Here is a 70,716-nt window from a genome sequence, read left to right on the forward strand (position 1 = left end):
TACATATACATTGTGAAATAAACACCATAATTAAGCTAATTAACATATCTGTCACCTCAGATAGTTTGCTTCCTTCTTCCTTCCTTCCTTCCTTCCATCACTTAAGATCAACCCACTTAGCAAATTTCATATATACAACTAGAGGCCCAAGGCACGAAGATTTGTGCAAGAATGGGCCTTACTTCCCCTGGCTGCCGGCATTGCCTTCACTCTGGCCGGAGCCGCCTTTCCGCTCTGGCCCGGAGCTACCTTTCCACCTTCCCACGCTGCCCAGAGGCCCGGAGTGGCTGAGGTGGTGCGGAACACCTGCGTCGTCACCATGGTGCCTGCGTATGCAAATTAACCCTCCATCTTTGTTGGGTTAATTTGCATACTCACTCCTGATTGGCTGGTGGGCATTGCGAAGGTACAGTCAATTAGCATGTTACTCTTTTATTAGGTAGATACTGTTGACTAAAGTCACACTATTATACATTAGATCTCCAGAACTTATTCATGTTGCTTATGTGCAACTTTGTACCCGCTGGCCAACATCTCCCATAGTCCCCTCCCACACCCCCTGGTAAGCACTGTTCTACTCTCTGCTCCTGTGAGTGCCGATATTTAGATTCCACATGGAAGGGAGAGAGTGCGGTACTTATCTTTCTGCATCTGGCTTACTTCACTTAGCGTGATATCCTCAAGGTTCATCCATGTTGTCACAAATTGCAGGATTTCCTTCTATTTTAATATCCAATATACTTCCATGTCTTTATCCATTCATCCTTCAATGGGCATTTGGTTGTTTCCACACTGTGAATAATGCCCAAATGGACACGGGAGTACAGCTGGTTCTTTGAAATCCTGATTTTATTTCCATTAGATACATACCCAGAAGTGGGATTGTTTGATCATGAAGTAGTTCTATTTTTAATTTTTTGAGAAACCTCCAGAAGTGGGATTGTTTGATCATGAAGTAGTTCTATTTTTAATTTTTTGAGAGACCTCCATGGCGTTTTCCATATGGCCCTAACAATTTCCACTCCCATCCACAGTGGGAGGGTTCTCTTTTCTTCGCCTCACCAACACTGTTGTCTTTCTGCTCATAGCCATTCTAACGAGTGTGGGGTGGTCTCTCAAGGTGGTTTCAGTTCGCATTTTCCTGGCCATCAGTGAAATGGAGCATCCTTCCATATACCTGTTGGCCATTTGTATGTCTTCTTTAGAGAAGTATTTATTCAGGTCCTTTGAAAACCGGGTTATTTATTTACCTACTTTTCGTTGTTTAGGTGTATGAGTTGCTTAAATACATGGGATAGTCACCCTTTACTAGACACATGGTTTGCAGCTATTTCTCCCGTTCCTTGGGGTGCGCACCTGGGGACACCGTACCGGGGCCGGAGGCAGGGGAGCGTGCAGAGCAGCTGCGCCCAGGGGCCCAGGTGTGCACAGTGGTGAGGAGGGCGGTGGCTGCAGCCAGGCGGTGGTGAGGTGCCGAGGCCGTGCTTTGTCGGGAATGATGCGGCAGCCGCTCATTCTCTCTGGGTGGCGGGAGGTTGCAGCAGCACAGACTTCAGGCAGCTCTGTCAGCTGGGGTCAGCACTGGTGAAGGCCCTGGGGTCCTTAGTCATGAAAACTGTGGGTGTCCGTGGCGATGATGAGGGCTTCCAGGGTCTCCTCCTCTTCTCCTTTTTTTAAAAATGTATTTTTATTGATTTCAGAGAGGAGAGAAGAGGGAGAGAGAGATGGATCTGCCGCTTCCTACACATCCCACACTGGGAATTGAGCCCACAACCCAGACATGTGCCCTGACTGGGAATTGAACTGTGACCTCCTTGTTCATAAGTCAAAGCTCAACCACTGAGCCACACTGGCCGGGCCTCTCCTACTCTTCTTTTCCCTCAGGGGGAAATCATGCCAAGGAGGTCCCTCTTGGTGCTGATGTTTGCCAGACTGGGGGACCGGGTGGAAGTAAAAGGCGTTTCATGCTTTTCTATGCACCATCCTTGGTTTCTGTGCTGACCTGGGTTTCGCAGCTTCTGTATCGTACCCTGGAGCTCTCCCAGAGTTATTCTCTTCGCTCCGTAGTTGTTTACGTATTGTTTTTGTTGGGTTTGGGGGGGGGGGGGCAGGGTAAACATTGGGACCTCCTTGTCTGCCATCTTGCTGACGTCACCTCACTGATTTCTTTTTAAGTGGGTTATTTTTTTAATTAGTAAGTCATCTGGGTGTGTGTGTGTGTGTGTTTAATTAATAGTGACTATTTAGTGTTGCAACTCATTTACTTGGAGGACAGACTCCAATTTGTGTGAAGAAGCCCGGTGCCTGTTACTTTATTATTTGGTGCAGGAAAGACATGTGCAGCTGATAAAACTGCTAGAGAATGAATTTGAGTATTCTAAATTTTCTCTACTTGTTCTCTGTTGGAAGTGCAGAGTCTAAGAGTTTGCTAAGAGATCGTTTTCTTAGAGACCAGTGTTGTTGAGCTACAGCCAGGTTTCCAGACTCTAATGCAGTTGGTAAATTTCTAGAAGAAACACCACCCCAAGCTGGCCCTTTGGAGTGTGTGCCTGGGACTCGGGAAGGTCAATGCAGGACGCTGGGCTTCTGGCACCCAGTCAGCTGCAGGAGCCGCCGTCCCCAGTGCAAGAGGCCGTGCGAGCAAGTGTCCTAAAGGACCTAGAGGAAGGGTCTTGCCAACTTGCTGCGCTGGCCACGCGGGCAGCGGGCACTGAGCGGATGGGCAGGCCTCTGAGTGGAGAACTAGCAGGTCAGGACCACAGAGAGAGGTCCCTGGAGGGCGTCATGCCTGCCCTCAACAAGGCTCCACCAAAGGTTTTAACAAAGCGGCGTCAAAACCGGATTCCTGCAGATCATCCACTGTCAAGATAAAATAAATAAAATGAAATGAAATCAAAAATATAAAATGTCCTATTTCTTTAAGGCGCAGTGGTCAATCTTTGGTCGTGAACCTCACCCTGGAGCCCATGGCGGCCAGTCCTTCATCTCTTCTGGTGCCCACATCTGCTCAGCCCCAGAGCTCCGTCCTCCCCGCAGGCCATCTGCAGCTGACGACGGATGGCCGGGGCAGACCAGCTTCCCGGCTGCTGCATGGCCTGTGCCTGTGGGGCTAGGACAATGGTGCTTCCTTCACGCTGCACCGAGGGGCTCCCACAGACTCCTCGGCTGGCCGGGGGTGGGGTGGCATAAACACAAAGGAGTAGCCCCATCACCCGCATTCCTCGCTGCCAGCGTGTGGCTTTGAAGTGGGTCCCAGCAGTGGGCTCTGCAGGGCAGCCCAGCCGGCCTGTCATTAGGCACATCCGATCCCCGCAGCACCTACTCATTACGGCCAAATGAGCAGGCACCCTCGCCAGCCCCCAGACAGCCTCCCTCACCCTCACCCCGAGGAGAGACGGGGCCATGAGCCCTGACGCTTGGGAGGCATGGGCCCAGGTCCTCTGGGTCACAGGGTCTGCTGTGGCCACGAGCTGTCTAGACACCCGTGTCTCCTGGGTCCGTGGGCGCTCCCAGGGGCTGCCTGCCACCATTGCCGGCCTCAAGCGCCAGGGTCTCTTTTAAAGCCATTTTACTCAGATTTCACCCTTCGAACAAGCAGCCCATTTTTATGTATGTTGTGTGCAGTGGCATACACTCTGAATTCCAAAGCACAGCAGGATACAAATTCTCCCCAAGAGCATGGCTGTGGGGGTGAATCTTATTACACACAGGCTCACATAGGATGTTTATGCTGAAACCAGAAAAGTCCCGGGCAAACCAGGGCACAGGTCCCCCAAGCCGGGAGTGGAACTCTGGGGAAGTCACGGGAGGTGGCTATTCTGTGGGGCATTCAGAGGCAGGAGCTTGGACGCTGAGGTCTCGGTGACCGTAGGAGAGCCACCGGATGTGGGCCTCTGGCTGCGGCATGTGAAGAGGAGCGATGGTGTGGCAGCTGTGCCACGTGGAGCCTGGGGACTTGCCCTCCCAGCCTTGGTTCCCCCCAGGGTCCTTTATTCGGAGCCGGTGGCATGCCACGTGCTCTCCCACACTTGGTGGCGGTATCCCGGGTCAGAGCTCCTTCACCACAGTGGTCCCTGACCATCGTGGCCATTTAGGTTGCATCCAGGGGTCGGCCTCATGTCACTGCAGGTGTGGCACGTGGCCCTGCAGGATGGAGGCCCACAGCGGCGATGCGGGCGCACTGGGCTTGCTCTGTATTTGCAGGAGGAAGAGGTGAGGAGCACACGGGTGTGGCTGCATGGACACGGCTCTGCCCCCCTGGTCTGGGCGCTCCCTCACGCAGTGGCTTGTGGCTGCACTAGGGCAGTACACTCAGCAGGGTCCCGTCAGGAAAAGCCCGGCCAGGTGTTCCGACAGTGGGACTTTAACAGCAGGAACCAGCTCCCTGGGTGCTGGGAGGGAGAGGGAAGCCGCTGGGCCTTGCAGGAGGGAAAGGCAGGAGGCTCCCGGGGCCAAGGGCTGCTCTCAGCCCCGAGCCTGTGCTGATGGCTGTTGGAGCTGAGCGGCCATTGATTCTGGGTGTGCTGACAAGGACCACCTTGAGCGGTGCAGGGACAAGATCCCAGGGCCGCCTGATGCCAACTCGAAGCAGGGAAAGGTGACCCTTCCACCACATCCTTGCTGGCCCTTCCATGGCAGGCGGACTGAGCAGCCACGGGCACCAGCACCTGGGAAGTGGTTTGCAGGCCCCTGGGCTCCAGGAAACAGTGCCCAGACCAGCAGGAGTGAGGTGGAGAGCAGAGGTGGCGGTGGCCTGCTGCACGTGGGGTGGGAGCGCATCTGGCTTGTTACAGTGTCGACCTTGGCATGCGTGTGGGCGGTCCTACTGGCTCTGTTAGAGGTCCTGTGGCCGCCTGAGTCTTCACCAGCCCGAACACCCTGCACCCTCATGCTGCCCATCTCTGTGCCCACACCATCCTCATTACACGTCCACTGTGCTGGGCTGACCGCTGTGTCCTGGGGCCCTTATTCAACATCCAGGGGATTTGGCCAACCTGGGCTCTTATCCAAGGTTCCTTTTTGAGAATGGCGGGGCCATCACATGCTGTAGCCAGAGGCCCACATCCGGTGGCTCTCCTACGGTCACCGAGACCTCAGCGTCCAAGCTCCTGCCTCAGAATGCCCCACAGAATAGCCACCTCCCGTGACTTTCCCAGAGTTCCACTCCCGGCTTGGGGGACCTGTGCCCTGGTTTGCCTGGGACTTTCCTGGTTTCAGCATAAAAAGTCCTGTGTCCCTTCCATCCAGGACGAACAGGAATGGCTGGTCATCTACTTCCAATGACCCAGTTCTCCCTGCAGGGCCCTGAGCCGCCGAGGCCTCCCACATCTCCATGCCCCGCCTCTGAGCCTGGCCTGAGTGTGTCCATCCCAGAGGCCTGGAGGTCTCGGACAGTCCTGGTGCAATGGGGGCCGTGGCCTGCCGCCTCTGGGGGGACACGGATGCTGGGGGGATGTCAGAGGCTTTACATGACCACCTGCAATGGGAGTGGTGGCAAGGAGGACCTGTCACCGTCGGCTCTGAGAATGAATATGTGAGTGTGTGTGTGTGTGTGTGTGTGTGCGTGTGTGTGTGTGTGTGTGTGTGTGTGAGAGAGAGAGAGAGAGAGAGAGCAGGAGAGACAGATAGTGAGAGAAAGAAAGAGAGGAAAGGGAAGGGCAGGGAGGGGGAGAGGGAGAGGGGAGGAGATGTGAGGAGGAGGGGCAAAGGGGAAGGAAGAGGAGCGATGGTGTGGCAGCTGTGCCACGTGGAGCTGGGGACTTGCCCTCCCAGCCTCGGTTTCCCCCAGGGTCAGGGAGGTGGCTCTCTCACCCTCCTGCATCTGCACATCACATCTGCCCTCACCACGGCCCCCAGGTCCCGTCAACATGACACCAGCCTCTGTGCCCCGTCAGTGGACCTAAGACGAGACTGCAGCACCCAGACCTTGTGTGCTGACCTTCCTTGCTCTCAAGGTGCCTGGCGGCTTCCCCCTCAGGCCTTTGCCTCTGATTCTCTTTAGGGACCAAAAAACAAAAACAAAAACAAAAAAAAGCTCCACCTTTGACAAGGGACGCTTTAACCTAAAAAAAAAGTAAAAAGAAAAAAAATCAATTTTTATTCATGTCTCTGCCAGCTCCACTCTTGCCAAAATATGTTTCAGACCCTTGTCTGATCAATTGGTGGCTCCCAGCAGGTTGTGGCTGTGAGCGACCAGGTTTGAAGTCGCCGTCAGCAAGGGAAACGCTCAGGGTTAAACCGGTTTCCTGCCCTGGAACATTCGGGGATTTTAGCACACGTCACCGTCTCTGCCGGCCTCCTGGACCTTTGGAATATTCCGGCCTGCTGCCAGCTCCTCAGCTCACGGTGGTGCAGGAGAGGCGGCGAGCTTGCCCTCGGCACCCTCAGGAGGGGTCGTGGCCAGATCAGGGCCGTGAATCACAGCTGCGCCGCCGCCGAGATGAGGGCTGCGGGCTGAGCGGAAAGGCGTCTGTGGGGCCCTGACCTCATGCGGGTGGCCAGGCCATCCAAGGACTGGCATGTGTCCCAAGGTCGATGGGGAAGCTCTAAGGAGGGGCCCCCAAGCTGGGCTGGGTTTCCCGGTGTAGCCCCCGTGGGTCATCTGCTCTTCCAGGTATGCCAGGCACGTCTGTGGAGCCACAGGGCAGGTCTGCGTTTGCTCATGTTCCTCCGTGTAACCCGGATCCCTGACCCCACCGGGCAGTGCTGACACCATGAGCTCCCAGGAGCTACTCTACAATGAGCTCTCTGGGCCCCGAAGCCTCCGTATGGCTCTCCTTCAGGGAGTGCAGGGGGAGCCCAAGATACAGAACTTCAGCATCTGGGGTGTTGCCAAAAACAAAACTCCAACTCAAATAACTTAAACAAAAAGGGGGTTGATTCAAAGTCCTGGCAGGTAGCTTTCCACCTCTTGCTCTCTCCCACACTTTCCACTTCTCTCTCCTCCTAGAGATGGGACTCCTTTAGGGGTCCTGGCCATAGCACCCCAAGGCCTGCGTAGTGATTTAGGGGAAGGAGAGACCTTCCCACATCCAGGGAGGCCCTGGCTTTGCTCCTGGGCACCCACTCCTGGGCCAGTCGCGTTAGCCAGGGTGCAGGTGTATACAAGAAATCCCTGAAGACTGGGTTCTGAGATTGGCAGTTTCCACAGCCACTCAGAGTCCGGCTATGCCTGTACCTCAAAGGGATAGGCTGCTGCTGAGGTCGAGGGGGTGTGACACAGGGCTGAGAGGGACCCGCCCCAGTCTAGACTCTGCTACCACGTGCTGCGTGCACTTAGGCAAGTCCCTTCCCGCCTCTGGGTCTGTCCCCTTGTCTCTAAAATGGGAGCATTGGACAAGATCAGAGTCACCAAGGGCCTAAATCCAGCCTGTTTGTGCCCAACCAACTGGCTAAGAATGATTTTAAAATTTTTAAATGGCTGTAAGGAGAAAGGGGAGGAGAAGGAGGAGGCGGAGGAGGAGGAGGAGGAGGAGAAGGAGGAGGAGGAGGAAGTTATGACACACGGAAATTATACAAAATTCAAATTCCAGGGTCCATAAGTAAAGTTTTATTGGCACACTACCATGAACACGCATTTGTGTGTCATCTACAGTGGATTTTGAGACACAACAGCAGAGCGAGTGTTTGGGACCTAAAATACTGACCCGCTGGCCCCTTGCAGAAAAACTGTGTGGACCCTGGGCTAGATCAGAGCTTCCCTCACTGCTGTCTTCACGGACCACAGCAGGGTTTAACCAGGTCCGGGACGCGCTCAGTGGCTTGCGTTCCATCAGTGGAGACTGCCATCACTGAGTCCGTCTTGGCCATCATGGTTTCGATGCTCTGTATTTTTTCTAAAGTGCAAGAAAATGGATGTATGACTTTTTAAAAAGGAAACCGGTTTGGCTCAGTGGATAGAGCGTCGGCCTGTGGACTGAAGGGTCCCGGGTTCGATTCCGGTCAAGGGCATTTACCTTGGTTGTGGGCACATCCCCAGTGCGAGGTGTGCAGGAGGCAGCTGATCTATGTTTCTCTCTCATCGATGTTTCTAACTCTCTATCCCTCTCCCTACCTTTCTGTAAAAAATTAATAAAATATATTAAAAAAAAAAAAGTAGAACCTACATCCTGCCCGCTTGTCCCCAACAAAGGATCTGGTGGCACTGCTCAGCTTGAGGCTCTTCTCGCCGAACCTGGGCTTCTGGCCCTGATAGCCCCTCCCTCTCTGTGGCACGTCGACCACCAGCCTGGGTCAGGGCAGGGGCTGGCGCCTGAGGACAGGGTCAGCATCTCCTGATCCTGTGTGTGTTCTGTCACTATCTTCCCTAAGTCAGCCCCAAACAGTGACTCCACCAAGTTCTCTAGAGCAGTGGTCTGCAAACTGCGGCTCACAAGCCACATGCGGCTCTTTGGCCCCTTGAGTGTGGCTCTTCCACAAAACACCACGTGCGGGCGCGCACGTACCGTGCGATTGAAACTTCGTGGCCCATGCACAGAAGTCGGTTTTCGGCTCTCAAAAGAAATTTCAATCGTTGTACTGTTGATATCTGGCTCTGTTGACTAATGAGTTTGCCAACGACTGCTCTAGAAGAAAGGAGTGCAGTCAGGTAAACTCTCCTGCATTCCTCACGGGGCGGGGCGGGGGGGGCGGGGAGAGAGAGAGAGAGAGAGAGCGAGCACGCGCAGGACCTCAGGCCTCTTCTCCAAGAGTTCTGGCTGATGGCAGTGTGAGCTTAAGGGTGGGGACAGGAAGTCTGCTTCCCTGATGAGTCACTTGTGTGTTGGGGACACTGAGAGAAGTCTAGGGTATCTGGAGTCAGGTGTGTTGTTGGTGTGGGGCCGGCCCTACCTTCCCAGTTGGGTCCTGGAGAGGTGGGTAGGCCTGTGGTCCCAGACATAAAGCATGGGCTGGGGGTGCTGCCCACGGGTTCTTTGGTGGAGATGGCTGGGGTGGGGGTTGGGGTACCCGAGCTTGGCCTCCTGTGCCCACGGGAATGTCCAGGCTGCTGCTGCTTGTCTGTTGTAAGGTCTCAGAGAGTCATGTGGAGGCCACTTTCCACCAAATCAGAGGGGATGAAGCTGCTGCCACTCCCTGAGGAGTAGGGCGACGGAGAGAGGGGACAGTTTTCCAACACGCTCGATGTGGTCCGGGAGCCACTGGACCGTGGGAGGAGGAGATCCCCTCTCAGGAATGTCCACTCAGGTTCTGTCTTGGCCCAGACTGCAGAGTCCAGACGTCAAAGCATCAAAGACGAAGCCAAGTGTCACCATTGTTCCTGGCAGAGGGACCCCACCCATCGCAGGCCAGGAAGCAACTGCTAACAGAAGGCTCTGTGTGAGAGGCCCCCTCCTGAGCTGTCCACCTCGGGAGTTTGGACAAACAGCCTCCCAAGGGCCCCCAGAGCAATGGCTGCTCAACCCCTGCCCCTCTCGGGCCCACCTAGAACGTTCTCTGGGCTTCCCACTCCACCATCTCCTACTCCCACTCAGGTCCAAGGCTGGGATGGGTGACTGCCCATCAGAGAAGTGAGGGGGACTATCTTCTCCCACCTCATGTTTCCTGCAGGTGCCCTGGCTTCCAGAACATTCGGACAGGGGTAGAGGGGGTTTTGCTCACAGGAGCCATCTAGCCCTGCTTTCTCCTTCCTCCCTTTAGAAAGAGCAGCATTTGCTTTTGAAGTGCAGTGTGTACACTCCACTTAAAGGATAACTTCTGATTATTTTCTTAATGGAAGAGCAAATATTTATGTCTTATAAACTAAAGGGCAGGTTGGAACGTGTGGGAATAGTGACTTTGGGGCACTGCCACCGAGGCTTGCCAGGGAGTGGGCAGGAAAACAGAAACTGTTGGCTGAGTTAGGCCTTGCTCAGCTAGAAGAGACACCCCCCTCTGTCAGGCTCAGGATGGGCGGCCAGGTCTCTGTGTGCCGGTAGGGGGCCGGGGGTGGATTGTTTAATGCCTCCTGACTCCTTTTCCTTTCTGGAAAGCTAGACATGGGGTGCAGAGGGAGGGGGTCCTTCCACCTCGGGGGCAACTTGCAAGCCTCCTCCCCCCACCCAGCCCTGTCCCCACGCGCACATGGCAGCCACCAGCCCGGCCACGAGGAGAGCGTGACCACTGGCCGCCTGCCCACAGGCCATGCAGCCTGTGCCAATTGTTTAGGTTATTAAAACAAAACGAAACAAAAGCCAAATTCAGCCCGGAGAGCAGAGAGAGGGAAGCGGGAGGGGGAGGGAGAGGACGCGGTGCCCGCAAAGAGCAGCTCCCCTCCGAGGATCCCAGGTACCCACCGCCCCGGTGGCCTGCTGTGCGGCCAGGCCAGGCAGGCCCCGCCCGGGGGCTCTGCCCTGGTGGCCCGAAGACATGGGGCTGCCCGGGAAGTGTGTAGACCCACCACTCAGAGCAAGAGTTCCAGTTTAGGGGCTTCAACACACAGCCTGAGAAATGCCTGCCAGAATGGGGTCTCCTGAGAGCCCCAAACTGAGCCCTGTCTGTCTGTCCAAACGTTCTCCCTCCTAACCCCCACTGCCATCCTGCTGCATGTTCTGGATGTTTCCAGCAGCACTCCTCGTCAGTTCTGGGCCCTCACCTCGACTATGCACACGGAAAATGCCCCGGAGCTGCCCGGGCATCAGCGTCCTCAGCTTCTGTCTTGTCCTGCCGCCAGGACCTGCCACTGACCCTGAGCAGCTGCCTCCCTGTCACCCTCCCAGGTGGCCTTTCTCAGACCCTGGACACCCTGTTCTTCTTCATCCAGAGAGCCCTGGGCAGGGTCATGGTTTTGACTGTACAGTGTGTGCGGGGAGGCCGTCAGAAAAAGGAGGGGAGGGTCCTTGTGCTTTGCAGGAAGTGGTCAAGTCCTGAAAAGTGCCCTGCGGATTCCAGCTCGTGCTGATCTGGAAACAGAGAGCCTCTGAACCCACCATGTGCACATGCACCTGTGAGTTTGCACACGATGCATTTGTGTGTATGTGAGCTATGTGTGCGTTGCACATGTGTATATATGTGTATACTTGTATGCATGCAAGCTGTGTGTGAGTGCACACACATGCATATGTATATGTGTGTACACTCGTGCTTGCCCTCATATTTATGTGCACATGTGTGTGCACACATGCATGGACATATGGGAATGTGGGCGTGTATGTTTAAGGAAGAACAGAATCACTGGCAGGCTGGCAGAGTGAGCCTGTGGGGCCAGGGGTGGCCTTTCCCAAGTTCCCCTGATGGCTCTCATAGAGGTGTCTGGAAGGGCGCTCTCGATCCTCATGATCACCATGCCCAGCCCCCCACATTTCTCCAAGGAGCACCCAGTGTGTCACATGTCTGAGCTTCTCCAGATCTGTGAGAATCTGCTGAAAGATGAGACTCCTCAGCCCCTCAGAGGCCAAGCGGTAGCTGCTCTGGACGGCTGCTGTTTAAGCCCAGGGTGTACGGAGACCCAGAGGAAACAGGACCCGACCCGACCCTGCTGGACGCCACACGGAGGCTGTCCTGTCCCCCACCCCTTCCTCTCGCGGGTGGGTCCTCCGGCCTGACTTCCTCCCATGCTGCTAGTGCCACTCTGGCAAGGACCCCAGGCACCCGCTGGATGGAGAGACGGGGCCAGCCCTGGCCTGGCAGACAGAACCTGAGCACCATGGGGTGGCTGACTTTGCCAGGAGCTGCAAAAGCGACTGGCTCTCCTTGACCTCCAGGGAGCCCCACACGCCACGCTGGCCGCCCTTTAAAGAACAGCTGATTATCTTAAATGCCAGGCCCCACGCTGGAGCCACCGCCACTGCCCTCCCTGCTGTGGCTCGCAGGGCTGCCGGCTGCGCGGGTGGCAGCTGCTCAGAGAGCTGGAAGCCTTTGATTTGCGTCAGTGCCCAGCTGGCCGGGAGGGGCTTCTCACCAACCGCCTGGCAGCCGCAGGGAGCATCGATGACATCACAGCTCCGGGCACCAGCCCTGCCGGCCCAGGGGGTCCTCGGGGAGAGGCTGGCTGCGTTCTCTAAGTGCTGCCTGCTGATCCCCAGGCTGTCTCCCTGGGAGCTGGGCGGCTCAGGCAATGGGTTTCTGGAAACAGTTTCCATGATGCAAGCATCCAAGGTCAGGCAGGAGGAGGAGCGGAAGTCAGTCCTCTCCCCCAGGGACTCAGGGTACTCCCGGGGCAGCGGCTTGCAGCCTGCAGCTAATGGAGGGACTTGGTGGGCCCCGGCTACTACAGCAAACCTGCAATTCACTGAGATGAAAGGACTCTCAGGGGACCCCAATGAAACCCCCGGCTGCGAGGCGTGCATGCAAACACTCGCTCCTGGGTGCCTTTTCCTTGGTGTCCCCAGAGGCCCAGCAGGGGACTGAGCAGTTTCCTGGGTGGAGAGAGCCAGGTTTGAGGGCACTTGTGTGACCTGCTGCCTTTGTACCTCCCACTGTGACTCCCAGACCTCTCCTCACTGACCCCGCCCACTCTGGCCAGAACGATTGTGGGTCACCTCAACGAATGGACACTAGACCCTTCTGAGAAGGCATCTCCCCAACTCCCCTCAACCCTCTCTGAGCTGAAGTGAGCCGGGGTGTCCTCCTGTCACCCAGCCCAACCATACACCAGGACGCCCCCTGAGAACCAGATACACCAATTCTGCCTGGCAAGGACCAACCTCAACAGCCTGAACCCACCTCCATCTGCTCTTGTCTGCATGTACCCTCTGCTCCTCGACCAGACACCCTGAGTGCCAGCGGTGCCTCAGTTTGCCTACTCAGAGCACTTCTTCCTCCAAGCAGCAGGCCCGCATGGCCTAGCTGCCACCACTTGCTCCTTGGCACACGTTGCCCTGTGCCCTCAGTCCTCGAGGTGGGCAGACGTGTCCCAGACTGGGTTTGAGTGGGGACGAGCTCTGGTTTCAGGATGATGGGCCAAGCTCTGTTGCCTCCCCACTATGCGCTGTGCAGGCTGAGGGTCTGAAGGCCTTCCCTCTCCAGCCCCTGCAACCCAACCCCAATTCTGCCACTTGCTGACGGGGCTCTGAGTGGAACCACCAGTGTGTCCCTAACTCTGAGCATTCTGGGTGTAGCATTTCCTGGGCGGTCACGTTTTCTGGGGTCATACAAATCACCACAAACTGGGTGGGTGGAACCACAGAAATTCATCCTCTCAGTTCTGGAGGACGGAAGTCCAAAGCAAGGCGTCTGCAGGGCTGGTTCCTTTCGAGGCTCCAGGGGAGGGTGTGCCCAGGCCTCTGCTAGATTCTGGTGGAGGCCGCAGCCAGGCTTGTAGAAGAACCATCCAGTCTCTGCTGCAGCCTCACATGGCCTTCTCCTGTGTGTCTGGCTTCCCTTTTCAGTCAGTGGCTCTGGGGCCCCCCTGATCCCGGATGATCTCACCTCTATCCTGACCTTGATCACATTTGCATCGGCCCTTGTTTCACATAAGGTCACATTCACAGGTCTGGGTTGACATCTCTTTCAGGGGCCGCCATTCAGTCAACCACACCAGTTAGCAGAAAGGACTGTCTCCCGTCTTCAATACAAGTTCATCTAATTGGCCCAACCGGGCATCTCGGGGATCAGGTCAGAAAATAGGCCAGAGGATGAGGGACTGCATAGGCCAAGTTCGGCTCTGGCAGGGCTGCTCCCTCACACCCCCAAGTGCTCGTGTGTGACTTCAGGAGGCTCTTTGCTCCCTGATGTCCCCCACCCCAGAGCCCTGCTGCCCATCACTTGCCCTGGGATCTTAGGACGGTCTGGCCAGCAGCTGTTCTGGCTCCTCCTGGCCAGCAAGAAAGACGTGGGGCTGGAACATGATCTCTGAACCACATAGGTCAGAGCCGCACATCAGACGACAGGGACACCTCGCCAGGTGCTGCACCATCTATTGGACTCTGGGACGCTTTGCTGGGTAGTCTGTCCAGCTTTTGCCCATGCACAGCCCGGGGCCACATGGGATCAAGGTCTCCATTCACCTGTAACCCATTTGGACTGCAAGAGTGGGACGCCTTGGTCTGAGCCCTAAGTCCACACCTTTGGTCATCATGGGAGGGGCACTGCTCCCTTCTCCCAGCTCCCTAGCCTATCACCTCCTCCTGTCCCCAGGCAAGCAGCCCTACCTGTCATTGATCCCCCAACAGGCCTCTCCTCTCCCTCTTGCTCCAGCAACAAGTGCTAATCCACATGAGAGGACGAACCCGTGCCCTGGGCATACCCCCTGGGGAGGATGCTACCTTATTGTGCATAGTAGCTATGCTGAAGGCCTTATGTGTGTTGTTTTGCTGAATTGTCTCAGCCCTTCATGGGGGGTATTGTTGTCCTTGAGATTCAGGTGGGGAGTCCTAGGCTCAGCCAGGTTGTAATTGCCTCCTGGTCACACACCATGGGGGGAAGAATTAAGACTCTGAGGTGGCTCCTAGCTCAGTGAGGAAGTTCCTGGGGCTGCTGTAACAAGTGACCACAATGTCAGTGGCTTCTAACACACAGATTTATTCTTTTGCAGCCTCTGGGGTCAGAGGTCCTACAAAGGCCTCATTGGGCTACAGTCAAGGTGTAGGCAGGCTGGTTCCTTCTGGAGGCTCCAGGGCAGCATCTGTTCGCTTTTCCAGCTTCTAGAGTCACCCGCACTCCTTGGCTCATGGCCCCTTCCTCCATTCAAAGCAGCAATGGGCGGTCATGTTTTTCTTGTGTTGCTTCTGACATTGACACTTCCCCAGTTAAGGGGCCCCTGAGCCCCTTGGTCCCCACCAGAGAAGCTAGGAATTCTTCCCATTTTAGGAGCAGGGGTTTGGCAACCTGAATTCCCCTTTTGCCAGGAAGGTAACATTCACAGTTTCCCGGATTAGGATGTGGGCAGCTTTGGGGCCACTATTCTGCCCATCACACTCGGTTGCTCTGTCCCTCTGCCCATGCCATCTTGGCTCACCACTAGGGATCATGAACGTGTGTCTGGCCTTGCCAAGGACACAGGTTCCTCACTGCGCCTTCTCCCCTCCACTTACCTTGTCCACGGCGCCAGGCCCAGGGCAGCCCTGGGAGGATCAGATGGCCAGGCACAGGCTGCCCATTGTGAGTCCATGGGTGGATGCCACGGGGCCTGGCAGGCCTGCTGCTCAGCAACTCCTGCCCTGTAAACAGGCCTTTGTTTAGGCGGCTGAGCCCCCGCCCTGCCCTACGTGGGCCGAGACCGGGCTCTGGGTCTGGTTCCCCTGCCTGTTGGCAGTGTGAGTGCACCGTCATCCAGTCACCCTGACGCTCTGTGCCCTGAGCCATCACCGGCATCAGATAGCAGGATGCTTGGATCCGAAGGCTCTGGGAGGTGTGAGCAGAGCCTGGGGCAGGAGACCGAGCCTTCCGGGAACATGCATTATGAAGCATCAATTGGTGTGGAGGAGAAGGCAAGATGAAAATTAATTTTTTTAAATGAAAACATGTGATTCCAAGGAAATGGTGGCTTTGTTGTGGGTACTTGGGACCTCTCCCCAGTCTCTGAGGGCAAAGTTCATGGCTTCCGTGGTGAAGGAAAGGGTGAGCTCCCAGACCCATGGAACTTAGAGGCCTGGTGACCAGAAGGTACAGGGGTGTGGTGGCTGTTATTGTCACTGTCACCAAAGAAAGAGGAAAGAGGGGGAGGGAGACAGCGTGGCAGGGGCCGTGGGGGGTATAAGAGTGATGGAGGCTGCTGTCACTCTAAGGCTCGGATCTGGAAGGAATCGGGTACCTCCAGGCCCAGAAAGAGGCCAGGAGCCCAGAGGAAGTGAAGTGGAGTCTCCAGCCCTGGGCCAGCCTCTCCACTGGGTGGGCTCTTCACCAGAAGTTTTCATTTTGTTCCAGCAGCACCCATCCAGTGGAGCCAGTTTCCAACCTGTCCTGGGGAATGCACCCCTTCCAAGAGCCGGTGGCCCCAATCTGATGAGCCCGGTGTCCCTGAGGCCCAGAACAGGGGCCCGAAGGAACCGAGCCCAGAAACCTGCATAGAAACAGCCTGTCCTGCTCTGAAGACCCTCTGGACGGGCTGGGCAGCCTCCTCTGGGCTCCGGTCCAGAGTCCAGGTGCGGGAGAGGCTGAGGAACGGGCTCAGTGGCCTGCACAGAGGGCTTGCTGTGTTTGGCAGGTCATGACCAGCTGACAGCTGGGGCCAGAGCCCTAAGGTCTGAGCAGAAGCTTTAGGACAGGAATCAGGACTAGGAGGTGAGGGATGGTAGACCAGGGAGCTGCTTTTGTAAACACAGAACTGGGTGGGGCTGGGGGGCAGAAGAGGAAGCCAGGGAGGGAAGATGAGAGGGGCCAGCGGAGATGGGCCAATGTTAGCCCAGAAGAACAGGAGCCGCTCTGTCCTGCCCCACCCCCACCGTGCCCCTGGGGCAGCCACATCCTTGAGCTCAGCCAGATGCCTAGGCACAGGCCCTGCAGGAAGCTGTGGTGGGGCCAACTGTGCAGGTGCCGCTGGGACTCCCCGGATGTGGGATGTGTGCGCCATGCCTGCCACTCCACAGACTGACATCTCTCAGAGTCAGGCAGGAAACAGATGGCTCACTCGTGGGGTGTGGGGTGTTGATGAGATTTGTTAATGAAAAGAGCATTTTCAGGGGTGAGGGAAACCAGCCGAGCTGCGCAGGCATCAAGGACTTGTGAGAACAGGAGCCTTGGCCACTGGGCCAAAAGGGCAGGGCAGGGCCCCCTGGCAGGACCTGTGCACCTGGAGAGACAGGCCACTGCGGGAATGCGGCAGAGCAAGGCTGGTGGAGAGCAGTGCCTCCCATCTGCCTTCCTTCATGCAACGTCTTCCTCTACGTCTGATGGGCTAAGCCCCAGCTGGGAGTCCGAGGTGAGGGAGCCAGGTAGGCCAAGTCAGAGAGGGATGGAGAAAGCACAGGGGCAAACAGAGATAGCTAGTCACTCCCCCCAAATAGTAGTGACGAGGTGGTGATAACGATGGTGGTGATGGTGGGCAAGGCGGAGGTGATGGTAGTGGATGAGATTCCCCAGTACTGGAGAAGAGGTAAGCCCTTTTCTGAAACGATCTCGTGACATTTTGCTGTCTGCTTTCAGGTCAGCATCCTAAGCTCCAATTTTCCTTTTGAAACACTGCCCAACTCTTCCCCCATCCTCCACATCTCTATCCAGGCCGGCTGCCTGTGGACCGAGAGGGCCACCTGACCACAGGAAATTACTGCTGGCCTAGATAGTCCTGTCAGCCATGAACCCACCACCTAGCCACTGTTCTCGCTGACCAGTAATGCATTCTTGTCCCTCCCTGAACCACTAAGCACAGGTCACACTTCCTGTGGTCAGTGCCCATAGCTGACCCCTGCTCATTTGGGTTACTTATTTTCCAAGGGCCCAACAGGCTGCTCCAGGAAGTGGCCTCTGGAATGGGGGTGTTGCCCTCCCCTGAGGTCCCTCCTGCCCCCTCCTGTCCTGATGCCTGCCCACCCACCAAGGGGATGTTTACTTCCTCTTCTTGCCTGCCCCTCTCAGGTCTTCCTCTCCACCCTCTTCCTGGTCAATGAGTACCTTCTCCACTGACTGCGGGAGACATGGGAATGTGAGTCCCAGGGAGGAATGTGCCAACTCTGGGCTGAGAGTCTGTGCTCACCCCCTGCTGCAGCCTGCGCTCTCCTCCCTTCCCTCTGAGGCCCGACACACATTCCAAGTCTACACGGCAGAGCCCTTTCTGACCCCAGATTCTTTCTGCATGAGTTCACGTGGTGACTTTTTAACCCAGACTTACATACAAACATGCTCACATACACTCACACACATACTCACACCCCTACAATACTCACACACAAATCCTCACATACATGTATATCGCATTCATATACACATACACATAGCGCACTTACACACTCATACAACACACCCACAGACACACTCAGCACCTTCCTTTGGACCTGAGGTCTAAGTGCAGCCCCCACTGAAACGGTGTGGAAAAGGAGGACCCACCTTGTCATTTCTTGCTGCATCACAGAACCTTGGTCACAGGAGTGGCGTGACTTTCAGACCCTGTCCCTACATGGTGGTTGAAGCTCACACTGTCCCCCACTTAAGGGCTGGTTCACACCCTCAGGAGTACTCAAAACAGTCGCACATTCTGACCCTACAGAATGGTTCTCTAGGGGGAATAGTGGAGATGGTAGATAAATGTTTGCATGACTTTAGCATGGGTCTCGGAATTGAAGATATTTTTCACAACAGTAAACTGTCTCTGTGACTCCCGGATGCTTCCGTCCAACCCAGTGTCTTGTTCTGGACTCCAGACTCGCAGACCTGCTTCCTCAACTTGCACATCTGGGAGGCCTGATTCCTCAGCTTTGGCATCTGGTAGACCTAACTCCTCAGCTTGGGCATCTGGTAGACCAAGTGGCAGCTCTCCACCTCCGACAGCTGCAGCAGCCCTTGTCCTTCCAATTGTTCATGGAAGGACATGCTGGGAAATCACATTGGCTCTTTCCTCAACACATCTAGGATCCACATATTTCACCAATGTGTGGATCGCGCAGTAGGCTCCCACTGATTTCCCGGCCACTGCTGCCACTGCCTGTCCTCTGTGTAGCAGCCAAGGGCACCTAAAAACATATGTGGGAAATGTCTCCACTCTGCTCACAGCCCCCGCTGCCTCGCCCAAAAGGGCGAAGGTAAAAGTGTGACCCCTGCTTCAGGCAGTCCCCATTCCACTTGCCCTGCCTTTTTTTTTTTTTTTTTTTTTTTTTTTTGGAGCACTTAGTACCTCCTAATCTACTCATTCACTTCTTTGTTCTCTGTCTGCTGCTTTTCTGCCTTCCCACACTAGGGCACTAGCTCCATATAGACAGGGGGGTTGTCTGTTTTTCTCACTGACATATGAGGAGGAGGAGGAGGAGGTGGATCCAGTGCCAGCCCAGGTCTGGCCCATAAGAGGTGCTTGTAAACATCTGCTAGTGAATGAATGCATGGAATGCATTGCTATTCCCAGCCCCAGTCAAGCCCCTGGACCCACAGACAGATCTGCAGAGGAAAAGAAAGCCCTTACTCGCAGGGCTTGAGAAGTGCTGGCTAAAAAACAGGGGGTTTTTCCTTCCGCAAGTCTCTCCACAGCCTCCTGCTTGCCAGGTTTAGTAAGCAGCTGATCTGACAAGGCTGGGGTGGGGGTGAGCGGCTGCAGCCCCAGCCTGTCTCTGCAGCTGTTCCATTTCCAAATGCCTGAGATTCTGGAATTGTTCCCACGCAGCTGAGCCAGGACCAGCTGATGGCTGCCCCCCTTTAAGCTGGCCACCAGAGTAGGCTTTAACGGAGAACCATGGAGCCCAGAGCTTGACCTTGTAGGCATGGTGGCCCCGGAGTGCCTCCTCCCTGTGGAGAGGCAGCTCAGCCTGGCCACCCTCACTGTCGCACTCCTGCTTGCTCCGGCCACTCCATGAGTCACAAGGCAGATTTTCCATTAGCGTCAAACTCATGTGGGTCTTGACCTGCAGCTGATGGGAGCGGAGGGGGGGGGGAGGGGGGGGCGCGGGAGGGGGGGGGGGAAGAAGCCAGTTTTAGATAACTCGCACACCCAGGGAGTCACACTGTGGCCAGACCCCCAAAGATTCCCTTGGTGGGGGTGGGAGGTGGAAACGGCCCTTCAGGGGTAGACCCTGAACTGGTGCACACCTCTCTATCCATCTGTCTGTCTCACACAATCCAGCCGGGATGGTACAAGACAAGAGGAAATGCTGATTATGTACCGCCACAACTCAAACATTTACTGAGCGCCAACTGTGTTCCCAGCCCTGTGTGTGCTGTGGGGCCTCCCGGGCAAGAGGAAATAGGGGATGCTGCTGGCGTGGGATGGAAGGGGTGTGAGAAACAGGAACATTCTTCTAGGAGTGATGTCAGCCTTTGGGGGTTCTCCCCTTCCCAGACACAAGTTCTTCTTCATCTGGTAACAAAAAACCCTCTCTACTTTCCTTTATTTTATTTTCTCTCTCTGCTTTCCTTTAGTTAAACCTCCTTGCTCCCTCTTACCAGCACAGTGGCTTTTTGTTGTTTTTAAAGCCTCACCATCCCCAGGATGATCACATGATTTGGCCGAGGTCACATGACCCGGGGCTGGCCAAGGAGAAGACTGCCTTTCCCCAGCCACAGAAATCGGTTTGAGGACAGGCATGTGACTGCAGTCCAAACAGAATCCTGCCCAGGATTTTGCTGGAACAGTGCAGACAGAATCACCCTGACCCTCCACGTTGGGAGTTCCAAGGACCCCTTATGCCTAGCATTCCAACTCAGGAGAAATACCTTACCCAGCCTGAGTAAGGTGGTGCCCCATGGCATCTGTTGAGCTCCTGAATCCAGCTGTTCCTGAAGCCAGTGCACCCCACACTCATTAGTTCAGTTAATCTGCAAACTCCCTTCTTTTCTGAACTGGGTTGGTGTTCTGTCGCTTGAAACCAAAGGAACCCTGAGCAAGGCAATTCTGCATGGGAATGTGGCTCTAGGTCAGGGGTGGGCAAACTTTTTGACTCGAGGGCCACAATGGGTTCTTAAACTGGACCGGAGGGCCGGAACAAAAGCATGGATGGAGTGTTTGTGTGAACTAATATAAATTCAAAGTAAAGGAGCGGAGGGGAGAGCAAGAGAACCGGATAGAACAGCCGGATCCGGCGGGCCGTAGTTTGCCCAAGGCTGCTCTAGATGTTTATGGAGGGGCAAACTCAGAGTGCTGATATGAGAACACCTTCCTGGCTTTTAAAAGTGGGAAGGGCTGGTCTCAGGTCTGGGTAGATACATGTGTGGATCCACCTTGACCCTGGGCTGCTCTCTAACTCTGCCCAGTAGAACCTCAGCTCACGGCCTGGCCCTGGCAGCTGTGTTTACAGCATCGCCTCCTTTTTCCTTTTTCTGTGGCTGCCTCTCCCCTGTCACAGAGCTGGATAGACAGGATGCTTCCGTAGATGCCGTGGCCAAGCCCCTGCCCCACCCACCCAACAAACCTCCCCCAGGGCCAGGCAATTGGGTGCACGGGTTGGGGGGGGGGGGGGGCGGGCAGGGGGATACAGCACATACGGCAGGCCCTGCCGACACTGGTGAGCGACGGACTGAAATCAGGCTTCGGCTGCAGAGAGAGGAACCACCCCTTCACCTCATCGGAGGCAGACACATGGCCCCTGTGGAACCTCATGCCCAGGAGACCGTGTAAGGACAGTGCCAGGGCTGCTGCTCCAGCCACCTTCCCACTGTACCCGGTGCAGGGGTCCTGCCTTGCCCTGGTTGTGGGATATAAGATGGGAGCAGCGTACCCTGCTTCCCTGGGTCACCTCACAGCCTGGGGGAGGCTGCGTGACAAAGACGGACCTGAGCCTGACCTCTGGCCCGCAGGTTGCAGAACTGCTCTGCCTGAGAGAAAAGGGAGTCAAAGTAGAGATAGTTCCAACAACAGACCCCAGGGGGCTATTTAATAAAATAGGACAGTGACTCCCTCCCCCTGAGCATTCACCTTAAGACCAAGTGGGTAACGTTGGGGCTCTGGAACTCACTGGAACTCTCAGGAGATCTCTAAAACCTGGGAAAGGCATGCTGGCCTGACTTGTAGAGCAGAGAGAGGCAGAGGCAAGAAGCTCGGTCCTGGTGAACAAACCATCACCAGAGCAGAGTTCAGGGTGGGGCTCTGGGAGGGTGGCAGGCTCTGAGGAGGGACAGGGCTCCCCAGAGGTCTGTGTGGCCCTGGGAGGGAAGGCCTTCAGCAAAGCTGCTTCCCCTCCAAGCCCAAAGCCTGAAGCCCTAGCAGCCCAGAGGGAGAGAACGGGGGCTCTGGAAAGCACCCTCGATCTGATCTGCCAGCACCTTCCTCATACCCAGGGGTTCCTCCCAGCCCACCGCCCACCCCAGCCAAGTTGTTCTCTAAAAAGCCTTTGCAAGGAACTAGAAAAGGCAATTATCAAAGAATTAATTACTGAAACTAAGGGCAGCAGGAAAATACCTATTTCCAAGCCATGTGAGCCCAGTCCCGAGAATTCCCGTGAAAGTGGTGACAATCTGTGCTTGTCTGAGTGCCTCACGTGGAGGGGACTGTACATGCTTCACCTCCTTGCCCGCCCCTCCTCCTCCTGTCCCCCTCCCCCTCCTCCTCCTGTCCCCTCCCCCTCCTCCTCCTGTCCCCCTCCCTCTCCTCCTCCTGCCCCCTCCCTCTCCTCCTCCTGTCCCCTCCCCCTCCTCCTCCTGCCCCCTCCCTCTCCTCCTCTTACCCCCCTCCCCCTCCTCCTCCTGCCCCCTCCCCCTCCTCCTCCTGCCCCCTCCCCCTCCTCCTCCTGCCCTCTCTCCCTCCTCCTCCTGCCCCCTCCCCCTCCTCCTCCTGCCCCCTCCCCCTCCTCCTCCTGCCCTCTCTCCCTCCTCCTCCTGCCCCTTCCCCCTCCTCCTCCTGCCCCCTCCCCCTCCTCCTCCTGTCCCCTCCCTCTCCTCCTCCTGCCCGCTCCCCAACACCTACTTCCGGGACATCTGAGAGGGACCCAGCCAAAGGAGCAGATTCTACCTCTTGAGCAAACAGCACAGGTGGCCCTTGAGCCCTTCTGCTGGGGGAAGGCGGGGCGGGGTATGTGGACCACTGGCCTGCTGACCTGAGGTGGAGCTGCTGGATGTCTATGCCTGAGGGAGCCCAGGAGGACAGGCCGGCTCTTTCTTTTTTTTTTCTTTTTTTAAAAATATATTTTATTGATTTTTTTACAGAGAGGAAGGGAGAGGGATAGAGAGTTAGAAACGTTGATGAGAGAGAAACATTGATCAGCTGCCTCCTGCACACCCCCTACTGGGTACGTGCCCTTGACCAGAATCGAACGTGGGACCCTTCAGTCCGCAGGCCAACGCTCTGTCCACTGAGCCAAACCGGTTAGGGCCAGGCCGGCTCTTTCTGCTGCTCCAGCCCACCTTCCCACACTGTACCCGGTGCAGGGGTCCCCCATCTAGGATGGAGCCCCCGACTCAGCTCAGATGCCAGGGCTTGTCCCAGGGCAGCCTTCTGCAGTGGCTTATTTTTTGTTTTGTTTTTTAATATATTTTTATTGATTTTAGAGAGGAAGGGAGAGGAAGAGAGAGAAACATCAATGATGAGAAACATTGATAGGCTGCCTCCTGCATGCCCCACATGGGGGATCAAGCCCACAATCCGGGCATGTGCCCTGGTCAGAAATTGAACTGTGACCTCCTGGTTCACAGGTTGACACTCTGCAGAGTTTTATGGTGCCACTGGGAACTCACAAGAACTGCAAGGCACAGGGCAGTGTCCAGCATGCAGGGTAAGAGGCGCTGTCCGCTCTGGCTCCTCGGTTGACAGTGATTAGATGTGCGGGTCAGGCAACTGAACCTGACTCGGTCCATCCTAATTACGTGGCTGCCCACGGACAGATGTGGACAGGTGACAGCACATGCCCCAGGCCTGGGGCTGACTGACCAAGTGTGTCCAGAGACTATTGATAAAGGGTGCGCCTGTGATAGGTGGGAGCAGGGAGCGACATTCAGATGGAGGTGCTGGTGACTTGGTGAGCAGGGAAAGGGGGTGGCAGATGGGGAGACGGGGGAGGCATACATTGAGAGCAAGCTGGTAGGGAGAGGGCATGTGAGCATGGGGAGAAAGGCTGAGTCTGGCTTTGGATATGCTGAGTCTGGGACATCGGCCCCCCGAGAGACAACGTCCATCAGACCCGGGAGGTGCCTAGAGTCTGGGAGGGGCCAGGGGCTCCCAGGACCGGCCTGATTCCCGTGGATGCTGCAGGCATTCCGCCTTCACGCTGGTGTCCAGGCTGGCCCCACTGATCAAATTCTCCGAGTCGCTGCTTCAGTGTTTATGGAAATATAATTTTGCCCAGGAGATTCACGTGTAATTAAGAATCTTTTAATGTCTGTTTACAGTCGCCATTCCGCTTGAGTAATTACAGCCATCGTGGGAGTTGATTGCAGCTGGGCCGTCTCTGTCGGCACAGGCTCTGGGCGACTGTCTCTGGGATCCAAGTGCCACTTAATTGGGGGCAGCCTCTGGCCTCCAGAACCGGAAGAATAAATTCCTGGTGCTCCAAGGCGCCCAGTCTGTGGCATTTTGTTGCCACCCCAGGACACTCATACAAGTTCAAAGCTAGAGGCTCATCGGCTTGAATGACTCATATGCAAATACAAGAGGAAGGGACACTGGCCAATCCCGGGAGAAGTGGCAACAAGAATGGGTTCTGCTTTGTTTCATTTGGGTGCCCTCAGTAGGCAGAGTCTTTGGGGGTGGGGGGGCGGGTGCTGGGGGGGAGGAGGGGTGGCAGGATGTCTGCTCTGTGGGCTCAAGCTCCTGAACCTGGATTCGAGACAGTGCAGCCCCAACAAGACCCAGGGCCCGGGACGTCCAGTAAAGGATACGATCACCTTGTCCTTGGGAAGAGGACATCAAGGATGGAGGCCCCGGTTCAGCTCATACACCAGGGCTTGTCTCAGGGCAGCCTCCTGGGTCCACCCTCCCAGGACCACCTATTGCCCCTGTGGTTTGACCCAAGGTCCAGTGGAGGCCTGTGTGGGAGCAAGATGTCTCCACGCTCTTCCAGCTCAGACAGGGGGCCTTTCGCAGACCCGGCCCCCCTGTTGAGCAGAGGCCTGTTTGATGCGCTCTCTCTTTGAAGTGGATCTTAGAGGTCACTCAAGGTCATGGCCAGAGGGCTCTTCTCTCTGGCCTTCTCCTTCTTGAATGTCACCCGCTCCAAGCAGTCCTCCCTGTACCAGTCACTGCCTTTCCTACCATACTCTTGAGGTGCTCTGCGCAGTGCATGGTGGGGGCCAGTGTGCAGAGCGGTCTGGGTGGCTGGCTTCAAATCTGGCCCCTGTGTGACCTTGGCAAAGCTGCCTGACTTCTCTGTGCATCTGTCTTATGTCTCTCAATGAGACGTGTGGTTGTCTCTGCTGTGCAGGGTGGTTTAGGGAGCTAAGGAGCGTGGAACAGCACCAGCAAAAGGAAGTGCATGCAGCTGGTGCTGCCAGAGCAAGGTCTGCCTCTGCTCTAGACCATGAACTCTAGGAGAGCGAGGACCGCTGCCCGGCATCCCGCCTGAAGAGCCTGCACTAAAGGAGTGTGTGAATGGATGAGAGAGCTGGTCCCACTCAATCCAGCTCTGCTATACGCCAACCCTCCCACCCCCGGACCGCCCCACCCCCACCCCCACCCAGGCGCAGTAAAATGCAGCCCTCCAGGCCCCCCGCAGGGTCCTGGGATAAGGCCCCGGAACCTGTGTGTTTAGCAGCTCCCTCCTGACTCTGATCTTCCACTGCGCACCCCAAGTGGGTCAATGTTCAGGGGTCACCGGATGCAGAGTGTGGGCCTGGTCTCAGTCATGCAGGCACGTACGTCCCACGAAAACTCCAGAAAGCGCCGGTGTGGTCAGGAAGGCTGTGGAGCGGAAGCAGCCCCCACCGACGCGCAGGGAGCCCACCCTCCAGCCTTCCTTCCCTCCTGCTCAGTTTCGTGTCTGAGTTCCCCACACAACAGCACCCGTGGGGGCTGCTCAGGAGCCTGGGAGACAGGCCCACCTGGGCACTGGTGAAGTTGGTTTGGATTTGCAGCCAAGAAAATACTGAGGGATGCCACGGGAAACAAGGGAGGCACGGCGCGTGCTCCCAGCCCTCTGTCTCCTGCTGGCTCCCCGGGACAGCAGGAAACTGTCCAGCTCCACGGCGACCTGCTGTCTTAATGACGGCCATGTGGCCGCTCGGCAGCCGAGCTGGCTGCCTGGGAGTGCAAAGCCAGAGAACAAAGCAGACCATTAAAAAGCAATGCAGAGGCATTACCCGCAGCCCAGAGCGGGGAGCTGGAGCCCAGGCGAGGAAGAGCGCACTCCGGGCAGCACCCCAGCTCTCCTTCTCAGTGAGCAGGCTGCCGCCCAACCGGACTCGGAGGGCCTGATGGGCAGGGAGCCGACCAGACCAAGGCCCAGCAGGGAGAGGGGACAACCCAAGCTGACTCATATTGTCCTCCTTGGTAGAAGGCTCTGAGGACCCTTCCCACACTCAGCTCCCTCCCCTTTCCTCCATCGCCTCATTCATTCATTCAGTTATCAGAAGTTCAGTGAGCACTCGTTGTGTGCGAGGCACTATCTGAGGTCCTGGGGACACAGCAGAGAATGAGCCACAGTCTCTGTCCCCACACAGTCCGATCCCCACACAGTCCCTGTCCCCACACAGTCCGATCCCTACACAGTCCCCGTTCCCACACAATCCCTGTCCCCACACAGTCCGATCCCTACACAGTCCCTGTCCCCACAGAGTCCCCGTCCCCACAGAGTCCCCATCCCCACACAGTCCCCATCCCCACACAGTCCCTGTCCCCACAGTCCCCATCCCCACATAGTTCCCATCCCCACACAGTCCCCATCCCCACAGAGTCCCTGTTCCCACACAGTCCCCATCCCCACACAGTCCCCATCCCCACACAGTCCCCGTCCCCACATAGTTCCCTTAGTGGGATCATCCCCACACAGTCCCTGTCCCCAGAGCAAGCACTGGAAACCCAGATTTCCTCAGGAGCCAGGCAGCGATGCAAGCCATTGAAGGGGATGATCTATGGGAAAAACAACAGGGGGAGCAAGATGGTGTGTGACAGTGACCCTCGATCTCAGGTGGGGCCTCCCTGTATTGGTGTCTGCTTCTTGGACGGCCCAGACTAACATCCCCCGGGCATTACCGGCAGGGCCCGTCTGCAGGCCAGGCCGCAGCTCTCTGATGGGGCCATGGTGTGGATGGAAAAGGTGGCTGGACTAGGTGGCGGAGAACACCTTGTCCTTAGACAGCCCCAGACAACTCAAAGCCCTGTTTTTTTGAGAAAAGTAGGAGGCTGGACCAGATGTTCTCCAAGAACCTTCTGGCTCTCGGCACCGCTTGGCCTCTGCCCTGGTTTCTGGCCTGGGACCAGGCTGGGCCTGGCTCCCGCATGAGGCCGAGGCACTCCTCACCTGCCCACCCCCCTCTGCTGCCACCGCAGCTGGTGTGGTCCTCACCTCGCTGCACATCTCCAATGTCTGGAGGGCCTTCCTGTGGCTCCTGTTAGGAGAAAGTGGGCAGCTGCAGGTTGCCTCCAGCAAGAAGACACTGGGGATCTCTGTACCCTGGGACTTGCGGGACCCACTGGCCCCAGAAGAGAGGGCAGACCTGAGAGGGGCCCAGGCAGGCCCGCACATAGGAGTCCTTAGGCCGGGACCAGAATGTGATCAGGGCAGGGGGTCATGAATGAACCCAGGCCAGGGCCCATGCAGCTCTTGGGGACATCAAGACCTGGTCGCCTGTATCCACACTCACCCTGCAGCCATTCTGGTCTTGTTTTCTGAACCCACTTATGGGGGGTGAGGAAGGGGGACCAGAGGGCAGAGGCCAGGCTCATAGCTGTGAGGTCAGCCTTCCCAGTGATTCCCCTGACAGAGGATAGAGGTTACCAGGTCTTGACATCCCCAAGACCCGCACAGCAGCTCCTTCCTTATCAGGAGAAGGCTGACCTCACAGCTGCTAACCTGGCCTTGGTCCCCTGTGCCCACCCTCCCCCAGAGGGGGGCTGGATCACAGAGAATGGAGCTGGTAACACCCCCTTCCATAAGCTGGGCTGTGTAAGGATCCTGAGGCAGCCGTGACAAGTCCACAGACTGGGGGAGGGGGGGAGCGGGGGAGGGGGGCGTTAAACAACAGAAATTCACTGGCTCATAGTTCTGGAGGCCGGAAGTCCAAGATCCAAGTATGGGCAGGCCGGGCATCTTCTGAGGCTGCGAGGGAGAATATGTCCTACGTCTCTCCCAGCTTCCGGTGGTTCCAGGGGTTCCTGGCAGATAGCCATGTTCTCCCTATGTCCTCACCCCGTCTCCCCTCTGTGTGTGCCTGTCCATGTCCAGATTCCCCCTTTGTGTAAGGACACACTCACATTGGATTAGAACCCACCCTAACGGCCTCATCTTAGTGGGATCATCTGCAAAGACCCTGTTTCTAAGTACGCACAGGTGATGGGGAACTTCGCCATCTTTTGGGGACACAATTCAACCCATCACTCAGGGTTAGGTGGGAAGGCTGCAGGGCCACCTATGGGGGAGGGGGTCTTTCCTGCACCTCAGAGAACAGGTCCCCTGTGCTGAGGCTGCTCCGGACTTCCCCCACCCTGCCCTCCCTTCTCCCCCAGCCATTTATGAGCATAAACTGGCATTCAGCTTTACGAGCTGCAAACCACATCAAATCCTTCCTGCTACTTAAATTTCTACATCAGGACCTGGAAGGACACACGCATTTTTCCCTGTTTTACACTGAGCTGATTCAAGTGGGCACGTTGCCAGGGTGAGTGTTCGCAGCGAGACTTCTCCCTACCTCGGGAATATGCAAACGAAGTTTACATCTCCTCCATCTGGCCCAGCGCTGCCTGAGCTTGCTGAGGAGGAGCCCGCGGTGCCTTCTCCTGTCTCCTCTGGCGGTGGAGAGTTCTGGATTTGCATGGAGGAGACACTGAAAACATCAGGGGGCCAGCACTCCCCAGACGTATTGTATTGTTTTAGTAGATGAATTGGTTCTTTTACAAAACGAGTCACCAATCTCATGGTGCTGCCTTTTATGTCATGAGCTCTAATGACTTGATATTTTGTAAGCGCCAGAAGAATTACATTTCTCATTCCTCCCGAGCCCGTTCATGAAAGAGGTTCTTACACCCTCAGGGCTGTCCTTTCAGGAGTGGGGCGCTGCAGTGCGGGGGGGCGGGGAGGAGATGGCGAGGATGCCATGCAGGGCTTCTTGCAAGAATGACCTTACAGCCTTCAGCATCTGCAGCTCAAGTACAATGTGTCTGCCAATGACGTCCATTCATATTTGCATTGTTGATGCATTCCTAGCGTTTATGGGCCTCGGAGAGCAAGGACAGTCTAAGCCCCCGCCATGCTTGGGACAATTACATCATTGCACAACTGAGGCACATTGCCAGGCCCATGGAGATAGGGTGTGTAGAGAGAGGACCTCAGAGGCGGGGAGGGGGCACCTAGAGCAGGCTGAGGCCTCTGGGAGCCCTGGCTGCAGAGAAACAGCTGAGGGCAGTGGCCCCTCTCCACTTCCCATTTCTAGGCACCCCCTGAGGCCGTCTGTCTGTCCTTTATGGCCTTCAACCAGCTCTGGACAGTCCTTGGCTGCGAAATGTCTCAAGAATGCCAGAGAGTGAATCTCGCTGCCGAGCAGGTCGGCCCCTCCATCTGGGATTTATTAGAAAGCGCCCTGCAACCCTGCAGAGAGCCGCATAGTGGAGTCTCTGCTCATGGGAGCCATGCTCACAAAGCGCTGGCACTGGAGGAGACCCAGGAGGAGGTGGCAGGCATTGGCCTGGGCGGTAGGTTACCTTGAGGTCAGCCAGCACCACTGCCCCTGCCTCCTGGTTCCATACCCAGGGGCAACTCAACTTCAGCTCATGGTTGCCTGTGCTTTGCTCGCTGGCAGTGTAGCCCCTGGGAGGAATAAGGAGAGAAGTCAGGACTCACGCACTTGGGAAGCGTGGGCTGTAGACTTAGCAGAGATGGACTCTGAGCAGGTTGGGTCAGAATAGGAGGGTGCCATTATGCATCCTCCTCTGTCTAAAATCCTTGAGGCAACCACGAGGGCAGATGTGGGGCAAGACTGCTAGTTACCCCAACATCCTCTCCATCTTCTCCCTTAGTAATAAGAACCCCAATATGTCATTGGATTGAGGGCCCACCGGATAACCCAGGATGGTCTCATGTCAAGATCCTTAACTTAATGACACCTGCAAAGACCCTCTTCCCAAATGAGATGGCATTGAAGGATCCCAGGATTTAACTTTTGGGCCACCACTTGTTGGCTTATCATGGTGGGTAATCGCAAACAACACATATGCCCTTGCGGGAGGTCTCCGAGACCCTGTAAAGTCTCCCGCCAGCCTGGGACAGCCCAGGGACGCTCTGAGCCTCTTGGCCTGGTGTGCCCAGGACTCACCTGGGGCTGCACACCTGGATCCGCCCTCCCGGCCGGGCCATGTGGGGCCAGTCACTGACCTGTGCTGGCTGCCCAGCCTGCAATCTGTCCTAGTGGGCATTTCCTCACCACTCCAGCTCCACTCCTGCCACCCCTCCCTGGTGGGAATGCAGACTGGTGCAGCCACGGTATAAAACGGTATGGATTTTCCTCAAAAAAAAATGAAACTGCCTTTTGGTCTTATTTCATCAACTTCTAAGTTTCATTTCCAGAGCTCTGCTATGAGAAGCCCTAAGAAGTGGGGTGCTTTCTGCTTGGGGTGTGAGGGTCCTCTGGGAGGAGAGGCGTGAACATTCTGGGGAATGTCCTTTCAGGCTGGGCTGTCCTTGAACAGTCCCTGGAAGGGGGCCCATGAGCCGTCAGGCAGCTTCCCCCCACCTTAGGCCAGTGCTCCCACCTGCCAGGAGAAGCCCCTCTCATCCCAAAAGGGGGGGCTTGGTCACAGAGAGGTCAGCACAGAGCCTTTGTGCACAGCTCACGGGGCCCCACGCCATTTCTGCAAGTGTGGTCTCCACCACGCCCCGGAATAAGAAAGATTGTCGGGGTGCCACAGCCGGTGGCCTCACAGCTGTCTAGAGAATTCAGACACCAGCCAAGGCAGTGCTTCCCCAGTCCAACCTGCTTGCCTCCATCCTTCACTTCCTGCCGAGCCCCTACAACAGCTGTCCTCCAGCCCCGGGACAGGAGGGAAAGATGGGGCAGCCACCAGCGTTTCGGACCCTAGAAGAGCATTCTGTGGGCTAACACGCCGGGAAAGGAAATCCTGCGTGTGAGATGTGCACCATCTAACACTGCTGTTTCCTTTTGTAACTTTTCTCACGTCTGGACGGTAAGAAAGTGAGGTCCGGGCGGGGGGGCCGTATGCTGGTCACGGCAGGGATGGCTTCGCATTTCCGTGGGCTTACTTTCAAAGCATGTCTTTATCGTCTCATTTAAATATCACAAACAATGCATCAGAGGTGGAAATAAAGATGCGTGGGCGGTTCAGAATCTGAAGCATTTTCATCTCCTCTGACTCAGATGTAACCTTCACGGATGGCTAAGATGAGGGGGAGGGCAGCAGGGCGCTCCTTAAGTTGGGGAGGTAGCATCTCAGCTGGGTGGTGGGAGCTGCGGAGGCGATTCTGAACACATTCAACTGGGTCCTGGCTGCCTGTCCTCCCTTGGGTCAATGTGTATTTTTGACAAGTGGAGGGGTGATTGGCCGGAACTGGGCCCATGTTAATTACTGCTGTGCACTGTCAGCATTATGAGCGCCACCGGCCAGCCGCGGGCAGAGGCCCACCCCCACATCAATATTCGGCCCCCGTAAGGCAGCTTGCCAGGCTCCAGCGCCAGCTGCTCCATTTGAAGGCAGCTTCCTGCAAGTCTCTGCCCATGGCTGCCCGGCTGCTGTGCAGCTCGGACCTGGGCCTCTGAGTTTCCAGGTGCACCGGCTGGGCCCTGGTGGCATAGGGCTTGTCCCAGGAGGCCCGCATCAGTCAGACTGAGGCCCCCCACCCTGCTCTCAGCTGAAACACGCAGGCCTCCCTCCTTGCACAGAGTTATGTCCCTCCAGGGCCTCCCCGCCTCCCCTGAAGGAGGCTCCTTTGTCCTGGGGGCTGGGTGTGAGCAGAGCGGGTCTTCTGTGCTTCTCCTTCAGGGATGCCCCTCTCCCGCGGTCCTAGCCTCCCCTCCCCCAGCCCTGCCCTGGCCCCCAGGCCTCAGACCCCAGCACTCATGTCCACATGGGCCCTGGCAGAGAGTAGCCAGTGTTGCCCCCTGCTGTCTGGCTTGTCCAAGTCTGTTCCTCAAATTAAGGGGTGGAAAATAGGGCCACCACGGCAGGGGGCTCCCCATTTTGCCATAGCTGGATGGTCAAGGGAGGTCCGCTGGCTAGGGGTGGAGCAGCAGCTGTCCCTTAGACCCAGTTAGACCAGTGGTCGGCAAACTGTGGCTCGCAAGCCACATGCAGCTCGCGAGCCGCGGTTTGCCGCTCTGTTGACTAATGAGTTTGCCGACCACTGACCTAGACTCTCAATTCCAATAATTACAGGCTGTTGTTGTTCCTTGTGATTAAGCCCCTATCCCAGTGGTCGGCAAACTCATTAGTCAACAGAGCGGCGAGCCGCAGTTTGCCGACCACTGAGTTAGACCACAGGGACACCCCGCCGCACCCCCTCTAAAATAAGACAGAAGAGCTGACTCCGGGCAGGGGAATTTTCCACACCAGCCGAGTCGGTGTGCAGGGGCTGCCAGTTCCCGGCTGTGGCTGTGCCCTTCCCTTTTCTCGAACAGGGTCATTTGCATTCCTGGGTACATCGTGTTCAGATTCTGTCCTGCCTGGCCCTGTACTCAGTAGAACCAGTTCTGGAGGGTGCAGTTCTGGTCTGTGACAGTGAGTCCCCGGAAGTCACCAGCCAAGGAGAGCAACAGAGGTCAGGGCCCCAGAGCCATGGCGGAGCTGGCTCGGCAAACGCCCATCCTCTCAGGCTGGGAGAGGAGGCAGCAGACTGGTAGTGTACTACAGAACCACAGTTCAAGGTCACCTTGCATGCCAACTGGTACAACACTTTTATTAATAACTAGAGTCCCGGTGCATGAAATTTGTGCACGGGGTGGGGGGTGGGTGTCCCTCAGCCCAGCCTGCACCCTCTCCAATCTGGGACCCCTCAAGGGATGTCTGACTGCCCGTTTAGGCCCGATCCCAGTAGGATCGGGCCTAAACGGGCAGTCAGACATTCCGCTCACAATCCAGGACTGCTGGCTCCCAACTGCTCGCCTGCCTGCCTTCCTGATTGCCCCTAACCACTTCTGCCTGTCAGCCTGATCACACCCTAACCAATCCCCTGCCAGCCTGATTGATGCCTAACTGCTCCCCTGCCAGCCTGTTTGTCCCTAACTGCCCTCCCCTGCAGGCCTGGGTCTCCCCCAACTGCCCTTCCCTGCAGGCCCAGTTGCCCCCAACTGCCCTCCCCTGCAGGCTTGATCACCCCCAACTGCCCTCCCCTGCAGGCCTGGTCCCTCCCAACTTCCCTCCTCTGCCGGCCTGGTCACCCCTAACTGCCCTCCCCTGCAGGCTTGATCACCCGCAACTGCCCTCCCTTGCAGGCCTGGTCGCTCCCAACTGCCCTCCCCTGCTGGCCATCTTGTGGTGGCCATCTTGTGTTCACATGGGGGCAGCCATCTTTGACCACATGGAGGCAGCCATCTTGTGTGTTAGAATGATGGTCAATTTGCATATTGCTCTTTTATTAGATAGGATAACATGCATTTATTAGGCTCTTCCTGCCTCTGTGCCAGGCAGCTCACTGGGATGTGGAACCCTTGTGTCCATTCTAAAGAAGAGGAAGCACATGGACCCAACCCCACAGCATCTCCCACTTTGCCTTTAGTTTCCCAGGGGTGCATTTGCATGGGGACACCCCCATTGGGTGATGCTGGGGCTGGCCTGTGTGTTAGAAAGTTCCCAGGACCCTGTTCTCAGGTTCTGCAGATCTTTCTGGAAGACCAAGCTTGTCCCCAGTGTCCCCCTGAGCCTGGGGCCTTCACCTTGGGGCTGGTGGCAGGAAGGAGGGAGGCACCCTCCAACTCAGAGGAGGACTCCCCAGGTCTGTCCATCAGGTCACCCCTGACGGCCCGAGCCAATGAAAATGCACAGGATGTGGCCAGCTGGCAGCAGGGGTCTGCCTCCAGCCTTCCCTGTTGGGGCTGGGATGGGCCTGTTTGGCAAATGGGCTGTGCACGTGAGGGCAGAACCCTCCACAGAGGACAATGCCTGACCCTGTCCACACTCATGCGGGCAACACCTGTCCATCCCTCGGTGGAGGGTGACGGCGCCCGCATGACCCTGGGTTGTGCCTTCCCCCACCTCCTCCAGGTCTCCTCTGCCTTCCCATTGTGAGAAGAGCCGAATTCACCCTCAGAAGTTCCACTCAGCATCCCCCCGGCGGCAGCTGGGGCCAGGTACGTGCAGGTACATCTGGACGATTTCCCTGGACACTCCGTGCAGCCCCCTGGATTGGACAGGCCCCGGACACTGCTGGCCAGGGCTTGAGTCTCAGTGTCTGTCCCCGCAGTGGCCCACGAAGCAGTGTCTTGGGTTCTCCTACTCATCTTTCAGGACCCACGGAGCCTGGAGCAGCTGCACAGCACACAGTTCCTCAGTCCCCAACATAATGCCCACCACTGCCCCTTGTCCTCAGAGATGGGCAGCCCTGGTGACCCCTCGGGACAGCCTGTGTGGCATCGGGCCAGCACAACAGCATTGCTGTTCCCGTCGCATGCTGCTGAAAAGCTCCCATCACAGGCCACTCTGGGGTGACGCATCTTTGAGGACTGAGCCACAGCCGCACCCCCACAGTCCACCCTCTGCCTTTGAATCCAGTCTGGCTCTTAAAGTGAGGCAACTGCCTTGCCATGTGTTGTGGGTTGAATGTACCGCCCCCCCCCCCCCAAAAAAAAAAAGGTATGTCCACGCCCTAACCTCTGGTACCTGTGGCTGTGACCTTATTTGGAAGAAGCGTCATTGCAAATGGGATGCGTTAGGATGAGCCCAGGATTTCCAGTAACACGGGAGCTGGCAGACTGTCTCCTGATCTCCCAGGGAGTGCGTCCCTGCCAACACCTTGATTTAGGACCGCTGGCCTTCAGATCTAAGAGGGAATATATTTCCGTTGTTTTAAGCCACCCAGCCTGTGGTCTTTTGTTATGGCAGCCCTAGGACACTGACACACCATCGTTTATGCCCAGTCCTGACACCACCCCACCCCCGGCACCTCTCCTCTCTCCCACCCCGAGGGGCGGGCATCTGAGGGGCAGGGAGTGACGGTGCCCTGTGCAGTGGTCCAGGTGGTCACCAGGAGGTGGCAGTCAGCCTGGGGGCACAGGGGAGGGCTGCCTCCCCACCCCAGCCTCCCCAGGGCCCCACCCCAGCCGGACCATAGCATTCTCTGGACTTAACGAAGCTGGGAACATCACTTGCCTCCCCTGTCTGTGATGAGCTGCTGGCCTCTTTTGCCAGCTCTGGGATCCCAGCTGAAGTCACGGATGTTGACACCGGCACTTGGGGCCTGGAGTAAAAATGCATCTCAGAGAGATCTGAGGAGACATCCAGAGGCGCTGGTTCTCAGAAAAGACTGGCCACAGAGGTGAGGGAGGATGCCAGCTGTCCCCGGGTGCCGGTGGGAGCGGCTCGCGACCGAGTGATTCCCCGCAGCTCTGGTGCCGGCAGCCCAAGTGGATGTCCCAGCTGGGACTGCCAGGTTCGGACTTTGGATTTCTTTTCTTGTGAAGGGAGGTGGGGACTGTGCTTTGCATCTCCTGCCCCCGTGGCACCAAAAAAAATAGAAAATGAGAGGGCTCTCTGGGAGGGAAAAGAGTCAGGAAATCGCCAGGAGGAGCCAGGCCTCCCCAGGAGCTCAACAGCGAGACAATGACAACGGATGTGCGTCCGATGGGCTGCTGCTGCCTGTGTGCGTCATTGAAGCAGGCAGACGAGCGAGCGAGCGAGCAAGCGAGGAGAGCAAGCTGGTCTGTGCTGGGGTGGGAGGGAGGCTGCAGGTGGAGGTGTTCTCTGCCTCCTGCCTGAGAGAGGCGCCACCACCAGGCACAGGGAACAGGACACGGACGTTCTGGGCTGGAGGAAGGGGTGGGAGGGTTTCTGGGTTGGAGACCCCTCCTGACACCCACAGGATCCTCCTGCCAGGGCAGGCCCTTCCTTACATACTTGCCGGGCCCCCCGCCTCATCGCATGTCTGCAGCAAGCTCATGAGAATGTGGGTCCTGCCACCCACCTGAGTGCGGCACCCTTCAGCCAAAAAGGCCGGGTCCTCTGTGCACCTTCCAGGCTATACAGGATCTGCCCTCCACCCACCATCCATCTCCCAGACCCTCCCCTCCCACCCCTACCGCCACTCACCCAACCCATGCCCAGCGAGGCACCTGCCTTGCCCTCCACTCAGAGGGTGTCCCAGATACCAATTCACTCCATCTCTCAGATGCCCCTCCCAGGACGGCCCTGACACCAGAGCAAAAGTGCTGCCATCCCCACCCCCACCCCCATCTCACTGTCCCCCACCCCGCACTTACCCTCCCCGTCAAGTACTTGACGATTTGCACATGGCTGATGGTCTCCCTCACCGGGGCCCCTATCAAAGCTTGTTGTGAACAAACGAATCAATGAGTGGATGAATGAGTGAATTCCATTCATCCATTGAAAAAAGCCATCACAGGGGGCCCATCAGCCAGCAGACAGTGGTGGGGAAGGCCACCCCCTCAAACCCTCCCCTGCTCTCCTGGAAGAGACCCGGATCATAGAGTCTGAGAAGGCCTCTGAGGCCCTGGACCAGCCCACTGAGGCTCCAAGGGGTCGCACACCTGTAACGCCCACATTACCACCTGCCCACCAAGCTAGGGCGGCCAAGGGACACCAGCCACCAGACAAATAGTGAGGCATGGGACATTCCTCAGCACAGGTTTTCAGCAGCTGGAAATGGTGTTTGATTATAGCTGCCACGCCCATTACAAGCCCTGTTCATATACGTATCTGAAAGGTTCGGAGTGGGCCGGGGTCGCGCACCTATGGCATGAGGCCATAATGTACTAGTATCAAAAGAACTTTTATTCCAGGCACGTGGCTGCAGGTGGGCTGAGCCCAGCAAAGGAATCAGCGGAGAGTGAAGGGGGAGGCAGGGTTTTATTAACTTCTGCTGGCTGCCAGCCGCCCTGCTGACGTAAGGGTCCGGTCCGTCCTTGGCTCCTCCCAGGCCAGGTGTCCTCCGGTTATCTGAGCTATGCGGTGCTCAAGGCTGCGAACTTTCTGCAAGATATCTGCTAAGCACAACAAGTTTTCTCTGCCCCGTTCTATTCCCTTTAACCCTTTCAGTGTCCCCGATCCCCGTGCAGGGCGAAGCTATTGCTCCAGAGTGCGCTATTGGGCACCCTGCAGGCCCTGGAGCTTTTTGTTCTGAACCCTCCATAATTCAGACCTTTACAAACTCACTGGCCTTTTCCTCTGCCGAGCCCAAATCACAAACTGGCCCCTCCACCAGGGGTGTGCAGACGAGCGTGGTTCTACGTCATCCCTCCATTTTCCACGGCTTATCTCTCCTGATCCCCCCAAAGCCTCCTGGCGGGAATGCAATCCCATTAGGGTTGGTCTGAACTACTTTCTCTGTGTCATTTGGCTTTTAATTCGCTGACAGCAGAGCAGGTCCTGCTTCCCTGTCCCAGACCAGTTTCTTTGGGAGCCTGGATGCTCCTCTTCTCCCACTGAGGTTTCTCTTCTCCCTCTTAGCTGCAGGCTCCGTTCCTGGTCTCTGTCCCCCTTCTGTCCACAGTGCGTGTGACAGGGAACATGGCCAGGCCCTGTGAGCCGCCCGACTCGGGAACCAGAGCTCTGTCCACCGCTCCTTCCAGACGACCGTGGTTTCATGTCATCCCGGATGATGGGGGGAGCTCCCAGAGAGGCTGGGGGCCAGCTCCCAAGTCCTCAGTGCCACTAGCAGACTTTCACCTCCCTGCCCTGGCCAGGCCTCCCCTCACTGCTCCAGGAGCAGGGACCCCTGGTTCACTCAGCAGCTGGTAGAGAGCACAAGGTTTCCCTCGGGGCCTCCGGGCCACATGTATGTAGCAGCCTCCCAGGCAAAGGCAGCAACCACTGGCCTGCACACACTGGCAGGAACAAACAAGCCCCTCTGTCTGCCTTTGTCACCTAAGACCCCAAGCACGCGTCATCGCTGTTTGCACTTAGCGGCGGAATCAGAGTCAAGGTCGGATAAAATCCGCTAACAAGGCACTGGGTTCATTCTGTCCCCAGCACAAGCTGAGCAGCGGTGCACAGGGGCGCCGGGCGCAGGACCCCACGGTGCCACCTCATGCTGGATCTCCGGCCTTGGGGCGCAGCAGGGCTCTGCGGACCCTCCCCCAGGCCGAGGCCAGCGCTGCCGGAACAGAACCATGCGCGTATTTTCAAAGCCGATGCCCTGGCGGTTCTCCACAGCAGCGAAGCGCGCTCACATTTACCTTTCAAAAGTGCGTTTTCAAATATGCGCAGGGAAAGTTCTAAGCGCGGAGGAATGTGCCCTGGGTGCCCTGAGGCGTGGAGCGCACACTTCAAACATCGGAGAGTCCCGCGGACGTGACACTGCAGCGGCTCTCACTGCCGAGCCCGCAGGGCCTATGTCTGCGAGGCCACCGTAGCAAAGGCACCGGCTGGGGGCTCGAGCAACCACACGTGGTCCTCTCCCAGCCTGGAGGCCAGAAGCCCCAGGTCCAGGTGTCTGCAGGGCAGGTTTCTCCCGAGGCCTCTCCTTGGCATGTAGCCAGCTGTCTTCTCTCCGCTCTCATGTGGTCTTCCCTCTGTGTGTCTGTGTCCTGATCTCCTCTTCTTATAAGGACACCAGTCAGACTGAATTAAGGCCCACGTCAGTGATGGGTCATGTCTGTAAAGACCCATCTCCAAATACAGTCACATTCTTTTTGTTGTTGTTGTTGTTTAGAGAGGAAGAGGAAAGGAGAGAGAGAAACATCGATTTGTTGTTCCTCTTACTATGCATTCGTTGTTTGATTCTTAGATGTGCCTACAACCATCATATTGGGACGGTGCTCTAACCAACTGAGCTATCCAAGCAGGGCCAAATACAGCATATTCTGAGGATAGGGGTCAGGGTTTCAACATGGGACCTGGGGATACAGTTCAGCCCATGACCCCTGTGCTCTGCTGTTCCAAAGCTTTGCACATACCAGCCTGTGGGACCCTCTCAACGCCCTTCAGGGCAGGAACTATGAGATACCCCATGGACAGAGGGAGAGACTGAGGCCATGGCAATGTCGCAGCTTTCCCAAAGGAAGGCTGAGGTACTGCACGTCTCTGTTCAGTAACCACGATGGGAATCTTGCCTTTCAGTTGGCACATCTCTGCAGCATCATTCAAAACAATCGCCTGTTAGACACTGACAGTGTTCAGACTCACTCCCTGTGAGTCAGGAGAAGACATGTTGACCCAAAGCAGACGTTGGGCCTGTCCCATGCACGGGACCTGAACAGGAACCCCGTGTGCACGGTGTGCCCCACACAGGCTGCTCTGCGCCCCACGCCCACGTCCCTTCCACAGTCCCAGGGCCTTCCAGCCTGGTTTCTGGGGCCTGTCCCACTAACCTCAAGGACAGTTTCAGAATTCTCCAAATAAAAGGCTCTGTTGTTTGGGGACAGTGTCAGGGCAGGGATGATGGGTTGCTTGAAGAAATCATAAAAAGTTTGAGCTACTCAATGTTTGGTCTATACCAGTGTTTCCCTAACTGACCAGCCCACGGATCCCCAGCAGCAGCATGGGAAATGCCATCAACACACGCAAATTATAGTTGGTGGTCAAACACAATGGTGTTGACAAAATACAGCTGCAAGGAATTATCAAAATTGGATTAAATACAATAGTGTGCATTTGAGGGTTAATAAAGGCAGAGGTGCATGCACATGTACACATGTGCATACAGGTACGCGCACACATGCAGATGCATGCACAGCACACATACATGTATGTGCACACACATCCTGCCCACCCACCCCCTCAGGCACCAGGTCTGAGTATGAGCCACAGATGTTGGGCAGACCCTGTCACCTCTGCGGAGACGGTAGGCTCCTGGGGACCCCAGAGCACAGGCTGAGAGGAGGGAGGCCCAGGCAGGCCGTCGCGCACCTGCCGATAAGAAGCTCCCAGCGGAGAGCGGTGCTGGGTGAGCTCAGAGGTGGGGCCGGCCAAACCTCTGCAGCAGGCACACTGGCAGCCACACTTCACCCACGGCACAGGGTGCATCCCCTGGGGCTGCAGGGTGAGCGCCCAGGCAGGTGCGTGGAAGGGAAGAGCAATGATGGCAAGGGGCATTCACATCCACTGACCCGAGGGAGCAACTGAGAGTGTGCTGCCTCCCCAGCCCTCAGAGCCGGGTGCCAGGCCACGTTTGCAAGGGGAGCACCAGGAAGCAGAGGCTGCGGTGGCAAAGGCATTTCTGGTGGCGTAGGTAGTTTGGGTGTGGTCCAGTCCCCAAACCCATCTTGCAAGTGACTCACTGCATCAGTTCCTTCCAGTCCAAAGCAGAACCAGCTGAGGGACCCCCGCCCCTCAAAGCAGGTGCATGATGGCAGTTGGGCTGAGTCAAGAACCAGAACTCTGCTCTGACTTAGTGCTGTTTCAGGGGTGCCTCCCAGGATGAGCCTGTCTGTGAATTGAACCCCAGTATATACAGGGGTGGGCAAAAGTAGGTTTACAGTTGTGTGTACACAAAACATACAGCTTATTCTTATACTAGAGGCCCGGTGCATGAAATTCATGCACTCAGCGGGGGGGGAGGGGGGGAGGGGGGTCCCTCAGCCTGGTCTGCACCCTCTCACAGTCCAGGAGCCCTCGGGGAATGTCTGACTGACGGCTTAGGCCCACTCCCCATAGGGAGCGGGTCTAAGCTGGCAGTTGGTCAGCCTTAGCGCTGCCACGGAGGCGGGAGAAGCTCCCGCCACCACCACTGCACTCGCCAGCCGTGAGCCCAGCTTCTGGCTGAGCGGCGCTCCCCCTGTGGGAATGCACTGACCACCAGGGGGCAGCTCCTGCATTGAGCATCTGCCCCCTGGTGGTCAGTGCGCATCATAGAGACCAGTCATCTGCCAATCAGTCAATTTGCATAGTAGCCTTTTATTATATAGGTTATTATATATTTATTAATTATTGTATTATTTACTATTAGCCTATTTTTGCCCACCTGTGTGCTGCTCTACAGCATTATTGTGATAATAGCTGACTGACAGGGCCTGTGTCCTCATCGTGCACTGTGCCCACCCAACTCCCACGTGGCCCCACGTTCACCAGGCTCTGATGACCCCGGCCCTCAGCCTGTTTGTTCCCGGTAAAGGCCGCTGCCTGCTGTGGTTCTCCTTGCTCGATTTCTATCTCCCCAGAGACAAGGCCCTAATCCCTTGCGACAGAGTCCTCGCAGGGAAGAACATGCAGGCAGCCTCCCCCGTGTATATTACTCTGCCTTAACACGCAAGTCCTGAAGCTTCCCAACGTGAGCAGTCATCACTGGGACCACGTGTTTGAAAACAACCCCAGACATTGTGAATCATGGGGAGCAGCTCTTCTCCCCACCAGGGGTCCGACCCTGAGCCCAGGCCTGGGGGGAGGGGGTGCGCTGCAGACGTCAGCTCTGCCAGTCCCCTCTCCTTCCACCTGAGTCACCTGTCCCCGCCCCTGCTGCTCACAGGTTGTCAGGCTAAAAAAGGCAGCACGTTTACCCCACACGGGGCGGCGCTGCCACCGGCTTTGACGTCTCTGCCTGCTGGTTTGTTTCAGATGACAAGTCCACGCAGCGCTGCTCCAGCACCGTGGGCCCCTGGGCGACACCCACACACGGCAGGCATGTGCACCCGCAGGCAGTCACGTAGTGCGCGAAGGCAGCCGAGCCCTCCTGGGAAGGCAGCCAGGCCTGCGGATCCGGGGCGGCCTCCAAAGGGGCCTCTGGAATGCACCGTCCACAGGGCAGTGACGGGGACCCAGCTTCCTGTGGGACGCGGGCTGCCAGCCGCCTGCTCCTTGGGGACAGCTGGGCCTCGGAGCTGGAATGTGCAGCACGCAGGAGCACATGCAGGGCCGTGGGTACGTGCCGAGGCTCAGGCAGCTGGGCCAGGAGGGGACCCGATCCCAGGCCTTCTCCGCCCTCAGGAAAGGGTCGCCCTCCTGTCACCTACACTCTCCAGCCACGGGACTCCACAGGCCCTCCGCTTCTGCACTAGCAGAAGGAGACCACGCCATCACTGCTCCAAGGCAGGTGTAGGTTGTCAATAAGCTCCTCTCTCGGGTGTTATGTGCAAATCTCTCTCAGCCTAGCACCAAATGCCTCCCCGTGTTAACCACCAGCTGCCTGCGGGGGGCAGTGACAGGGAGGGGAGCAGCCCTCCCAGGCCCTAGGTCTCACCCCAGGACGCTGCCCGTCCACTCCTGCCTAGGATGGGCCTCCGAGGCCCCCAGGCCCTGAATAACAGGCATATGGAAAGGGTGAAGGAAAAAGGCCCCTCAGGCAAGGAGGGTGCTGGGCTCCAGTTCCCCAAACCACAGTGTCCAGACTTTCGGGGCCTTGAAGCCCCATAGCCATATTGGACCATAAGGGGACAGCCTCGTCATGAACTGAAACTGGGGCTACAGCAGATAGAGCAGCCAGGCCCATAGCACTGAGCGCCCCCAGGCTGGGCCTGCCTGCCTCTGGATTCTTCCATGGAGAGAATAATAGACATCTACCTCGCTTTTTCAGAAGTTTTTCTAGGTTGTCAGCTCCGTAACAGTTCAGTGTGAGCAGCTCAGCACACACACCGTGGCTCTGCACACTCAGCTTTGCGGGCGCGCCCGTCTGCTCACGCACACTTCTCTAACCACACGGGCCGTGCATGGGCTGTGCGTGGGCCCCCCTCGCCTCCCGCCGGGCGGTCACACCCACGTGCCCGGAGGTGTGTGTGTGTGAACCCGGCAGAAAGCCCGATTTCCACTGGCTCCGACTCCAGGGTTGCACTTTCGATGTGAAACCACCAAACACCTGACCTTGGGCCAAAAGTAAATACATTTCAAGAGTTTAAATAAAAACTCCTTCCAGTGTGGCAGAATTACTGGAAAGAAGTACTTTTTAAAATAACAATAAACAGACATGAAGTGGGTCGTGGTGGAGTGGAGTGGAGGGTGGTCAAGCCTGAAGAAGGAAGGGGTCCACACACGGAAGTGAGGGGGTGCTTTCTCCCCGGTGCCCTGGGGAGGCAGCAAAGCTTTGGGGGTGAGCAGGCCGAGGATCTGGGGCTTAGAGCCACAGGCGGAGGGAACTGCCCTCAGGCAGCTCTGTCATCTGGGTGAAGGGAGGCAGGGGCCACATATAGAAAGCAGAGCCCTGCCCATGCCTCTGCTGGGGCTGTGCCAACCCCACACCTGGAAGTGAGCCCCCCCTCCTCACCGCAGGCTCTGAGGATTCCAGGAGAGGCAGGAGGCTGCAGCCCAAGCTGATGATGGGACGGGACCCCCTCCCTGACATGCTGATCTGGGGGTGCCCAGTACATGATGCTCAGGTCGAATGAAGGGCAAGTGCACCCGACTGAAGAAGCCACTGCCCCTCCTCTCACTTCCGTGAGCCACCGCCCACGTCTGCTCTGCCCAAGCTGGTGGCTCCTCCTGAGGGAAGCTGGGAGTGGGGCTGACGGGCCCTCACCTGCAAGGGGGGTGTGTACTGGTGTGTATGGTGGTTACGTGAGAGTGTATGTGCGGGGGCGGGGTGGTGGAGGGGGGTGTAAATGTATGTCAGTACGTGCAGGTGTGCACATGAGCCAGGGCATGTGTGAGGTTGTGTGTGAGCATGTGCTGATATGTGTGTGAACATGAATGTGTGTGTCAGTGTGTGTGCATAAATGAGAGGATGTCTCTGCATGATTCTCCTCAGAAACAAACTATCCCGCAGTCCGGCCCGGGCCTCTGGCTGGCTGACCCTGTGGACAGAAGCCCACACCTCCCCACATCTAGAACCCAGGACCCTCAAAGCATTACAAAACCCCTCAAAGTCCCTCTTGGCACAGCCCCTGGTGCCCAGAGCCCATCACCAGAGCTGCCAACGGAACAAAGCTCTCCTATGTCTTCCCTTCCAAAGGGCATTTTCAGAAGAGAATTTCCTGTGTCCCACAATTCCCACTCAGTAAGGCAGTTCCCGGTGGCTGGCTGAGGAGCAGCAAGGCCAGCCAGGACTCAGGCAGGACCCCAGCCCCTGTGCACAGGGCTCCCTCCCACCCCTGCCGGTCCCCAGGCGGCCCATCCTCCACCTCATTGGATCACTGTGCACCGTCCACAGAGAGGAGGCCAAGGTCAGCGAGCAGGCATGTGGGGAAGCCAGACCAGCTTCTCCCGGGTCCCCCTGGACTCCTCAGCCCCGTCCCCTCAGCCACAGGGCCAGTCCAGAGCTGGCCCAAGAGCAGAACATGGCACAGCAGTGAAAAGGAGCAAGGTGCTGGCTCTCAGACTGACCGGCTCACTAATAGGATGCTGAGAACAAGCGGCCGGACCGCATAGATGCACACGGTGCGCTTACACGAGTATGTCAGCTCACAGTCAAGATCAAGGGAACAAATCTACATCGAGAAGATCGGGGTCACAATTACCTCCAGGGGCTGGTATGGGCTGGAAGGGAACCACCGGTCTCTGGAAGTATTGTGCAACTTGATCTGGGGGAGGCTACACAGATGTGGCAAGCTGTATTTGACAAATACGGCCACATCAGTGCCTCCGACCTCACAAGGCTTTTACACTATGATCCTGAGACCCCACCCTGCCCAGTGAGTAGGTCTATCCCTCCGCAATGGTGAGGTCTACGTCCCTTCCCTTTGAACGCGGGCAGACCTTGTGCTTCCTCCAACAACAGGACTGGGAAAGGAAGTCCCCGTGTACTTCTGGCAGGGAGCCCCGCCGCCATGCTGTGAGGAAGCCCAAACTACCCCCCAGGAAAGACCACATGCAGGGGTTCTGGCCACAGCCCCGCTGAAGCCAGCCAGCATCAACCAAAAGACGTGAGGGAAGATGCTCCAACGGAGTGCAGCCAAGAGGCTGGTCCATCCCAGCCTTCAGCTCCTCACACACATCACGTTGCCAAGGTGAGCTGGCCCCGCTGCCCGATCGGCCTCCAGACCCACAGAGCCCTGAGCACCTGGAGATGTGGAGAGGTCTGTGATGCAGCTGATGACTGTCGAGTGCATGACTTATAATAAGTAATGGAAACATACACCTGAGGTCTGTGCACTTTGCTATGTACAAGTTATAACTCAATTAAAAAATTAAAAAAGAACAGCACACACATTTCTGAAGAAGAAAAAGAAGGAGGTGTGGGCGCTCCGTCATTGGAAAGGCTACTCGTAAAGCTGTAATCAAGTGTAAGTGACAGGCTGGCTCAGGGACAGACGAACTCACTGGTCGAACAGAACCCAGACGCACACCCACTCGTCACAGACTTCAATAACCACAGGAAGTGGATGACGGATCCCTGGGGAAAGTCATTCAATAAATGAGACAGAAAAACCACAGGACCAAGAACTAGCTAGATCTTTTTTTCACACCGTCCACAAAGCACATGTCCAAATGGATTAAGAAGAGAAATGTCAAAAGCAAAAGTTTAAGACGTTAGAAGAAAATACAGGTGGTTATGTGACCTCAGGGTAGAAAAGGCTTTCCTAAACAAGACACATGAAAACCTTAACAATATAAAAGATGGATAGATTTGACGATATTAACATTAAGGTCTTCTCCTCATCAAAATGTACCTAATGAAGGTGAAAAGCCACGAACTGGGAGATACTATTCACTGCACATAAAACCAACAGAGACTAGTGTTGAGAATTTACAAAGAACTCCTAGGGGTCGATACAAAAAAGCAAACAACCCAGTAAGTAAACAGGCAGAGGACATGGACAGGCGTTCCCAGAACAAGCAGGCCCGTGAACATGCAGAGACGCCCATTCTCACAGTAACTGGGAGACACGACTCAGGATGAGCTACAGTTTTGCACACATTTAACTGACCCCAAAAAATGTCTTTAAGGATCGCAAATGTTGGAGGCCATGTGGATCAACAGAACCTTTACACATTGTAAATCAATGCAATCCTTTTGCAAAACAGGCATTATCCTTTCAAGTTCAAATTATGCATTCTCATGATCCAGATGCCACCCTTAAGTAGCTACCTGCCCCAGAGGGAACCCCGAAGGTTGTTCCAGGAGCCCTGGAGCAGCCCAAATGCCCAACAACTTTGTGAGGCCGTGTGCCTGACACATTTTGTACTTTCCCTGTAACATGGGAATAGCAGCAGCATTGGTCTCAGGTGGCTGTGGTCAGTGGGATGGGGGAGGGGGGAAGGCAGGTCCCTCCTGCTCCCATAAAAGAGCCCTACATGCAGAGAGAACACTGGCAGAAGAGGAGACCAGCATCCAACTCGGAGAGGATGGGTGGGCAGAGGGTTAAGCCAGAAAGAAGGATCACACAGGGAAGCAGATGGCTCTCTCACCCCTTTCTCCCCCTGGAGATCAAAGGCATGGCTTGCCTGGTCCTGCTGCTGGGAGTGGGCGGGTGCTCCGGGAAGAGGAACCACACTTTGAAAAGTGTCTTTAATGGACAGGCGAGACCAGAATTGGGAAGCACCTTCTGCAGAAGCTAGAACCTCCCGGAGTGTGACACCCAGAACCATGAGATGAAAGTCTTATTGTGTGAATGCCATGGCTCCCGGCCCGGGCATCGTCCCCTCTACGAGGCCCGTACGCCAAAACAGGCCTGGAAACTGCCAAGGGACTGAGTCCCACCAGGAGCACAATGTCCTCCTCCCGACCAGGGCCAGCAAGGAAGGCCCCACTTCCAGCTGCTGCTGTTGGGGCCGCTCACAAGGAAAGAGAGGGTGTCCTTAACCTTGAAGACTCAGGTCAACGCCAGGATCATGGTGTTGTTGACCTTCCACCCACTCGAGACGTGCCTGTGCTTATGGAAGGCCTGCCTGGGGGCAGCTTCCTCTGGGTGGAACTCGGGTCAGAGAGGAGCTGGTAGGATGTGGCCACTCCAGGGAGCGGGTGCCAGGACTACTGAGTCTTTTGCAGATGTGATTTCTAAGAACGTGGCTCAGAGTCAACAAGAGAATCACTGGTTTAAAAGCGAGAAGTTAGCCAGTCAGCGAGCAAGCCCCAGGCTGGTTGGATCATTTCTGGAAACTGGGCAAAAGCCCCCTACACATGGGCCTCAACCTGAAATTCTACATTTAGTTCCATTTTTAAAGAGCCTTGCCATATCAGCTTCTGTTTTCGTTATCTATCGCTCAATAATGAACCCCGAAACTCGGTGACAGAATAACCACCAACCACCTATTGTCCTTCACAATTCTGTGGGCTTATTTGGGGGTCCTGCTGCTCTCTACGGTGCCACTGGGGTGTGAGATGGTCGGAAGGTCCCAGGTGGCCTCACTCACCTGACTGCAAGTTGGGGTTGGCTGGTGGCCATGAGTTCAGCGGGGCTGTTGGCTGGGGTTCTTGGTTCACCCTGTGTGGGCTCCTCCACGTGGCTGCTTGGACTCCCTCACAGGATGGCAGCCTGGTTCGAAGAAACCAGATGTTGGAAGTCTCAGAACATCATTTGTGCTGTGTTCTTTATTCAAAGTCAGTCACGGGGCTGCCAGAATTCAAGGAGGAGGGGATTAAGCCACCTCTCCACGCAGCAGCAGCCTGTGTGAGCAGGAGGGAGGACTGTCGGGATGTCTTTGCTGACTAGCACAGCCGTCTCTCTGGTCCGTGTCCTTGCAGAACGACCTTCCATGTTGTCCAGCACCTGCTTGCAAAGTCTAAGGAAAGGGTGTTGAGAGAACCTGGCAGACAGTCCAGAGCGCATACCTGCACGAAGGTGCCCGGGCCTCTGCCCGGGGAGATGACATCCCTTCCTCCCTCTAGCTTTTCCTCTTCTTTATGTCTCTCTCCCTCAGCCGGGCAGATCTGCGATCTGTAGTAACACCCTTCTCAACCTCCAGTTCCTGTGAGAGCTCCCTTCCCGCCAATGTCCTCCCCAGAAAGCCCTGGCAAAGCCATCGGTCAGGGAAACCACTAGTTGGGGGCAGAGGAGAGAAGCCAAAGGTGAGCCCCACTTCTGCTCTTCCCCTAGGCTCAGGAGTCGAGTGCAAAGCCTTCTCCACCCCACGATGGAAAACCCTCTCATCCGTCCATGTCCCTCCCGGCCCCAGGCTCTGCTCTGGTCTCAGGCAGGGGTGTTCCCTGTGGTGGCAGGCCTGGGCCAGTGCTGCCCTGAGAGCGGAGCCTACCCCCATGAATACAGTCATACACACCAGCCTCAGGATCTGGGGGCCCAGCTCAGGAGGGAAGGGGTGTGCCACTCCCGGGACCACCTAAGATGCTCTTAGTCTGTGGTCTAGAGAGGGTCCTTGCAAGAGTCTGGGGTCTGGCCCCAACCGGTTTGGCTCAGTGGATAGAGCGTCGGCTTGCGGACTGAAAGGTCCCAGGTTCAATTCCGGTCAAGGGCATGTACCTTGGTTGCGGGCACATCCCCAGTAGGAGGTATGCAGGAGGCAGCTGATCGATGTTTCTCTCTCATCGATGTTTCTAACTCTCTATCCCTCTCCCTTCCTCTCTGTAAAAAAGCAATAAAATATATATATATATTTTTTAAAGTCTGGGGTCTGGAAAGTAAATGAACAGTCATGAAGGTCAAGAACAGTAGCCAGACGTGGCAAATGTATGCAGCGTTTAGCCACTAGCCAGTCCACTTCTAGGGGTTTAGTTAAGCATGTGCAAAGGCCCCGCACATGCAAAGACCCCACACGTACAAAGATATCCTATGTGGTCTTCTATATTCCATGCACAACAGCGAGCAGACGTGCCCCTGCCCCACGGAACGGGCTCAGTGATACTTGAATAAGCAAATGTTTAGAAATACGCTTGACCAAATCAAGACTGCACACAGCCCACCCTCCAACCCCCTGGCTTACTGAACTTCTATATTTTCTCCAGACCTTGGCTCAGACCTCACTCCACAGGCTCCTTCCCTGAATCTAATACCAGGTCCTGCCAGGGACCCCCAGCGCCATCTGTGATAAGCGTATTCGTCTGTGAATTTGCTTTTCAACAGCAGCCCTCGCCTCTGGCCTGCCGCGAGTCCTGCAGCTGACACGCAGGGGGTAGCTTTTGAATGAAGCCACTATTACGTAATGACCAGCTATGTATGACCAGTCACCTAAGTAAGCTGTTGAGCCACCTGCCGGAATGTTCTTCAGCAATTTACGAGAGTTGTAGAAAAAATATAACGTGAGGAAATGCTCACAAAGTCATGTCAAGGGAAATAAGCCCATTGTAAAACTGGATGTACCATTTGATCCCAAAAGCTTTTAAAATTGAATAGCAGAGATCAAATGCTTCCTAGCTGCAGTGAGAAGACAAGCAGTAAACAGCTGCAACCAAGTGCGAACTCCCTGCTTGGAGCAAAACCGTTAACTCGGCCATGCAGGTGAGACCAGCGCCCAAAGGGTCATGGGTTTGATTCCAGGTCGAGGGTATGTACCTTGGTTGCAGGTTCGATCCTGTGCCCCACACGGCTCCTCACAGTGAGAAATCCAATCCTTCTCAGCTCCCAAACCCAAACACAAGACCAGCACTGCCACGTGGGCCACACGCCTTGCGGCTGCGCACCCTTCGAAGCCCCTTGCAGGTGCCGACCTTCTCCATCTGTCCCCTCTCCACGGGGCCGGCAGGACTAGAACTCGGCTCTCAGGGCCACGTCGACCCTGTGGGCCAGGCGCACCTGCCTCTCCTGAACGCTGATGGCGAAGGCCCTGCAAGGACGGTGATGCCTGACACGTGTCGCAGCTGCGCTCCGCCGTCCTCCCTGGAGCACCACAGGCTTTGTCTGTCAGGCTTACTGCTCTGACACAGCGGTTCGGCTCCCACAGAGGCAGGAGGGGGTGAGATTGAGGTCAAGGTTCCTTTTTCACCCAAAATACCTAGTTGCTCAGCACCGTTTGTTGAAAAGACTGTCCTGCCTGCATTGGCCGGCTTTGCGGCTTTGCGCCTTTGCCCACAGTCAGTGGGCGGGTTTCTGGGCTGCCGGGGCCTGTCCGGTGATCTGCGGGCCTGCCCCGCTGCCAACACCAGCCTGTCTTTATCACGGCCACTTTATAGCCAGTCTAACGCAGCGTGGAGCGTGCCTCCTGGATTTTGAACCCTGTGAATGTATCACCCATTCAAAGGCGAGGAAATAAACATTTTTAATGAACAAAGTCCGGATGTGGTAAATGTTCTCTTCTTATAGCTGCTGGCTTTTCCTTGAACGGCTGCCAGCCAGGAGGGTGTTCCCACAGAGAGCAGCAGCTGAGGACGTTTTGAGCGCAATCGCAAGTGTGCTTCAGATACTGACCTTCGCGAGGGCAGCGCAGAGGGAGCAGGGAAGGGGGCGTTTTCCACCGAGCAGCGAACTGACCGGGCGGATGGCAGCCAGGGTCCCGGAGCCGCCTGGGGACCTGCCCTTTCTGAACGAGATGCATTTGGGGACAGGGGCAGCTCAGTCTGATGTGGGTGACGCTGGCTCCTCCACCAGGGGAGGTGGGCTGTTCCAGCCACGAGGGGTAGCATCGTGGCGCACACGGCTATTCTGGGGTTCATGGTATGACTGGCTGCCCAGTTCACAGCCTCGGTGGCGAGACGGGCAGGTTCCTGGGTGAGCTGAGCTCTTGGGCTGAGCACTCCACTTACAGATCAAAATGAAGGACGGCTGGTTGCTAAGCCGTGGCTTCGTTCCTGGCTCCATTCCACATCCCCAGGACCCCGCCATGATCTAGCCTCCTCCTCGACCATCACGCAGTGACAGTCGCTGAGTAAATACAGGCCCTGAGCTTCTTGGGGGTGGTTGTACCGCTTTTATGGTTCAACAATCGGGAAGGCAGGAGCCAGTCTTTGATGCCTCGGGGTTGTCAAGCTGGTTCACCTGTATTTTAGAAACTCCAGAAAAATGAAAATGCAGGTGTTGGCGTCTGCCGAAGGCTTTGCTCATCACAGGGTGCTGGGTCTCCCCACCTGGCGCACGCTCGCTGCTGCCAAATTACAGACACTCCACTGAACAAATGCTGGCCATGCCGAGCAGCTCCTCCGCCCCCAGCTAAAGGGCCACCCACCTCGGACGCGCTGCTCCCACCAGAGCAGGACCAGCCTCAGCTTGCACCACCCAGGTAGGAGCTGCAGGGGTGCTTTCGAAACCCCAGTGCCAGGCTGCACCCGAGAAGGGTCAGTCAGAACTCCAGGGGGTGGAGCCAGCGACAGGGTCGGTAGGTAAAGCTCTAGGTGCTCCTGGGCAGCAAGTCTGAGGGCCCCTGTGCGGGGCTTCCAGGAAGAGAAAGGCCCTGGGAGGTTGCGGGGGGCAGGGAGGGGGAAGTGAAGACACTCAGCTCAGCCTTAGAGAACACTTGGCCAGGTGGGGCGGAGATCGGTTAAACCCCAAGTATGAAAATGACAACAAACGCACAAACACGAGAATAACTGATTTGTTTCCTAGGACCTCCGAACAAATGACCACAAACTTGGCGACTCAACACACCAGGGCCCTGGCCGGTGCTCAGTGGTTAGAGCGTCATCCCACGGACCAAAGGGTTTGATTCCAGGTCGAGGGTATGTACCTTGGTTGCAGGTTCGATCCCTGGCCATGGTTGGGGTGCATGCGGGAGGCAACCAGTCAAGGTCTCTCTCTTACATAGATGTTTCTCTCTCTTTCTCTATCTCTCTTCCCTCTCTCCTCCCTCCTTTTCACTCTCTCTAAAAATCAATGGAAAAAATATCCTTGGGTGAGGATTAAAAAAACAACCACAGGAATGTATTCTTTCCTGGTTCTGGAGGCCAGAAGTCTGAGGTCAAGCTGTCGGCTGGTCCTGCCTCCCTCAGAACTCTAGGGGAGGAGCCCTCCTGCCTCTCCCAGCTTGCAGACACTCCAGGCGTCCCTGGCTGGGCCCCTACCTCCCCACCCGGCTTCCCGTGGCTTCTCCTCCCTGTGTCGGTCTGTCTCCCTCTCTTATAGGGCACATGGGGTGGCATTTGGGGCCACCTGCTAATCCAGGATGAACTCTTCCTCTCAAGATCCTTAGCTTAATCACATCTCTGGCCACATGAGGTGATAGCTGTGGGCAGCGGGATATGGACATATCTTCTGAGGCCACCGGCCAGCCCACTAGAACACTCAGGCTGCTCCTGGGACACAAGTGGGCCATCATGAGGGAGCCCAGCTGGCCCCCTCGCTGGGGCAGTGCCGACGAGGCCTTGACTTCTGAGCTAAGGACCCTGGGCTACTTGGTCAGTGATGGGAGACAGGAGGTCAGACCGAGGCCTGTGGGGGGCGGCGGGAGAGGGAGCAGGTTCCAGGAGGACCTGGGGTTGCCCAGAGCCTCCGAGCTCGCTGTGGGGCTGGGCGTCCTGATGCCATTAAACTGGACCCCATTAGCCACATGCACCCTTTGTAAAGTAATATTTTTAATAAATCCTGTCATTTTAGTTTCAATAACACAACTATGGGGCATTTGATTTTTATGAGCTGAAAATTAACTCATTAATTATGAACATTACAGGCCGCAATTCCTGAGACCTTGTTTTTGCTTCTTTTTATTAGGGACTCATAAAATGGATGCGTCACCCCCGAGAGGCCCACCAGACCCTGTCCCAGAGGGTTCGTTTCCGTCACTGAAAGACCTAAAAGGCCTGTGGAAGGCGGCCATGCACAGAGATGACGAAGTTGAAGCATCTCATTTCCTGACCATCTGAGAACTTGAAACCTCTGCACCCTTTTAGCTCGAATTATCTCCCTGCCCTGGCCCGGGGCGTGACCGGACCGTGTCGCTCCATAATTGAATGTTTATCGAGAGGAGCAGGAAAGCCAGCCTCTCCCACTCACCAACTGGTTGCAGAGTGAACGTAGCATATAAAGTGCTTGTTTAGGAGTCGGGGGGGTGGGGAGGGATGTGTGACCTTCGGCATCTCAGTGAACTGCTTCCATCTGCAGCAAAGCCCTGAGGCCCTCCCTGGGCTGGTGATCGCCCCAGGTTCCCGCTGATCCACCACTGAGGCAGGTGCCCTTCCTGCAGCAGGTGAGGGAGGAGAACAGTACAGCAAGGGCTTCCCCTGGCAGGACAGACAGAGGCAGGAGGGCAGCTGCCTGCTGCCCAGGTGAGGGGACCTGCCATCCATCTCGTCCCCTGCCACCCTCATCCCGAGACACTTATAGGAAGAGTGGCTGAGGGGAGGGACCGGCACAGTAAGTGAGGGCTGCTCTGCGCCTAGAACTCGGGAGGGCAGGACCGTCAGGAAAATGTGTCCTACCTTCTGCCCTTGCCTCCTGTGCCTGGACATCAGCTGCCAGCACGTCTCCCGCTGTCCAAGCCCTTCCCTGTGGCCCCACAGTCCCCTCACACCCTTTGCACTAACACCAAACCCTCTTTCCTTCACCACAGCTGATCCTGGGGTGAGCAACTCAACCTGCCCCTGCAAAGAGCCTGGACCCATTCCTCCCTCTGCTTCCCGGAGATGCCCCTGCCAGGGCGGGGAAGGTCCCTGTGTGAAGGATCAGGGGAGAGGTGGGGGACGGAGCAGCACCCCTCCCGGAACCGCACCAACCCTGATGCCAACCCGGGGCCCTAAGAGGGAGATTCTCCTGAAAGAGCCCGGGATGGTCCATAGGAACGTGAGCCCCTGACCAGACTGCAGGGCCCCCTCCCTCCCTGTGGGAAATGCACGAAGGCCATCAGTCAGCCAACTGGGAGGCCTTGGGAGCCTGGCCAGCTCCTCCGTCAAGAAAACAGTGTTTTGATCTCACACAGCTTTCGCTTCCCCCCTCCCCCTGCAGGCCTGTTTCTCCCTGCAGTCTGTGCTCCATAAACCTCCTGCGGGAAAGCCTGGGTGGCGGCCAAACAATAGCACCTCGGGCCATTCCCGGTGCTGTGCGTCCGCAGGCTGGAAGGGATTTAGCGGTTCGGCTTCACCGGTGGCCGGAGTGGCGGTAAACTTCACCCGTGGGCCGCCACTGCGGGCGTGTGTGTCCTAATGAAGCCGTGTCTTTCACAGCCAGCCTCTGGGCTACTTCTTGGGGAATCCAAGAACAATACGCTGAGGTTTTCTGGGATCTCAGCACTTTCGTAACAAACCCATTTTTGAGAAGAGAGCTGAGAAGGGCCAGGACCGGGAGAGGAAGGCTCTCTCACGAATAACCAAACTGAATCAGCACCTCCGGGACCACAGGCCCGGTTCTGGCAGGGCCTCCCTCTTGGAGGTGACACGTCCATTTTGTGAGTCTCTAGTTTATAAAAACAAGAACCAAAGCCACAGATCGGGCCTCCAGTCCCACTCTGGATTATGACAGGAGCACAGACGGGCGTTTAGTGACAGCACCGCTCCGAGCACCTCTGTGGATCCGCCACTTAACGCAGTGACACCCGGAGGAAGTCTTTTATTCTAACACTTACTGTGCCCCTACCTAACACTTAGGGGTGCAGCACAGTCCAGGTGTCGGGGTTGCTGCTCGAATCAAAACACACGAGGACGCCCACAGCCTGCAGCTTACACTCCACAGCCAGAAAGCACGGAGCCAGATCAGCGGCGGGACTATCGAACGAGTGTAGGGGGTGGGTCTCAGGAGACCTCTTCGCAGACGGGTCAGGATCTCAGAAATCGCAGCTGCACATGGGGCATCGGGAGATGTCTGCACCCTGTCCTGGGACGGGTGAGGCAGGGTCCCAGCACCTCCCTCTGAGCCTCGGTTTCCTCACCTGTGAAATGGGACTGCAGCAGGACCTGACTCATTGTGTTGAGGTGAGCTATTAAATGGAACATAGTAAACAAAATACTAGTACTTTGCAGACTGAAAAACAGACAGCCTGTCCCCGTGACCCCGAGCTCCCAGCCAGCGGAGCCTCTGTATTAGGGAAGCAAAACTTCTCCCCGAAGCGCCATGGCCCCAGCAGACGTCAGAACGTGGCCTCGGGACCGCCATGCGCTGCAAGAGAGGCAGGAAAACAAGTACTGGGCGTCTAGCTGGTGCTAAGTGGCTCTAGGGACTAACCCACAGCGTCCCCCCAATAGAAACGCACCAAATGCAAACAGTCTCCACTCCACAGCCTCCCTGGGGAGGTGCTGTGGCTCCAAACATTCACCCCACATGCGCAATCGAGGGTGCTTAGGAGCTGGACAACAGTTTGGGTTTTGGCTTCTCCCCTTTCTAACATGAGCTGAACTATGTTGATTTTATGAAGCCGCAGCCAACACTGATTAGCAGGTACAGAACCTTTGCTTCCCGGGGAAAGTACAGGGTTAGCTTCTCAAACGCCTCTGGCCACAATCTTTTCATCAGTACTTGACCTTGTATGATGTGTGCTTTTATATAAAGACTAGAGGCCCTGTGCACAAAATTCAGCCCAGCCTGCACCTTCTCCAATCTGAGATCCCTCTCACAATCCAGGACTGCTGGCTCCCAACCGCTCACTTGCCTGCCTGCCTGCCTGCCTGATTGCCCCTAACCGCTTCTGCCTGCCAGCCTGATCACCCCCTAACCACCCCCCTGCCAGCTTGATAGACGCCTAACTGCTCCGCTGCTGGCCCGATTGCCCCTAACTGCCCTCCCCTGCAGGCCTGGTCGCCCCCAAGTGCCCTCCCCTGCAGGCCTGGTCCCCCTAACTTCCCTCCCCTGCTGGCCCAGTCACCCCTAACTGCCCTCCCTTGGAGGCCTGATCACCCCCAACTACCCTTCCTTGCAGGCCTGGTCCCTCCCAACTGCCCTCCCCTGCTGGCCTGATTACTCCCAACTGCCCTCCCCTGCAGGCCTGGTTCCCCCCAACTGCCTTCCCCTGCTGGCCTGATCACCCACAACTGCCCTCCCCTGCTGGCCATCTTGTAGCGGCCATCTTGTGTCCACATGGGAGCAGCCATCTTTGACCACATGGGGGCAGCCATCTTGTGTGTTGGAGTGATGGTCAATTTGCAGATTACCTCTTTATTTGATAGGATACCTTATGTCATGTGTATTGTTGATGCATTAACATTAGACACGACTGACAACTCTATAACTGGTGCCCGAATGAAGCAAATCTGACACATGGGTTTTCTCTCTGAGGCACATCACAGCCTTTGCACTTAGCACATGAGACAACTAACTCTTCCTCACTTCTCTTGGGTCATTTAAAAAAGCAAAATTAGCCCTGACTGGGTGGCTCAGTTGGTTTGAGCATCGCCCTAAACATGAAAAGATTGCGGGTTTGATTCCCAGTCAGGTCATATACCAAGGTTGCAGGTTTGATCCCTGGTCAGGGTATGTACAGAAGGCAACCAGTCAATCAATGTTTCTCTCTCACATTGATGTTTCTCTCTCACTCTCTCTCTCTCCCCCATCTCTCTCTAAAATCAATTAAAAAAACCCCAAACGTATCCTCAGAAGAAGAAGAAGAAATCACCGACAAAAAGCAAAAAAAAAAAATGCTAAAAACAAGGCACTCAATAGACTGAAAAGGACACTGTTTACAGTGAGAGCTGAAACCAGAAGGCAGAGTGTCACCTGGGTCAACCTGGGAACGTGAGCATCGGTGACTCAAATGTATCCCCTCTGCACGTGTCCGAGAATGACTAAGATGGGTTTTGGAGTTACAAATAAATTCTAGCAAGTAGATGGATGTGCATATACAGAATCCACAAATAGTGAGGATCGGCCTCCAGCCTTCAGCCCTCACAGGGCAGGTGGAGGAGGGTGGGTGGGAGAGGAGCTCACACAGGCCGCGTCCTTGCTCGGGGAAGAAGTGGCGGGAGAAAGGGGTTATCTCTCCTGCTCTGTGGTCTCTGCTCTTGATGAATCGTTCCGCTCCTTGTGCTCTGCTTTGCTGTTGTGCACGGACGGCTGGGCTTCCCCCTCCTGATTCCTGAGGAAGTGGCCGTGGGTCAGGGAGCTCTACAGAGCGGTACCTCCGTGCAGAGGGGGACAAGGGTGGGCCTGGGGGCTGCTGCCCTCAGCCTCGGCCCCACGGGGTGCAGAGGCCTGGGATGAACTGATGAACAAGTGGGATTTGCAATGAAGCTATGGCAACAGCAGAGCCCCTGATATCCGTGCAGGATGAGCAGAGACCGGGCCTCAGGGAACTCCATCTCTACCCAAACCGCAAACCAACTTTTGGAAAAATGCTCCACTTCCTGGCGAGGAAATTCAGCAGCGAAGAGGGTGCCCTGCCACACACTGGACTCCACACGATGAAACCAGTGAGTGCGCCCTGGCCCGGGGGCGGGCATGCACTCCTCTCGCCGGCGCCGAGACCAGGTCCACGCTTCTCTGGCCATGACCTGACCCTTCAGAGGGTCAGACCCCTGGCAAGCAAGGAATTCATTACAAGGGAACCTCCCCAGAGAGTGCGAGAGCCATCAGCAGGGCAGGTTTAGGCTGTCCCCCACTGCGGTGGACCATGGGCACTGCCCCCGGGGTCAGAGGGACAGCTGGGCCCGTGAAGCAGGCACAGCCGGTCAGCGTCGCGTGCGGCCAATACAATGAAGCCTCCAGAAAAACTGGACCGAGTGCAGGAAAGAAGCGAAGAACGGGGGGCTCACACTTGCGCCCGGACCGTGATCACCCACAGCCGCTGTGATCCCTGCAGAGGCACAGACGAGGCCGCACAGCAAAGCAGCGACTGTGTTAAATGAAAGAGGCATTGGTGTCATTTTTAAGGCGAAGATTGTTGGAGCAAACCTGTGGTTGTTTTGGGGTTCGGGGCATTCGGGGCCGTTGTTCTGAGTAATGCAGCCTCAGGACATCCTCCCTGGCAGCCCCTCCAGTTACAGCCCGGTCGCCGAGCTTCACTCAGTGCATCACAAACCCCACCTGGACGGGGCACGTGCCAGCCCGGTGGCAGGTTCTTCCACCCAGGAGGTGGGAAGGCCTGGATGAGGGGGGCACCCAGGGCAGGCCAAGTACCACCAATGTGGGGGTGATTACAGCCATCTGCCTGAGAGGAGACTCCATGTTTCCAGGAAATCTCTGCACAAACAATGAACTTGAGAGAATAAGAGGGAAATTGGCCTTTCTTTCCAGTGAATTCACCTGCGATCCTCTGGCCCAGAGGCTTTCCCCGATGACTCGTTAGGATTTTCAGAGCACATCCCGCCAGCAGACTTCAAAGGGGCTGCTGGACTGGGTCCTGGAGGCCCACAGTGTCCACTCCCCAGGAGGGGACAGCCGTGAGATCCCAGGCTCACAGATGACGCTTCCCTAAAGCCGCCTCCGGGAACCGCCCCCAGCTTCTCTGGCCGCCCCCAGTGTGGGGGGTGGACTGCTGGCTTCGGGACAGGGGGAACCGAGAGGCCATTGGCCACGGGGGTGGGAGTAGCACCTGTCCCGGGAGCGGGGACAGGCATCTCGTGTCTGAGGACAGCTGGCTCTGCCCCTCCGCGCTCGGTCAGGACACTGACTCAGACTCCGCAGGGAGCACGAGGAGCAGAGCCGCCTCTGGAGGTGCTATTCCTGGGGTCTGACTGCGTGTGACTCACGTCAGCACCGCACCGGCCACAAACCGGGACGTGACTCATCGACACTCACCCATCCCTGGGCTCCCGGCCCCACCTGCTGGGTCCTCCCCACCACCTGCATCCCGCACCCAGGCACCGATTCGGGCCCCACAGAGACAGGCGGGCACAGTGCTTCCAGGGCCAACAATGCTTAACATGCGGAGCGGCCAGAGGAAGGCGGCCCCATGACGAGGCGGAGACCCTGCCTCCCTCCTGTCTCTTAGGGTGAGGAGGGGTCATGCTCCACATCCCCCCCAGCCCGTCACCGGTTTAACCTGCCCTTCGGTTTCCAACTGAAACGCCAGCACGCCCACCTCTGGGCAAGGAGAGGGGGTCCAAGCCTGGTCTGTGCCCCCCTGGCCACTCAGGGGCTCAGAGGATCCGCCACCAAGCGGCAGAGGAGCTAACACAGCCCCCACCCCACTGCAAAGCCCCACGCTCCCTCAGCCCCGGGGAATGAGCATCCTTGTTCTCTGAAGCCCAGCTCAGCCAGCAGGCTCCCCGTCTCCCAGGTGTGGGGGTGCACACCCCCATGGTGCTGTCTGCGGTGGCCGAGGTGCTCCCGCTGATGAAGTGCTGTCCCAAGAGGCTCAAGCCCTCTGCCTCCCCAGGTGCACCTCCCGGTGTGACTGCAGGTGCTCCCGTCGGGACCTCAGGTCCTGGGCAGCGGAGGGGGCGGCAGCAGATTCCTGCACCCTGTCCTTCAAGCCTTTCTCAGGAGTTCTGGAATCTGCTGACATTTCCAGGTCATTGTGATACCCCTGGGGCCGCTGGGACCTGTAGGGAAGGGTGGACAGTGTCCATTCTTCATCCCTGAGGGGTGAGCCCTGAGGGCCTGAGACTCACTGAGGGGGGCGGGGGGTTATGGCCTTTCCATACCCTCTGGTCATCTCCCAAGTCTCTTGGCCCAAAGCACGCTTGGGTGGAGTGCACTGCCACCTCAACAGGCCCAGGCCTGACTCGAGACAGAGCCCACGGCCCACCAGCCACAGCCCAGAGTCCACCTGCGGTGCAGGGCTCTCTCCGCCTGAGACTTCGCCGCAGCCACGGAGGTGTCTGTGGAGCTGCACCCCTGCCTCCCTCGCCCTCCCTTCTGGTCAGCAGCTGGCCCAGGTGAAGGGGCCCCGCAGAGAGAAGCTGGGAGAGGTCAGTGTCCACCTCCACCTCTGGGAAGGAGGCCTCCTGTCTGCATAACCTGCCATTCAAACTGGCAGCCAGAGACCTCTGCGTGTCTGCTCAGCTGCTTCTTCAAGATGTGGAGAGCGCAGGGTCCTAGGAGCGCGAGGCTGAATGCTTACCCGCCGACTGCACGGTGGCGGCGATGAAGAGGAAGTGAGGAGAGAATGTGCATCCAGGGCTGGAACATGACAGCCCGGGGCCGGGGAAGCAGGGGGTGAGGTGGGGAGCATCTTTGCCATCTTCCTGCCACCCTCATTCTTCCTGGAACAAGGTACAAAGTGCCACTTCCCAGGAAACTACTTTGATCAGCAGAAATATCCATACGACGGGAATAGAGGTGGAATAGAGTTTACGATCAGGAAAACTCATTGAATTTAAAGGTGGATTTGATTAAACGCAGCCTGGAGCTGCAATGCTAAAATGTGAAAGAAAACAAGGCCTATATGTTTACAAAAAAATTACACAAAACAAAAGAAAGGCAGTGACCTTGGAATTCTGGTTCATTCTCTGGATTCCGGGCCAACACTGGTTTTCTCAACAAACAAACGGAACACACCCAGGCCTGAGGCCTCCGCAGTCTGAGCCCCCCGCCCTCCCCCGGCTGCCTGGACGGCCAGCAGCTTTCCACGTGCCCCAGACCTTTCTCATACACTCATTCCCTTTGGTGAGGCCTTGACTCCCACAGAGCTGGGGAGTCATCAGACCCCAGCTCTCAGAAGGAGAAGCCAAGAAACTAAGAAAGCAGAGGAAAGAGAAGAAGGGGAAATAAGAGTTTTTTTTTTTAGAGGAGAATACTGGGAAACTTAAATGTCATCTCTTATCAAATGAGTCTAATAAATTAAGCTTTGACAAGCCTATATAATAAAAGGGTAATATGCAAATTGACCGAACGGCAGAACGACCGGTCGCTATGACGCGCACTGACCACCAGGGAGCAGACGCTCAAATCAGGAGCTGCCCCCTGGTGATCAGTGCACTCCCACAGAGGGAGTGCCGCTCAGCCAGAAGCCGGGCTGATGGCTGGCAAGTGCAGCGGCGGTGGTGGGAGCCTCTCCCACCTCTGTGGCAGCACTAAGGATGTCTGAAGCCAACTGTCCCAAGCCGGCAGTTGGACATCCCCCGAGGGCTCCCAGACTGCGAAAGGGTGCAGGCCAAGCAGAGGGACACCCTCCCCCACCGAGTGCACGAATGTCGTGCACCGGGCCCCTCGCAAAGTCATAAACAAAGATTTTTTTTAAAAGTACCATTTGCCTTCGGGTGAGGCCGGGGTCATGGGGCAAGAGGAAGGCTCAGACAAGGCTGAGTGATGCCTAAAGGTACAGGTTGTGCTGCTATAACAAGGAGACCCCCAAAACCAGTAACATAAGCAAGACAGAGATTTCTCCTTCAGACCCACACCCTGATGTTTGTGCCAGTGCACTTGGGGCCCAGATTCTCTCCATCTTGCTGCTCTGCCATCCTCCCAATGCAGTTCCTTCCTCACAGCCCAAGATGGCTGTTACAGCTCCTTCCTTCAGGTCTCGTTTCCAGGCAGCTGGAAGAGGCAAAGGGGAGGGGGGCACAGTCTCCACCTTCACTGGCCCATTTCGGAACTTGAACTCACCCCTTCTACTCACAGTCCATATGGCTGAGCCTGGCTTTAGGGGCGGCCAGGAGGTGTAGTCATGATCGGGGTGACCATGCATCCAGAAATCAAGGGGAGACACTGGGTCCACAAGAAATCTCCACCATACTTGCCCAAAGAAAGCTGTTTCCCGTGCCACTGTGCCCAGGTCAGTTCCCTGCAGGGTGGGCGCCCAGTGTGCGGTCATGTGACAGCTGCTCACTTTTGCTCACTTACACCCAAGCAAACTATATTTACTGAGAAGTAATGACTTCCTTTTCCCCTTAAACAAAGATCATTAAATCCACTAGAAGCAAATACGTTGGTGTTCAAACTGACCCCGGAAGCTTGTCCGGGGAGCAGACACACTCAGGCTTTTCCCGCAGCCCCAGCCCCATGATTTCCTCTGACCCTGGCCCCGTCCCCAGGACACACTTGGCACCCAGAGCCCTGGACTTGACCAGAGACCCAAAGGCTGCAGTGGGATACAACTGCCATGGGACCCTCTGGGGCAGCCCTGGGAGACAATCCCTCTGCCGACCATGGCTCCTAACGACAGGTAAGGACAGGCCGCTGCCTGGGAGTCAGAGTCTGAGGCACCTAACTGGTAGCAGCTGAAAAGAAATGGAGTCTGAAAAGTGCAGCCCATCCCCCACCCGGCACGTTGCAGGAACCTGTCATTTTCTTTTACTTCTGAGTTGAAGCATCAATTTAGAAAATTGCAGCTACTAAATCGCACCATCAAGTTGCTGAAAGGCGCCTCCCCTGTGAGAAGTCTCCTGCACATGGCGCTCAGGAGTCAGCGTCACCACCCACCTCCCTCCTGACGCCGGACCTTTGCTGTGGCAAATGGTTTGTCTGCCAATACCCGGCTGGACCTTGTAGCGGAGAAGCCAACCCATGGGACCTCCTCTCCCAGGTTCCAGGACTGCAGGGCTTCCTGTGGGTGGGTGGCTGCAACTTCAGGAGCCTGGGGGGCCTTGGATGTCCCCAAGCTGCCGAAGGCTTCTGAAACTGAGCAGCTTGGAGAGCAGGGCCTTTTAAAAAGATCAGGCCCTGTAAGGCATGTCCCCAGAAATGGTGCTCGTGGGGAGGGGTGCTCTGGTCCTGATGCCACCAAGAAGCAAGTCTAAGGGTCCTGGGTGGAGTCAGGAGGACAGAACTGCAGCTGGGACTCCCATGTGGCTGTGCTCGGAGAAGACTGACCAGGCACCCACCCTGCAGGGGCTGACCCAGATACCCACCCTGCAGGGACTGACCCAGATACCCACCCTGCAGGGGCTGACCCACATACCCACCTGCAGGGGCTGACCCAGATACCCACCCTGCAGGGGCTGACTGGGCACCTACCATGCAGAATAGCCCAGCTCAGCCTTCTTGCGGGCAGGACGTGAAAACCTGTGACATGCCCTTGGAGAGAGTGAGGGACGAGGGACTCCAGCATCTGCGAGGGGTCCCTGCTCTTTAAATTTTTGTTTATTTATTTATTTATTTATTTATTTATTTGAGAGAGAGAAGAAAGAAAAGAAGGGAGGGAGGGAGGGAGGGAGGGATGGAGGGAGGGAGGGAGAAACATCAATTTGTTGTTCCATTCATCTATGCATTCATTGGTTGACTCCTGTATGTGTCCTGACCAGGGATCGAACCCGCAATCCTAGCGCATTGGGACGACACTCCAACCCACGGAGCAATCTGGCCAAGGCTAATTCCTCCTGCTCTTTCGCCGAGCTGGTGTTTAGAGGGTATGGGAGACAGGTGGTGGCCGTGGTCCCTTGAAGACCCAGCCTCCTTCACCATCTGATTCACTCATTTGGGGGTCTAATCAGAGGCCGAAGGAAAAGCCAGTCAGTTCCAAGTGTGAAGGAGCGTTTTAGAGAAGGTCTTTCTACCACGAGAAAGAGAATAGAAAGCACACGGAACTAAAACTAGTGGACCACCTCCCCGCACGGAAAATCCACAGGAGAATTCTGAAAACCCAAAGACAAAGGGTCATGTGCCCATGAACTCAAGAAAAAGCTTTCTCCTTCAGAAGACAGGAAACTCAGCGCATCTTTCGGAGCCCAGGAAAGCCAGGTGTCGTCTCCCCGCCAAATGCAGGTCCTTTTCCCCAGACATGAAAGTACCTTTGAAAAGGAGTTGCTCTCCCAATGTAATCATGAAGGCTCAAAAGCATTGGAGACCCCAGTGTGCCCTGCCCTGGCCGGCCCTGCACTGGTCTGTGAGGCTGGCAGGAGAGTCCCCACCGTGGTCGCCATGTGGCCATCGTCATGTAGCTGTCCAGTGACTCACTGACGAGGTTCGATCAAATGCCTCCCATTCATCGTCCCCCCCCCCCCCCCCCTTACAAGTTCTTATGGGCACAATTGACGCTACCCTGCAGTATAATATCCTTATTTTGTAGTGAAAATTATTATTATATTTTGTATTCCAGAGCCCCTGGAGTCTGCTGAGTGAGCAGTGGGTTTTCCTCTTTCCAAAGAGACATAGATTTTCTCAACTACAGAGAAGGCGGACGTGCCCAGACTAGCAGATCTGTGGGTAGGGGGCCCGAGGCGTGAAAGCTCTTTGTTGAGAGAAATACTAACAGTGAAGGGGGTTGATTGATTGAGAAATTGCCAGAGGCTGCACAAGATTTGACTTCCTGTAGGTGGGTATTGACTTTCATTTTCTTTTTATGACAACCGCTCAGAACTCAGCCTCTGCCTCTCACCCGGGTGGCTTTTTCGATCTGTTTTCCCCCTTGGCAGGGTCACAGGTGCTGAGGTTGAGTGCAGACTCTGATTTATGGCTGTTCCCACCCCGCCCCTGCCGGAGGCAGATTAACTTTGGATGGGGCTGACAGACCCATCTGGCCAGGTGGGGCTGGCTGGCCAAGCCCTCCTCCCATTAACTGAATAAATGCTATTGAGCATCTCCCTGTGCCAAGCCTTGGAGACAGGAGGATAAACCCTGCCCCTCCAAACTCTCCAGCGAGTGAGACATATCCAGGCACCTCCAGCAGTGTTGCTAGGGGTGGGAGACGCCACAGGGACACCCAGGCAGAGGGCTGAGCCAGACCACAGGACAAGAGGAAGAAAGAAGCCACAGCGGGGAGATCCCACACTGGAGAAGCATTGGGCATGAGGGCGTGGGGCTGGAGGTGCCAGGACAGGAAGACTCGGAGCCCTGCGGAGGGTCAGGGGTTTGTCCTGAGAACAACTGCAAGCCTTTTCACATTTTGAACAAGACTGTGATGTGACCTCCTCACAACAGGAAGGATGGACGGGCAGGATCCAGCCTGGAGGCAGACAGAGGAGAGCAATGCTAATGCAGACGGGAGGTGATGGAGGCCTGCACTGAAGCAGTGGTGTCAGGATGGTGAGAGGAGACCAGCAGCCAGCAGAGAAAAGCAGGGCCTCAAGCAGAAAGTGAGGGTAACATTGTGGAACTGTCCATCAGGCTCATGCTGGAGTCACCCCCACTCCAATTTCTGTCCATGGTGGACTTTTTATGTTTAAAAGAGCCAAGCCCTAACCGGTTTGGCTCAGTGGTTAGAGCGTCGGCTTGCGGGCTCAAGGGTCCCAAGTTCAATTCTGGTCAAGGGCATGTACCTTGGTTTTGGGCACATCCCCAGTGTGTGTGGGGGCGAGGGGGGGAGGTGCAGGAGGCAGCTGATTGATGTTTCTCTCTCATCGATGTTTCTGACTCTCTCTTCCTCTCCTTTCCTCTCTGTGAAAAGTCAGTGGAATATATTTTAAAAAATAATAATTAAAAAATAAATAAATAAAAGAGCATGGCTGAGCTCAAAAGCAAGCTAAACATTTTGAGGATCCTGAAAGAGAACAGAAACTCTCAGCAAGAACCAGAAATTAAAGCCACAGATTCAGGACTTGAGAAAAGCAGAAGCAACCAGGGGACACCCCTTCCCTTGCCAGGGCACTGGGCACTGAAGACTGTGCTCCTAGACGGAGGCTGCGCTAGGCTTGCTACATGGACCAGGGGCTGGGATTGGGCTGGTGGCAGGCTTCTCTGCCTGTAAATGAGAACCAAAAAGAAGCTGTTACCTTCAGGGGACAGAAATAGCTGTGCAGCCAGAAGCACAGCCACGTCAGCCATGGCCCTGCAACCCCCAGGGAGGAAATCCCAATCTGATGATGTCAGATCTTATTGTGAATTGTGAACCCACTGGAGGCAGCTACAAAAGTGCCCACACAAGGGGATGAGCAAGATGGCAGAGAGTAAAATAAAACAGAAAACACCTACTCATGATGAACTTTCAAAACCCATCAGAAAAAATGAATGCCATGAAGCCCAGACAAAAAGTTCATCAAATGGGAGAAATGAAGTCATAAAGCAATTGAAAGAGACATTATAACATTACATATGATTAAAATCCTCAGAGATCAGACAACAAGCTAGGAAGGCCAAAACAGAAGATAGGAAAGAACCCGTTAAAAATACTAGAAACAAAAAATATAGCCATGAAAATTTTTTTAAACCTGAATGGGTGAAATAAATGCTACACAGAAGCATAAGTAATTAGTGAATTAGAAGTTAGCATTGAGGAACTGACTAAGAAAATAATTCAGAGATGTTAAGAGAAGGAAACTAAAAGGAAAGTTAAAAGCTGTGATGGTCAGACAGAGAAGATTCAACACATGCCTACTAGAAAATCCAATGGTATGAAGTAGAGGAGACTGCAGTGAGACATGGTGACTCTAAGGTAAGTTTCGTGATAATAGCTCAGAATTTTTCAAGAGTAGAGGATTTGATAGATAGTACATCAAATGCCAAGCAGGACAAAAAAACACAACAAACAAAAATCTCAAAAGCTCCTAGAAAGAAAGATTTCCTACAAAGGAGAAACAGTTAATCTGCCAACAGCCCACATCACGAGCAATAGATGCCAAAAGACTTGGAAGAGGTATCTCCAAAGTGCTGAAGAAGGGAAAATACTGTCAGCCTAGAATTTTGTACCCAGCTAAACTATTCTTCACAGCAATGATGAACGAAAGTCATTTCAGAAAAACACAGATGAGACATTTATTTTTTTTCACAGACACTCAATAAAAGAACCACTTGCGGATGGACTCCAGAACCCCAGAATGACTCAGGAACTGGAGGTACCAGTACCACGGAGGTTGGGTGAAGTATGTATAACACAGGGGATTTGGTTTAAGGTGTGGAGATCTCCCTCCAGGCTCTAGGACAGGTATTTCTCCATAAGACTCTGGAGTTTCATTATCTGAAAAATTAAAGCATTAACTCTCTCAATCCAGGAATATCAGGTACAGAGGACATCATGCGTGAGACATATGGCTACTGACAGGGGGATTGAGTCGAAGCTTACACAGTGATATGAGGGTTAATTTTATGTCACCTTGATTGGGCTAAGGGACACACAGTTCACTGATAAGACATTATCTCTGGATGTGCCTATAAAGGTGTTTCCAGAAGAAGTTAGCATTTGAACCAGTGGACTGAGTAAAGAAGATCGGCCTCAGCAGTGTGGGTGAGAATCCACATAGAACAGAAAGGTGGAGGAAGGGTGAATTCCCTTTGTCTGCCGAGCTGCGACGGCCACCTTCTCCTGCCTTCCTGGCTGGCTGCAGAAATACTAAAAACTGTTTCCAGTTCACTTCCTTGGGACCCCTTAGAAGCAGAACTTGAGCAGGTTCAAGCAGATGATTAAGTTGACCACTCCAGGTATATAGCAGCACCTGCCTGCACCAGACCCTGGGAAGGCTGACTGGTTTGAGCCAGAGACCCTGAGACAGGGGAAGAGACAACCATGTCAGGGTGTGGTCACCCAGGAAAAGAGGCCAAACTATGTTCAGAGCAGAACCAATGAGGGATTCGGGCAAAATTGTTTCTAATTCTAACAATCTGTGCTCTTCATCTTTTACGTGACCTATTTATCCCTCTTTTAAAAATACGAAAGTAAAATGCAGATTATGCAAGCACATGACTCTACTTAAAGCTGGATGAATTTGGATTTCCAGCTGAGGATACCCCTGAATAAGCCTCATTTCTGAGTAGAGTGATCTGGCTCTGTCATCACCACACTTTCCCAACAGTGCTTTCTATTTCTAGGATTAAAGAGCTTTCTGAGTGAGTAGATTCCCGTAAAACCACTTCAAGAAAGTTTGATCAGCCCTAACCGGTTTGGCTCAGTGGATAGAGCGTCGGCCTGCAGACTCAAGGGTCCCAGGTTCGATTCCGGTCGAGGGCATGTACCTTGGTTGCGGGCACATACCTAGTAGGGAGTGTGCAGGAGGCAGCTGATCGATGTTTCTGACTCTCTATCCCTCTCCCTTCCTCTCTGTGAAAAATCAATAAAATATGTTTGTTTTTTTTAAAGTTTGATCAGCTGTAACAGTGACTGCTGGACATTTATTTGCCTGCAGCCTTAGCCCTGTCAACTGAAAGGTACCCACCCACAAGCCCTACCAGGGGGCTGACCTTCCGCCCCATGTTCCTTGACCCTGACCCTCTTCCTCCAGTTGACTGGACGAGAGTGGACACTTGACCAAAATAATGAGTCTACATGCTTGCCAGTGTCCTGTGGGTGGCCTATCAGGAAAAAAACTCCTTTACTTAAAAAATATGAACAATACACATCCAACAGACAAGACATTTAGTATTGAGAGCTGAAACTCAAGTCATATTTAAGAGATGATCCCTGAGTTAAATCTGGACCTTGAAGGACAAGGTCATGAGGGGCTATCACTTGCTGAAGGTATAGTAAGTGAACGCTGTAAGGTAGAAAAATGAGAAATAATACATGCTGGGTAGTGCACGAAGGTGGTGTGGACCCACAGAGATGATGTCAGCCTCGGTGATGGCGCAGCCTCACTGCTGAAGTACCCCGAGCTGCCCCACATTTGGGCATTTCCTCTCCCTCCTCCTCCTCCTCCTCCTCCTCCTCCTCCTCCTCCTCCTCCTCCTCCTCCTCCTCCTCCCTGACCACCCACTGCAGCCCCAGCCCAGCCAGGATGCTGGCCTCGGTCTGCCTCCATGACCTTCCCTTGGTGCCCAGACACCCACTTCTCAGCAGGAGTGGAGCCTCGGCCTCTCCTTGGAGAGATAACCGGAGAGGGCACAGAGGAGCAGAGTCATTGGAGCTCCCACTTAAAGTCAAGTCCGTTTCCACCATCACTGAGTTGCGATCCACCCCTTTCCCTCAGGCACGAAGGTTCAGCCAACGCTCATCCCCATGTGACCCCAACAGACTGTCCTAGGGCTGTCTCCCGAGGCCCTGGCCACCAGAAACCCGTCTCACCCAGGCCAAATGGGCCTCAGCAAAGAGCTCCATTTGAAGGTGTTTTATTGGCATCCAGCTCCCAGTGTCCTGCTCCGACAAGGCCGCCCTCTGAAGCAAGCCGGAGCCTGCCCACTCCCCTCCCCTAAAACCACACAGCTGTGTGCCTGGAGGGAGGGGCGGAAACACCACTTCACAGCAGCTGAGAGCAGGCAATTAGCCATGGAGGGAAAGCAATTCAAAGATAGTAGCCAGAACCAAATGGAATGTCTGGACTCTGGAGGAAGAACTCTGGCCCTGCGCAAATGCGGGAATCCAGGGTGACAAGCCCTCCCCCGCAGAAGGAGCAACTAAAGGCAGCCATCCCAGCCCCAGGCCCAGGCCCAGACCTCGCTGCCACCTCATGCCTGTGTCCCTGTACGGACTGTGCTGCTCTTTGCAAGGGGCCCACCTGGCTCTCGGCACCTGGACAGGTTTCCTGGTCCCCTTTCGCCTTCTCCATAGCAAGAGAGTGCCTCAAATCTCCCCACAGTCCTTCATCTGCAGGCTCCTGCTGAGACCAAATGTCACTGGACAGTCACATGCAGCTTGACCATGGGCTCCTTGGTCCCCAACACCCCACCCCGAGCCAGGTGAGGGGGCTTGAGAAATGAAGAAGTGAGATTGGGGGGGGGAAAGAGGGGATGGGGAGGCCCAGTCCCCACCCCACCCCCCCACCCCCCAGGATGGAGAGGGGAGCCCAAGGCAAGAGTCCTCCATAGACAAAGGATGAGTGCTCCGTCCTGCCTTCCGTCTGCACTACTTGCACAAAATCAAATGGGGTGGCAGGGTTATACAGCACACAAATTAGCACCTCTCCCATTACCATAAAACTAATTGCTGTTGGGAGAAATTTTATGGCTAATGACTCAAAGGTGTAAAAGAAAACACTTAAGGCACTGCTAGCATTTCACAAAGACACAGCTCGCTTGCGCCCATGCCTGGTAATTATGGGATGGAGCCCAGCAGTGGGGGTCACAGATGGTCCCTGTAATGGAGGTGAGGTCACCTTCTCCAGCACCCAGGCCCACCCCACCCCAGGCCTGGACCGGCACACAGTGTCTCTTGTGCTGAGCTCTACCTGCTCGCCAACCCGCCCCTTCTTGGACCTACATCCATGTTCCTGCCATATCCGCCTCCCTCCGTCCACAATGACCACGAGCAGGTAGACCCTACAGTCTGCAAAATGACACAGAAAATCCACGCTTCCGAGAAAATTGCTCCCATTGCCAAAAGGCCTGTGCCAGGATGCTGTGAATGCGAGCTCCCACATCTCACTGCACTGACTGGCAGGAGTGAGCTTGGACTGCAGCCCCCGTGGCATCTCTGAATCAAAGCCTCACGCGCGCGCACACGCACACACACACACACACACACACACACCGGGGTTGTGCTGTCCAGGTGCCACCTGTATATTCGGTGTTCACGAGCCCTTGGGAGGTGGTGTTGGGAACACAATCTCCAGCCCACAGGCAACCCACAGGTGTGCCAGCATTCCCAGAGAAGCTGCTGGCCCTCTTCCAGTGGGCGGGCATGGTGGGTCACGGTGAGGTACCCCTCTGTTGGGGAAGGGGCACCAGTGTATGAGCAGTGACACCAGGGCAGGTCCTTGCTGCCCCAAGGCAAGGAGGGACAAGGTGACAGGTGGCCTGGCAGAGCTGCCTCTTCCAGACCCTGTACGGGCTGAGCTGGCCTAAGGGGGAAGGACACCCGCAGTGACCCCCCCCCCCCCCGACTTTGGACTGAAAATACTGTTTTCTATCCGGGGTTAGTTGAATCCACAGCTGCAAAACCCAGAGATACAGTGGGCCAACTGTACATTTACTGAAAAATATCCACATGTACATGGACCTCACAGCTCAAACCCATGTTGTTTGGGGGTCAGCTGTACTGTATATTTCACAATAAAAATGTAAAATTTTTAAATCATAAAGATGTTTGGAAAAAACAGTAGAGAGGGGAGAACTTGTGTTTCTACACTAAATACAGATGAAGAATAACTAAAGCACCGTGATTTTCATGCATAAATTGACAAGTACAGAAAGTTCAGGGGAAAATATGGAATCATTACTTTTCTTTTCTGTGTCCCCAAAAGAGCTCAAGAAACAGAGCTGGATTTTGCTGGATTTGTTGGCGAACATGGAGAAAGCCATGAGCTTGCCGAGGGAGGTCAGCACGCGCCCTCTGTGAGACACGTGAGCCTCCAGACCCGGCCGTGGCAGCAGGAAGCTCTGCCGTGACCCACAGGGAGGAATGCATTGTGCACCAGGACCCAGTCGGCACCGCCTGGTGTGTGACCCGAAACGACAGGGTCATGAAACAATGTCACTGTCACTCCACTCCATTCTATTCTTTTTTTTTTAAGAATGCTGGTGGCGCCCGGCCGGTGTGGCTCAGTGGTTGAGCATCGACCTATGAACCAGGAGGTCACAGTTCAATTCCAGGTCAGGGCACATGCCCGGGTTGTGGACTTGATCCCTGGTAGGGGGTGTGCAAGAGGCAGCCAATCAATGATTCTCTCTCATTGTTGATGTTTCTCTCTTTCTCCCTTCCTCTCTCTCTGAAATTAATCTAAAAAATAAAAATAAAGAATGCTGGTGGCAACCCACTAAATTAATTTCCTAACCTGGTAACAGCATGTGACCGAAGCTTGAAAAAGT

At 55.8% G+C, this 70,716-nt stretch overlaps 1 long non-coding RNA gene across 1 annotated transcript; it reads right to left on the bottom strand.

Moving 5' to 3' along the window:
• Nucleotides 1-33,128: 33,128 nt before the first annotated feature.
• On the bottom strand, nt 33,129-49,664 carry LOC308241458. Its single transcript, XR_013959861.1, has 5 exons — nt 48,997-49,664; nt 46,904-47,025; nt 34,883-34,970; nt 34,394-34,553; nt 33,129-34,042 (listed from the first exon to the last, which is right to left on the bottom strand). It is a non-coding gene; the product is annotated as an uncharacterized lncRNA (long non-coding RNA).
• Nucleotides 49,665-70,716: the final 21,052 nt, after the last annotated feature.

The sequence above is a fragment of the Plecotus auritus genome (assembly GCF_963455305.1).
Source record: "Plecotus auritus genome assembly, chromosome: 2".
NCBI lineage: Eukaryota > Metazoa > Chordata > Mammalia > Chiroptera > Vespertilionidae > Plecotus > Plecotus auritus.